This window comes from Salmo trutta, chromosome 4 (assembly GCF_901001165.1).
Source record: "Salmo trutta chromosome 4, fSalTru1.1, whole genome shotgun sequence".
Classification (NCBI taxonomy): Eukaryota; Metazoa; Chordata; class Actinopteri; order Salmoniformes; family Salmonidae; genus Salmo; species Salmo trutta.
Window position 1 is genome coordinate 63,736,938 of NC_042960.1, and position 72,089 is coordinate 63,809,026.

Below are 72,089 nucleotides of genomic sequence, written 5' to 3' on the forward strand. Positions count from 1 at the left end.
GAGGAGGGTTGAGGAGGCAGAATCAGGAGATTGGTTGGAGAAGGTTTGAGCAGAGGGAAGAGATGATAGGATGGAAGAGGAGAGAGTAGCGGGAGAGAGAGAGCGAAGGTTGGGACGGCGCAATACCATCCGAGTAGGGGCAGAGTGAGAAGTGTTGGATGAGAGCGAGAGGGAAAAGGATACAAGGTAGTGGTCGGAGACTTGGAGGGGAGTTGCAATGAGATTAGTGGAAGAACAGCATCTAGTAAAGATGAGGTCAAGCGTATTGCCTGCCTTGTGAGTAGGGGGGGGAAGGTGAGAGGGTGAGGTCAAAAGAGGAGAGGAGTGGAAAGAAGGAGGCAGAGAGGAATGAGTCAAAGGTAGACGTGGGGAGGTTAAAGTCACCCAGAACTGTGAGAGGTGAGCCATCCTCAGGAAAGGAACTTATCAAGGCGTCAAGCTCATTGATGAACTCTCCAAGGGAACCTGGAGGGCGATAAATTATAAGGATGTTAAGCTTGAAAGGGCTGGTAACTGTGACAGCATGGAATTCAAATGAGGAGATAGACAGATGGGTCAGGGGAGAAAGAGAGAATGTCCACTTGGGAGAGATGAGGATTCCAGTGCCACCACCTCGCTGGCTCGATGCTCTAGGGGTATGCGAGAACACGTGGGCAGACGAGGAGAGAGCAGTAGGAGTAGCAGTGTTATCTGTGGTAATCCATGTTTCCGTCAGCGCCAGGAAGTCTAGGGACTGGAGGGTAGCATAGGCTGAGATGAACTCTGCCTTGTTGGCCGCAGACCGGCAGTTCCAGAGGCTGCCGGAGACCTGGAACTCCACGTGGGTCGTGCGCGGTGGGACCACCAGGTTAGAGTGGCAGCGGCCACGCGGTGTGAAGCGTTTGTATGGCCTGTGCAGAGGGGAGAGAACAGGGATAGACAGACACATAGTTGACAAGCTACAGAAGAGGCTACGCTAATGCAAAGGAGATTGGAATGACAAGTGGACTACACGTCTCGAATGTTCAGAAAGTTAAGCTTTCTGAACATTCGAGACGTGAACTCCCATCTCATATTGCTCACATGAACAGCAAACCAGGTTTTAAAAAACAGATAAAGCAACACCTCATGGCACAACGCTTCACCCCTATTTGACCTAGATAGTTTGTGTGTATGTATTGATATGTAGACTACGTGTGCCATTTTTAAATGTCTGTAGTTCTGTCCTTGAGCTGTTCTTGTCTATTAATGCTTTGTATTATGTCATGTTTCATGTTTGTGTGGACCCCAGGAAGAGTAGCTGTTGTTTTTGCAACAGCTAATGGAGATCCTAATATAAAACCAAATACTGGGCTGGCGTGGTTACACGTAGTCTGCGGTTGTGAGGCCGGTTGGACGTACTGACAAATTCTCTAAAACAATATTGGAGGTGGCTTATGGTAGAGAAATAAACATAAAATTCTCTGGCAACAACTCTGGCGGACATTCCTGCAGTCAGCATGCCAATTGCACGCTCCCTCAAATCTTGAGACATCTGTGGCCTTTCATTGTCCCCAGGACAAGGTGCACCTGTGTAATGATCATGCTGTTTAATCAGCTTCTTGATATTCAACACCTGTCAGGTGGATGGATTATCTTGGCAAAGGAAAAATACTCACTAACAGGGATGTAAACAAATTTGTCCACAAAATGTGTGAGAAAAAAGCTGTTTGTGCATATAAACAATTTTATTTCAACTCATGAAACATGGGACCAACAGTTTACATGTTGCGTTTATATTTTTGTTCAGTATAAATATCATGTGGCTGTCCATGGTCGTGATTGCTGGTGTGTGTGTGTGTGTGTAACTATAACAAAAAATGTTGACTCTCTGTACTTGTGAACAAGCTGAACGCAAATGCCATCCTCTCTTTCATGTTGGCAACACTGTCTATGGCTCTGTCATACAGTACAGTTGTAGTTTTTATTGTCATAGACTACCAAGCTAAAATGCATGCTAGCCTAACTTCCTGGCATGGGCAACAATGAGTTAGCTAGATAGTTAACGTGAGCCTACTAGTTTACATCTAGGCTACATATTGAACTTCAGTCGTTTCAGGTCAGTGTCACAACATATGTATTCATGGTTAGATCAGAATCCCTTTCATAATCATTGGCCTGTACAGGGAATTAAGTCAAAACCACAAGTCCAAATCCCCATCTCCATCCATGGTTTAGGAAAGGGACGATTTAGCAAGCTAGCCAGCTACTACAGGACATCAACACAAGCAGACCAGAAACATACACGCTTTTCTGAAAATGATGTTTTGCTTAAGTGTTTTTTTTTTTTTTACCCTTATTTTACCAGGTAAGTTGACTGAGAACACATTTTCATTTATAGCAACGACCTGGGGAATAGTTACAGGGGAGAGGAGGGGGATGAATTAATTGGTCTGAAGTCAAAACCAAACTGGCCTCCCTTGGGGGGCATTTTGCTGCACCAGGACAACCCACAGTTGAGCTCAGCTGAATGCTGATTGACCAAATGCTTGCTCTCATCAATCAATCAAATGGTGCGTGGCAGCATGTTATACACTTTTTGTCCAGACAGCATCAGATACATGGGCTACACATACAGAGACAGAGGGACGCTGTTTCCCTCCCTCTGATGATTTCTCCGGAGAGACTCAGCCACATGCGAATTGATGGAAAATTATGAAAACACTGAGAGAGATGAAAGATACATTATTTTATCATTGGTATTTTTTTATTGGTCAAATATTTGGGGAAGACTGGCTTCCCTTGGCATCCATGAATACACGCCACTGCAGACAGCTGTTGTGTTGAGCACTGAAGTCCCCAAACGAAAGGAAAAGGTGAGAGGAGGTGCGTGTAGACGCGCGAAGGAATTATACAATGAGCAAAGTGATGATGCTGTTTGTATGTGGCTGCTATAAAAGTGAACTGTGTTTTCATTCTGCCCATTCTGTTGAAAAACTTTTCTTAAACGGAAGCAAACCGAAACTAGGATAGACCTATCTGAACTTGTCCAATGGAAACTCTCGTCTTGATTGTAAAACACAACTGTTTGGACTAATGATTACACCCTAGATGAGATAGATACAGGTACGAGTGTGCATTGAATGTATTACTGTCTGTCATCTTGATTACTACAAATTATCTTGACCTATGAACCTACTTTCTAAAGTTTCATAGACTAGGTTGTAGCAACCTCATGATGGGTATAGGTAACATTAGAGTATCATGTAGTAGACCAAACCTATCGATGTTACATTGAACTGGGTGAATGGAATATGAATGACAGTCATCCAATATGCTGTAATAGAAATCGGCCTCCCTCATCTTAAATGGCACCAACCGCACACTGATACACAGTGTATATCAATGAATTGGTGAGGACACTAGAACAGTCTGCAGCACCCGGCCTCACCCTACTGGACTTGGAAATCAAATGCCTACTGTTTGCAGAATATCTGGTGCTCCTGTACCGAATCAAGAAGGGCCTACAGCAGCACCTAGATCTTCTGCACAGATTCTGTCAGACTTGGGCCTTAACAGTAAATCTCTGTAGGACAAAAATAATGGTGTTCCAAAAAAGGTCCAGTAGCCAGGACAACAAATACAAATTTTATCTAGACATCGTTGCCCTAGAGCACACAAAAACTATATCTACAGTTGTAGTGGGAAGTTTACATACACCTTAGCCAAATACATTTAAACTCAGTTTTTCACAATTCCTGACATTCATCCTGGTAAAAATGCCCTGTCTTAGGTCAGTTAGGATCACCAATTTATTTTAAGAATGTGAAATGTCAGAATAATAGTAGAGAGAATGATTTATTCAGTGAATCTCGGTAAGAGAAAAATAATGGTTTTCCAAAAAAGCTCCAGAAGTGGACCGCTGAACACAGATCTCTTGCTGCCTCAGAGATCCTCCCTTCGTTGTAAGCTTGGATGAATTCTAAACAAAAATGCTGAGGAAGCCTCTTAAGACATCATTATCAATGTTTAGCAATTTAAGGCTGTTAAAAGTAAAGACAAGCCTTAGTCATTGTGATAGGACTCCACAACACTAATGAAATGAATTAGTCTGATAAAAAGTGGTATTTAGTTGCTCGATTTTTATTTAGATGGCTAAAATGTAGTGAATACAATTTTTAATATATAAAGGCACTTTTGATGTGTCTAAAATTAATTTGTAGCCCATTTCCAATTTCTGATTAGGTCAGTGGACTAACCCAGGAAACCTGCCATAGTGGAAGAGGATATTAATATGATCAGTGGAAAATGTAAAAGTTATCCGTTGCTATTTCCCATTCAGGCCAAGTGGTGAGTTCAGTGCAAAGGCCAGTCTTCAAACTCTCTTTATTCTCCGTGACTGCCTAATTCAGCTTTTCTCCTCGTTGACTTTGACTTTCTCCCAAATGGCACCCTATTTCCTATATAGTGCACTACTTTTGACCAGGCCACATAGGGAGTGGTGCACTATGTAGAGAATAGGGTTCTATTTGCGACACTACCCTTGTGCCTGCGGTTCACACATCTAAATATATACCAGAAGGTGTTCCAGCAGAAACCATCACCACAGGACTTGATGATAACATGACCCTTTTCTGAAGGTTGGTGCAATTGGGTTAAAAGGCTGGAGTTCCAATAGGCTATATTTTAGGTTATTTGTGGGGGGGCACAGACAGACAGACAGACAGAGAGAGAGAAAGAGACAGAAAGAGAGACAGAGAGAGACAGACAGACAGACAGACAGACAGACAGACAGACAGACAGACAGAGAGAGAGATAGACAGAGAGTGAGTCAGAGACATAGAGAGACAGACAGACAGAGAGAGAGAAAGAGACAAAAAGAGAGACAGAGAGCGAGTGAGAGACAGAGACAGAGAGAGACAGACAGAGACAGACAGACAGACAGACAGACAGACAGATAGACAGAGAGCGAGTCAGAGACATAGAGAGACAGAGAGAGACAGACAGACAGACAGACAGACAGACAGACTGTTATGTATTGATATTCTAGTTTTGTCCCTTTAGGGCACCTGTAACCCCCCCCCTTGCTTATCTACGTTAAAAACGCTTGGAATGTTCTTCCTGTGAAACGCATTAAACAATGCCCACGTTAATTTCTACTCCCGTCTCATGTCCTGTCCTTATATTAGTCCTTATATTAGTTGTATAAGTAATACAGTGTGCTATACAACAAAACTGGCGACGAGGAAGAAACGTTCTCACGTTTGTACTCATCATCTTCGGCAGAAAGTCTGAGTTAAATTGTTTTTTTGGGGTTTTTTTCGCTGTAGAAAGACGCAAACAAAACGCGGAGCTAGCCAGTCGAGTGATGCTAGCTAGACTTTGATGTCACGGCAACGAGAGCCTCGAGGGACAGGAAGAGTTTCGCTGCGGGAGAAAGTGAAGTCATCGTGAGTTAAAAGAAAGGGGGGAAAAAAAGGGTGTAAGGGACCGTCTGAAAAGTGTGAGTTAGAAAAATAAACCGAAAATGTCTGCATTGATTGGAAATATAGGAACATTTGATGAATCTGTGGAACAATGGAGTTCTTACACAGAACGTTTTGAGTACTTTGTGTTGGCAAATGGCATTAAAGCAGAAGTCGTTGTGCCAACATTTTTGACTGTTATGGGAGGAAAAACATTCAATCTACTGCGCAGCCTAGTAACGCCTGAAAAACCTGGTGATAAATCATATGATGAAGTTGTGGCTACCTTAAAAGGACATTATTCTCCCAAACCACTGATAATCGCAGAGAGATTCCAGTTTCATAAGAGAAATCAAGAGGAGGGGGAATCAATCGCACAGTTTGTGGCTGTATTGAAACAGTTATCTGAACACTGTGAATTTGGGCGATCAATGAGTGACCCTATACGTGATAGGTTAATGTGGCATGCGCAGCGAGGCAATTCAGAAACACCTTTTGACTGAGAGTAACTTAACATTGCAGAGAGCAATAGAAGTGAGTACGTCAATGGAAATGGCAAATAAAGACGCACAACAGGTAAGTGCATCGACCAAAGTGCATAAGGTGTCTACGTGGTTAAAAAAACAAGGCAGGAGGTGGCAAGCCATGCTATCGCTGTGAGAAACCAGGTCACCAAGCAGAGGAGTGTTGGTGCAAAGACTTAGACTGCAGAAGTTGTGGAAAAAAGGGTCACATCGAACGTGCATGTAAAAACAAAAAGACACAATCAAACAAAAGTACTGAACGAAGGAAAACGACTTCAGGAAGTACAAAAAGAAAGTGCATAAAATGGAGCACACAGAGGATGAACAAAGTGATACCCTGTCTGAAGGGGAAGAATCTTTGCATGTTATGTCAATTTCAGACAATGGATATGGCTACTGGGAGACACCGCTACTGGATGGAAACGCAGTACGGATGCAAGTGGACACTGAAGCAGCCATATCTTTGCTGTCTGAGGCTGTATACAATGAGAAACTACATCACCTCACACTACAGCCCACAAAGATGACGCTGAAAACATTCACCGGTGAGATTGTTCCAGTGAGAGGAAGCGTGATTGTTACAGTGGAGCTCAACAAACAGAAGGTAAAGCTACCACTCTACATTGTGAAAGGCAACCATCCAGCATTGCTAGGATGCACATGGCTGGAAAAGATCAAACTAAGCTGGCAGGAAATTCACATGGTTGCAAAAGAGGACACAAACCTACAAGGGATATTGAGGAAACACCCTCTGTTCCAGTCATAAAAAAAGATGGATCACTCAGACTCTGTGGTGATTTCTAAGTCACCATTAACCCAGTCTTGACTGCTGAAAAATATCCACTACCCCTCATTGACGACCTCATTTCTGGTTTAGCTGGAGGACAAAAATTCAGTAAGATAGGCCTGACATAAGTCTATCTACAGATGCATGTGGACCAAGAGTCACAAGAACTGTTGACCATAGTGACTCACAAAGGACTGTACAGGTAACGGAGGCTTCCTTTTGGAATCACTTAGCTCCGGCCTTGTTTCAGAGAGCTATGGACCAGATACTGAGCGGGCTCACTGGGGTCCAATGTTACCTCGATGATCTACTCATCACCGGCAAAGACGAGCAGGAGCACCTGAGAAACCTGAACGCTACACTACAGAGATTGGAGGAGTACGGTCTGAGGGTCCGGAAGGACAAATGCGAGTTTTTCCGGCCCTCTGTTGAGTACCTGGGCCACGTCATCGACAGGGGCTCCACAAGGCGCCATCGAAGGTGAAGGCTGTTGTGGAAGCTCCATTCCCACAGAACGTGAGTCAGCTGAGATCATTCTTAGGATTACTGACATACTACGCAAAGTTTGTGCCAAACCTACCTAACATGTTAAAGCCACTGCATGAACTTTTGAACAAAACCAAACAGTGGAAGTGGACAGACAAATGTGAGGAGGCATTCAAGAAAGCGAACACAGCCTTAGCTCAGTCAGAGGCCCTAACCCACTTCAACCCCAACTTGCCATTACAGTTGGCATGTGATGCATCGCCTTATGGCGTTGGTGCGGTTGTCTCACACATCATGCCATCAGGTGAAGAAAGGCCAATTGCTTTCACATCACGGACCTTAAGTAAAGCCGAGAGCAATTATGCACAGATAGAGCGTGAAGCACTCGCCATTGTGTTTGGAGTTAAGAAATTTCATCAGTTTCTGTTTGGCCGACGATTCACACTGCTGACGGACCATAGACCCCTCACCTCCATCTTTGGTCCCCACACCGGCATTCCGTCGCTTGCAGCCAGCCGCATGCAGCGATGGGCGTTATTGTTATCTTCTCACCAGTACGATATCAAGTACAGAAGGTCTGAGCAGCACTGCAATGCAGACGGCCTCTCAAGGCTTCCCTTACCTGTCGCACACACTGAGCACTCCCAGGCTGAAATCTTCTACTTCAAGGAAGTGACGAACGCCCCAGTTACATCTGTCCAAGTGAAAAAGTTCACCCACACTGATCCAGTGATGTCTGAGGTCGTGGACATTGTCACTCGTGGAAAAGGAGAGATGTCGGACAGCCTACAACCTTACCTAGTGAGGAGAAACGAGCTCACAGTTCAGTTTGGATGCTTGCTATGGGGTTTTCGAGTCATCATACCGCCGCCACTGAGAAGGCAGGTGCTTGAAGAACTCCATTCAGGGCACTGTGGCATGGTGCGAATGAAGGAGATTGCACGCAGCTACTTTTGGTGGCCAGGTCTGGACGCAGCTATCGAAGACCAGGTCAAGTCATGTTTGCATGTCAAAAGATGAGGAACATGCCTCAGCTAGCGCCACTACACCCATGGGACTTCCCAGAGGGCGCTGGCCCACTGGAGGATCGTATGTTCTTAGTCGTAGTTGACGCACACAGCAAATGGCCTGAGGTCACAGTGATGAAGAGCACCTCAGCGGAGAGAACCATCGAAGAGATACGGTCAATCTTCAGTCGCTTCGGCTTGCCAACGCAACTCGTTAGTGATAATGGCCCCCAACTGGTGTCTGAAGAGTTCCGGTCACTCATGGAAGCAAATGGAATTCAGCACATCAAGTCAGCGCCGTATCACCCTGCAACGAACAGCCTCGCTGAAAGGTTTGTCCAAACGATGAAGCAAGCTTTAAAATCATCACAAGGGAACGGCTCCCTCAATAGGCGTCTAAACACCTTCCTGTTAACCTACAGAAACACTCCCCACGCTACAACCAAAGTGGCACCCGCGTCAGCCATGATGAAAAGACAGCTTCGCACGCGACTCGACCTCCTGAGACCTCCAAAGACGAAACAGGTTGTACAGACACAACAGAGAGCACAGGTGGAGAGACGGAGCAAAGCAAAAGACAGAAGCTTCATAGCTGGAGAGAGAGTTCTTGCTCGGAACTACTGCAAAGGTCCAAAGTGGATACCAGCCACAGTGGTTGCACAAACAGGGCCTGTGTCCTACACAGTTCACACACCGGAAAACATCATCTGGAGGAGACACGTGGATCAACTGTTGCCAGGAACCAACCTCAGAGATGACTCATGTCAAGTGACAAACCAAGATCAGCTTCTGGAGACCTACCATGACTACGAGCTATCACCTGAACATCCACTGCAGCAACTTACAAATGTGGAAAGTGCTCCAGACTCACCTGAACCAGCCAGAGTGTCTACTTAGGGTACTGTTGCACCCCAGTCTGGGCATACACCATCACCACTCGGACTCAGAGATAATGTGACTGTAGACTCACCTGTACGTCGTCATTACCCTGCAAGAGAAAGACGACCCCCTGACAGGTTGACTATTTAGTTCAGACTAACCTCCGACATTGGGGCAGAATACACCCCAGGGTTAAGTCTGGGGACTGAGGCAGTCTACCCTCTATCCCTAGTTTAGAAAGGGTTATTCTGAAAAATTATATTAAAAAGAAAACAATAGTCAAAACAGTGAATATTTACTTTTTCCTTATGAGTCATCAAAGGTAAAGGGGGAGGAATATGTTGTGTATTAATATTCTAGTTTTGTCCCTTTAGGGCACCTGTAACCCCCCCCCCCCCCTTGACGGTCGCCTAGGATAGGGGGCGCTACAGCGATTTTTGAAAAGAATTCGTGCCCATTTTAAACGGCCTCCTACTCAAACTCAGAAGCTAGGATATGCATATAATTAATACTTGTGGATAGAAAACACCCTAAAGTTTCTAAAACTGTTTAAATGGTGTCTGTGAGTATAACAGAACTCATATGGCAGTCAAAACCCCGAGACCGATCGTAACAGGATGTGGAATTCTGAATTGCGGACTCAACTTCATCACTTTGCCTATAAATCACACCGTGAACAATGGTTCATTGAGCACTTCCTATTGCTTCCACTAGATGTCCCCAGACTTTACAAAGTGGTTTGAGTCTCCTACTGTGAAAACTGACAGAATGAGAGGCTGTGGAAAGTGGTCACATGAGGAGGGCAATCACCATTATGACGCCAGCGCCCCTGGCTACCCTCCCCTTTCGAAACGTTTAGAAAGACAATGCAATCGTCCCCCTTGAATCTTATTGGAGCTGTGGTTGAAAAAGGCCTTAAAGATTTATGTTATACAACGTTTGACATGTTTGAACGAACCTAAATTAAAAAAATATGCATTTTATTGAATGAGGAGTCCCGCGGCCGACGGAGCTTTTGGAGCAGCTTTCAGAACGCGCTAACAAGAACAAGCTATTGGGACGTAAAGGATTAACTTTTTCGAACGAAAATACATTTGTTGTGGACCTGGGATACCTGGAAGTGCTTTCTGATGAAGATAATCAAAGGTAAGGGATTATTGACAATAGTATACAAGAGTAGATTTGATATGCGATTGTTCCAAGATGGTGCTGACCTGTAACGGTAGCCTATTTTTCTGAGTATCGCATCCCCTTTTATCGCAAAGTGTGATTACCCAGTAAAGTTATTTTAAAATCTGTTATTGCAGGTGCTTTCAAGAGATGCTAATCTATAAATCTTAGAATGACAATATTACATTTTAAAAATGTTTTCGAATAGTAATTTAGTAAATTGTAGCGCTGTTTCACGGACGCATTTGAGGGAAAATAGTTAGTCAACGTTACGCGCCGATGTAAAATGCTGTTTTTATATATAAATATGAACTTTATCGAACAAAAGAATGCATGTATTGTGTAACATGATGTCCTAGGAGTGTCATCTGATGAAGATTGTCAAAGGTTAGTGCTGCATTTAGCTGTTTTTTGGTTATTTGTGATGCATGTGGTTGGTCGGAAAATGGCTATGTGGCTACTTTTACGATATACTCCTCTAACATAATCTAATGTTTTGCTTTTGCTGTAAAGCCTTTTTGAAACGTGGTTCGATTCAGGAGAGGTGTATCTATAAAACGATATAACATAGTCCTATATTTGAAAAAATATATATATTACATTTTGTTATGCTAATGGCGATAGGTTTTTTCGCTGGGGACGGAGCCTGACCAGGGGTTAATTTCTACTCCCGTCTCATGTCCTGTCCTTATATTAGTTGTATAAGTAATACAGTGTGCTATACAACACAGACAGACAGACAGACAGACAGACAGACAGACAGACAGACAGACAGACAGACAGACAGACAGACAGACAGACAGACAGACAGACAGACAGACAGACAGACAGACAGACAGACAGACAGAGAGAGGCATTCAGCATTCATAGGTCAGTTGAATACATACACAAAGCATTACATGTACAGTATGGTTGAAGGAGACTGGGGATGGTTGTAACATGGGATAGTTGGAATCTTTCAATTCCTCCAACCAGGAGCAAGGTAGAATCATGTAATTCACTTTGCACATGCTCAGTTTAGTCCTCAACCCTCATGTGTAGAAGCAAAACCCTGTGACAGACTTCAGATTGTATTGACCAAAATATGATTTTTAGGTAACATATTTGTTTTATGCTTTTTTTGGGGGGGGGGGAAATGATGGTATCACCTGCTTTGTAGTTAGATTCGCCAAACTTCTACCAGGTTTCTAACCAGTCTGTGTAGAAATATTTGTTGTAATTTATCAATGTTTAAGTTTTAAAATTGAAGCTAGCTAATAGCTGCAAGGGTCAGGGTTAGTTGTAACAACTCTAAGAAGGTCTAGGTGCAGTGCTGGGAATACCAATGATGGGCCCACCAAGCCTGTAACCCAGGACTACCGTGCCACTGTCACAACTGTGACTCTGAGTGTACATGTAACACACACACACACACACACACACACAAGTTCAGATGTCGTTGAATAGTTGAGAAGGGCCAGTTAATGCAGTTCAATAATAAACATTGTATAATTTGTATTATAATTTCTGCCACATGGCGATGTTAGTTCTCAATAAAGTATTTTTAATGTTTAGTTGATGAGTCATGATTTATGATTTTTTTTTCAACTGTTACATTTAACCTCAACAAGCAACTGACCCAGACTATGAGATAAATTGTATTTAAAACAAAACCATGCATTTGCAGTTTGAGTGAGATATATATAATAACTTCACCAATTTGTAGAGGACAGATGTTATTTGTATTAAATTGGTGAGAAGTGTTACAACCACACCAAGTCTCCTCATATGATCCAGCACCGAGCGGTGAGTCAGCACTTCATTTCAGCATGTTCCAGAACCTTCAGCCTGCTGCCCCCTACTGGAGAAAAAAAACTATCGACTCTCCTAGTTTAAAAAGAAATATTCCCTGTCATTCATATCCCTGCAGTGCTGAAAATATTTGTTTGTTAATAATAAAACAATTAGGATAAGTCAAAGGTGATGCCATGCCAATAATGTAAATGAACAAGTTACTAACTCATGAAGAGCTGGAGTGACCTCTGCTGCTTGACCTCTCTCAACACGTCACTTTTCGAAGCATATTTTGTTTCCTTTTCTAAAATTGCACTTTCTCTTTCTGATACCAGTCAACCAACACCTCCAAAACTCTGTACATTCAGAATCTATCTATTTGACGAGATAGGCCTCGACTAGCCTGGTCCCAGATCTGTTTGTGCTGTCTTCCCAACTCCTGTGGTCATTGATGGCCATCGATTACCTTAGATGTTGATAAGACAGGACAAACACATCCGGGTCCAGGCTATGACTATAACATCCCATAGTTCCTGCAAAGAAAACCACAACAATCTGTTCCATTTGCAGCTACATGGTACAGCCTCCTCCTTGCCTCCCTCCAGTGTTCAGACTCTGACTGCTCCTCGCCACGTCGACCTTGATTCCTTTGTTCGACTTATAAATAGCTGCCCTGCCGTGTAATGTACCTGTGAAGCGTCAGGAGAAATCCACTGGGGTCGCTGTGTCTTACAGCCTGGGATCTGAATGAGTGGTGTGCAGGGTCAGGTGGTTGACTGGGATGCTGTCTGGCCCGTTTGTTGATGGCAGAGGTATATGAGGAAGAGGAGAGGGAGGAGGATGAAGAGGCGATGGTTGGCTGGGACGCTGTCTGGCCCATTTGATGAAGGTGGAGTAGAAGGAGAGGGAGGAGGAGAAAGAGGAGGCGGAGGACACTTGGTTGTTATTCTGGCCTGCACCCTGGAGAGAGGAGAGCATCAGCTGCTGTTCTGTTTGTTCTTTATTGCAAAGTCACTGCAGCATCAGACAGTGTAGTGGTGGAGTGGGTCAAGGTGGAGGAAATAAAAGAAGGCCACGGTGCATTTCAATATTGGTCCCATTCCAATACTTTAGAATTGCATCCTTCCTTCCTAGTTTCCTAAAAGTAGGCTGCATCTCTAGTAAAAAAGGAGAGCACTTTGTAAGGAATAGGGCGCCATTTAGGACAGCCATTATCTCGGTACTGATATGACCGGATTGGTGAAAGCAATGCAGCAGAAGCCTTGCTCTTACCTGTCCAATTAAGTGTTAGATTAGGGATCACTTCAAGGAAGGAAGAAATGGATGAATTTTAAAGATTTCAATCAAAATACATCCTTTAGAACATCACACAGGATGTTATGTTAGTTAACTTATCTTCACTTAAAAACACAAAAATTGTATCAATTAAAGCAAACATTTTTTATTAGAAAAATGCTAAAAGTTTAAATTATTTGAATTACAAAAAGGCAATCTAAAATTCTCCACTCCTAATACAATGCAGATCAACGGTCATATTCACAGAGAAATGAATTAAGAAAACAAAATCTATTTCAATATCAATAGTATTTTTATGATACTTTTTTAAACCTTTAGTAAACCAATAGATCAAATATTACATTCGTCATGATTGATTTGCTTTGTTGATTTCGGACAATTCTTACATTTAAACCGACACTTATACAAATGTATACATGCTCCTGTGAATGTGGCAAATCAAAATGATAAAATAGATCATTTACATCAATCCATTCACAAATCATTTAAGTACTTGATCTTGGTCTAGGAAGCTTAAGGAAGAATAATTTGTGTTAAAGTAAGAAAGAATCTCAAATAAGAACATTTATCTTGTTGTTTGACCACTCAGCTCTACTTTATCCAGCTCTAAATTTTGAGTAACAGGCTCTTCCCAACCTGAATTATCAAAAAACAAATCCAAAGTAGAGCAAAAAGCTATTTCGCATTGTTCACATGTTGAATCTGTTAGTGGCAAATCCATAGAATATAACATTGACACTCACTTACAAATGATTTCTATCTAAATGATACCATTTTCACACTACTGAACAGAGCTGAACTGGCCGGGTTATTCATCCAGCATAGTTGCCTGAACCATGCTGGAAAGGACCATGTGAAAAGAAAATGTGTGTACAGCACGATTCAGGTCGACACGGTACTATGAACAGGGGATGTGTCATACATTTAAAAAATTTAAAAATAGTTATTTTATAATGGAATTTCTCCCATAATAAAAAAGTTAAGAGTTGGTTAATGTAGGACTCAATGGCTACAGCGACAAACTGGAGAGACACTGGTCAAGGCATACGTCAAGGTTTTGGTGAAAAGGTGTAGTCCACTCCAAAATCCAAGTTCACCAGACACCATCATAACCCTAACAGCAGTAACTAATCACAGAGTGGGCCTTTTATGTGTAAGCAGAATCTATTCCATACTATCTGTACTAAGATGCCCGTTGTTTTCATTGGTTGGAGATGAATGCCTACGTGTTTCTTTCAATGCATGTGTAGAGGGATCTAGACATCGTGAAACAGACCACTTTGGGGGTATGAAAATGACAAACTTTGGTTCCGGGGTGAACTGTCCCTTTAAGTTGAATGGGACAGCCTATACTGACAATGGGGTGAACTGTCCCTTTTAGTTGAATGGGACAGCCTATACTGACAATGGGGTGAACTGTCCCTTTTAAGTTGAATGGGACAGCCTATACTGACAATGGGGTGAACTGTCCCTTTAAGTTGAATGGGACAGCCTATACTGACAATGGGGTGAACTGTCCCTTTAAGTTGAATGGGACAGCCTATACTGACAATGGGGTGAACTGTCCCTTTAAGTTCAACGGGACAGCCTATACTGACAAACCAACCTGCTGTTAAATATTCAAGCCATTCTTACACAACACCAGTCTCTCATTGCCAAAGCCAATACTCTACACATACAGCAGGACTATTTACAATATGAAAAGGTTGGAAACAAAGTTTTCGTCAAAATGAGGTACTATCTGAAAAGGCTAATGAAATGGTGTGAATTTGAAGGTACGTTAGTTTGAGGTGATTTCTAAGAATAATGAAAAATGTGCATCTAATAATTACAGTAGCCCTGGTAACTAATAACCTAGGTGATTATCATAGTCTTATGAGACAGAGTACACACTTTTTAAACTTCATTATATTTTTCAATCAGGTTTCACCCTACTAAAAGCAACACTCATTGTCTTCATTTGTACATTGAAATTAAAGGATGCTGAGAAGCCACCATTGTTGAGTCTCAACCGGTGGTTCCTTTACAACAGAGTCTCAACCGGTGGTCACTTTACAACAGAGTCTCAACCGGTGGTCACTTTACAATGGCCTGACATGCAAGACACTATCAGGAGCAAACCCCCCCCCCCCCCACACACACACACACACACAGAGAGAGAAAATCGCTAAAAGAGAACATCCACACACTCCGCTGCCCCCTGGAAGGCTGCGGAGGCAGCGGAGGCGGCTGCGGAGGTGGCAGCCGTCTGGAAGGTCTTGTTGGTGAACACGCCCTGGGAGAACTCCTGCTGGGCCATCTGGAAGCTGGCCCCAGTATGCCAGTAGTGGCTGTGCACCTGGGGGAGGACACCACATCATTAGGGGTTATAGAATGTATAGCAGGGCTCTCCAACCCTGTTCCTGGAGAGCTACCGTCCTGTAGGTTTTCACTCCCATCCTAATCTAGCACACCTGATTGTAATAATTAGCTGGTTGATAAACTGAATCAGGTTAATTATAACTTAGCCCCGTAAGAACCATCCTGATCTCGCCAGCTTACATTCTGTTTAACTACATGGATACAGTCACTTTGCCGTGGTTAAATTCCTAAAACCAATTGGAGGAGGTCAGAGGTCCCTCCCCTCTGACCTTCTCATCCAATGGGTTTTGAGGAGGTGATGAGGATGCGAGAGAGATTCTCCAGGGAGTTACGGTAACGCCACGTACCACCCTCAGCAGGATGACTGACAGCACAGCACAGGCAGTGAAGCAGTAGGCCACCACCATCATGACGGCTCCCATCGCCTTGTTGAAGGAAATGGCAGACAACGAGTTGATCCAACCACTGGAATCAAGAAGGAATCGATATACGGTAAATTGTTTAATTTAGTCTAACGTGGGAATGTATTTTCCTTTTGAAATTATGTTATAAAATGTACATGTTAGTCACCATTGAAAGTTTCTATGGTTTATAGTCACAATATTTATAAAATTCACAATATTTCACTAAATATACAGCGGCAAGATAAAACATTTGAACCCTTTGGAATTACCTGGATTTCTGCTTAAATTGGTCATACAACACAGTCTGTTTAAACTAATAACACACATAATTATATGTTTTCATGTCTGGTGTATTGAACACACCATGTAAACGTTCACAGTGCAGAGTGGAAAAAGGATGTTGGATTTAATAACTGGTTGGCCCTCCTTTGGCAGCAATAACCTCAACCAAACATTTTCTGTAGTTGCGAATCAGACCTGCACAATGGTCATGAGGAATTTTGGACCATTCCTCTTTACAAAACTGTTTCAGTTCAGAAATATTCTTGGGTTGTCTGGTGTGAACTGCTCTCGAGGTCATGCCACAGCATCTCAATCGGATTGAGGTCAGGACTCCGACTGGGCCACTCCAGAAGGTGTATTTTCTTCTGTTGAAGAAGCCATTCTGTTGTTGATTTACTTCTGTGTTTTGGATGGTTGTCCTGTTGCGTCACCCAACTCCTGTTGACCTTCAATTCGCGAACAGATAGCCTAACATTCTCCTGCAAAATGTCTTGATAAAGTTGGGAATTCATTTTTCCATCGATGACAGTAAACTGTTCAGGCCCTAAGGCAGCAAAGCAGCCCCAAACCACGATGCCCCCACCACAATACTTTACAGATAGGATGATGTTTTGATGTTGGTGTGCTGTGCCTTTTTTTCTCCACACATAGTGTTGTGTGTTCCTTCCAAACAACACAACATTAGTTTTATCTGTCCACAGAATATTTTGCCAGTAGCGCTGTGGAACATCCAGATGCTCTTTTGCGAACTTCAGATGTGCAGCAATGTTTTTTTTGGACAGCAGTGGCTTCTTCCGTGGTGTCCACCCTTGAACACCATTCTTGTTTAGTGTTTAAAGTATCGTAGACTCTTCAACAGAGATGTTAGCATGTTCCAGAGATTTCTGTAAGTCTTTAGCTGACACTCTAGGATTCTTCTTAGCCTCAATGAGCATTCTGCACTGTGCTCTTGCAGTCATCTTTGCAGGATGGCCACTCCTAGGGAGAGTGCTGAACTTTCTCCATTTATAGACATTTTGTGTTACCGTGGACTGATGAACATCAAGGCTTTTAGAGATACTTATGTAACCCTTTTCAGCTTCATGCAAGTCAACAATTCTTAATCTTAGGTCTTCTGAGATCTCTTTTGTTCGAGGCATGGTTCACATCAGGCAATGCTTCTTGTGAATAGCAAACTCAAATTTTGTGAGTGTTTTTTTTTTTTTATAGGGCAAGGCAGCTCTAATCAACATCTCCAATCTCATCTCATTGATTGGACTCCAGGTTAGCTGACTCCTGACTCCAATTATCTTTTGGAGAAGTCATTAGCCTAGGGGTTCACATACTTTTTCCAACCTACACTGTGAATGTTTAAATTATGTATTCAATATAGACAAGACATACAATTTGTGTGTTATTAGTTTAAGCACACTATGTTTGTCTATTGTTGTGACTTAGGTTAGAATTTATGCAGAAATCCAGGTAATTCAAAAGGGTTCACATACTTTTTTTGCAACTGTATTTCACTGATCAAACATGGAGGGTCTAAAAAGTTGAATGTACATAAAATATTTTCAGATTTCAGATTTACTTATCAACTATTCAAAGCAAACAGTGGGCCTGTTCCAATTCTTTACAAGTAAATTCAACATCCTCACTAACAGATCTGACCTGGGCCCATATTTACAAAGCATCTCAGAGTGCTGATCTAGGATCAGGTCCCTCATTGCCATTATACTCATATTTATTCTGACCTAAAAAGGGAAAACTGATCCAAGATCAGTACTCCTAATATTGGTCTGGTGTATATGGGCCCTGGTTGGACTGGTGAACACACACAGATTGAAGATATGCAAAAAAAAAAATACATAAATTTGACATCCATAGCATCCCACTCACTCAGACCTGTTCCTCACACCCACCTGTTTCCCGTGTTGGGGATGCCCACAGACTGGATAATGAACACCACCACTTGGCAGAAGAACACAAAGACGAAGAAGAAGTAACTGAAGGAGCTGTCCGACCTGCAGAGACCCAGGGTTTAGAGAACACAGAATTAAATAACACCATTTGGCAGTAAATTGGTAAATAAAAGCCCAAAATATATATAAATTTTTTTAAAACACTACACCGTTTCTCCGTGTTTGGACAGGATGCCAACGACATTACAATGTCATCTATTTAATTGAAATAGTTTCATTAAGGAACACCATTACCACTATGACTGGGCATCAATACCCATAAAAATAAAAATAAATAAAACAGTAAACAAACTACTACAAACATTTCCCTATTTGCTTAGTGGCAAGTCAGCCTACAAAATGGTCCTCTGTAGCCTGGATACAGCCCTTAGCCGTGGTATATTGGTCATATAACACAAACCCCCAAGGTGCCTTATTGCTGTTATAAACTGGTTACCAACGTAATTAGAGCAGTAAAAAGGACATGTTTTGTCATACCCGTGGTATACGGTCTGATATATCACAGCTGTCAGCCATATCAGCATTCAGGGCTCGAACCACCCAGTTTATAATATATAATCATATTTTTACCTCGCTACAGTAATGTTTCAAATCAGTCCCTCCAGTATCTTGCAATTGCATACTTTATTTTAGCTAAATCAAGAGCTTGCAAATTTGACCAGTCACCACACTACAAAAAGAGGGCTCGCAATTTTAACCAATCAGCCCTTTTACCGCATAAAATGGTTCAATCAAACAAGACATCAACAAACCTTTCATCCCGTCAGTGCATTTTAGTGACACATTTGAAAATGTACTATTTCTGCATGCAAATATCACACACAAAAACACACTGAAATCCTGGGAGGGACTTTCAAATGCACTTTGTGATCCACCAGATAAACAAAGCCTTGTTGTAAGCCAAAGCACAGTGGCATGCAAACCAATTGGATGCACAAATTAGCTATATGCAAACATGAAAGATTATACAATTTCTTATTAATTAAATAACTTAGAGCATTGGACTAGTAACCGGAAGGTTGCATGATCGAATCCCCGAGCTGACAAGGTAAAAATCTGTCGTTCTGCCCCTGAACAAGGCAGTTAACCCACTGTTCCTAGGCCATCATTGAAAATAGGAATTTGTTCTTAACTGACTTGCCTAGTTAAATAAAAGTACAATAAAAAAATATATATATTAAGACTGGGGTGTGAGAAAAAGGAAAAATATCCCTTTAAGCTAAAACATAATTGTCTGAAAGGCGGTAGATCAGTAGTTTACATTTTAGCAGACGCTCTTATCCAGAGCGACTTACAGTAGTGAATGCATACATTTCAATTCATTTCATACATTTTTTTTTCTCGTACTGGCCCCCCGTGGGAATCGAACCCACAACCCTGGCGTTGCAAACACCATTGCAAACACCATGCTCTACCAACTGAGCCACAGGGAGGCTATACTCACTTGAAGGCCTTGTAGACAGGTCTGTACCAACAGAGGAAGGAGCAAGGGGTGAACAGGATGAGCCAAAGAATGGACAGGCCAAAGTCCACACCAAAGTACGTGTTCATGGTGAAGTGGGCCAGACAGGCCAGCATGTTGAGGAACAGAGTCACACAGTGGACTGGAGGGAGGGAGAGAGAGAGGGGGTTGTGTTCATTAGGTACCAAACGGAAGAAAACTGACTGGAACAGGGTTAAGGCAACCTGGACTCATTTTTGTTTTCCGTTGCAAAATGCTTTCAATGTGAACACGCCTCCAATGAATGCAACGCTAATGATACAATGGTTATGAGGTTATAGTGCAGACTGTAAGCTTTAATTTGAGGGTATTTTCATCCATATCAGGTGAACCATTTTTAAATTACAGCACTTTTTGTACATAGTCCCCCCCCATTTTAGGGGACCAAAAGTATTGGGACAAATTCACTTATGTGTATTAAAGTAGTCAAAAGCTTAGTATTTGGTCCCATATACCTAACACACAATGACTACATCAAGCTTGTGACTCTACAAACTTGTTGGATGCATTTGCTGTTTGTTTTGGTTGTGTTTCATATTATGTGCCCAATAGAAATTAATGGTAAATAATGTAGAGTTATTTTGGAGTCACTTTAAATTGTAAATAAGAATAGAATATGATTCTAAACACTTCTTCATTAATGAGGACGCTACCATGATTAGACAGTCCTGAATGAATCATGAATAATGATGAGTGAGAAAGTTACAGACGCACAAATATCATGCACCCAAGACAGTTTGCGCTGTTCTGTGAAGGGAGGAGTACACAGCGTTGTACGAGATCTTCAGTTTCTTGGCAATTTCTTACATGGAATAGCCTTCATTTCTCAGAACAAGAATAGACTGACGTTTCAGAAGAAAGTTATTTGTTTCTGGCCATTTTGAGCCTGTAATCAAACCCACAAATGCTGATGCTCCAGGTACTCCACTAATCTAAAGAAGGCCAATTTTATTGCTTCTTTAAACAGAACAACAGTTTTCAGCTGTGCTAACATAACTGCAAAAGGTTTTCTAATGATTCTAATGATCAATTAGCTAATCCAAATTAATCATTTTAAAAGGCTAACACAACGTCCCATTGGAAAACAGGAGTGATGGTTGCTGATAATGGGCCTCTTTACGCCTATGTAGATAATGCATTAAACAATATATATATTTTTTAAATCAGCCGTTTCCAGCTACAATAGTCATTTACAACATTAACAATGTCTACACTGTATTTCTGATCAATTTGATGTTATTTTAAAAGGACAAAAAATAAAAAATAGCTTTCCTTTCAAAAACAAGGACATTTCTAAGTGACCCCAAACTTTTGAACGGTAGTGTATATAGAGAGGCATAGATATAGATGGGTATAGATATAAATTGGTATACATGTAGATGGGAATAGATATAGATGCATACAGGTATAGATATAGATGGGAATAGATATAGATGGGTACAGGTATAGATATAGATGGTACAGGTATAGATATAGATGGGTACAGGTGTAGATATAGATGGGTATAGATATAGATGGGTATAGATATAGATGGTACAGATATAGATGGTACAGATATAGATGGGTATAGATATAGATGGGTATAGATATAGATGGTACAGATATAGATGGTACAGATATAGATGGGTATAGATATAGATGGGTATAGATATAGATGGGTACAGATATAGATGGGTATAGATATAGATGGGTACAGATATAGATGGGTATAGATATAGATGGGTACAGATATAGATGGGTATAGATATAGATGGGTATAGATATAGATGGGTACAGGTACAGATGGGTATAGATATAGATGGGTATAGATATAGATGGGTATAGATATAGATGGTACAGATATAGATGGGTATAGATATAGATGGGTATAGATATAGATGGGTACAGGTACAGATGGGTATAGATATAGATGGCACAGGTACAGATATAGATGGGGACAGATAAATGGGTACAGGTATACATGGGTACAGGTATAGATAGGTACGTATGCATGTATAGATGGTACAGGTATAGATATAGATGGGTATAGATATAGATGGTACAGCTACAGCTATAGATGGGGACAGATAAATGGGTACAGGTATACATGGGTACAGGTATAGATATGTACACTGCTCAAAAAATAAAGGGAACACTAAAATAACACATCCTAGATCTGAATGAATGAAATAATCTTATTAAATACTTTTTTCTTTACATAGTTGAATGTGCTGACAACAAAATCACACAAAATAATCAATGGAAATCCAATTTATCAACCCATGGAGGTCTGGATTTGGAGTCACACTCAAAATTAAAGTGGAAAACCACACTACAGGCTGATCCAACTTTGATGTAATGTCCTTAAAACAAGTCAAAATGAGGCTCAGTAGTGTGTGTGGCCTCCACGTGCCTGTATAACCTCCCTACAACGCCTGGGCATGCTCCTGATGAGGTGGCGGATGGTCTCCTGAGGGATCTCCTCCCAGACCTGGACTAAAGCATCCGCCAACTCCTGGACAGTCTGTGGTGCAACGTGGCGTTGGTGGATGGAGCGAGACATGATGTCCCAGATGTGCTCAATTGGATTCAGGTCTGGGGAACGGGCGGGCCAGTCCATAGCATCAATGCCTTCCTCTTGCAGGAACTGCTGACACACTCCAGCCACATGAGGTCTAGCATTGTCTTGCATTAGGAGGAACCCAAGGCCAACCGCACCAGCATCTGGTCTCACAAGGGGTCTGAGGATCTCATCTCGGTACCTAATGGCAGTCAGGTTACCTCTGGCGAGCACATGGAGGGCTGTGCAGCCCCCCAAAGAAATGCCACCCCATACCATGACTGACCCACCGCCAAATCAGTCATGCTGGAGGATGTTGCAGGCAGCAGAACGTTCTCCACGGCGTCTCCAGACTGTCACGTCTGTCACATGTGCTCAGTGTGAACCTGCTTTCATCTGTGAAGAGCACAGGGCGCCAGTGGCGAATTTGCCAATCTTGGTGTTCTCTGGCAAATGCCAAACGTCCTGCACGGTGTTGGGCTGTAAGCACAACCCCCACCTGTGGACGTCGGGCCCTCATACCACCCTCATGGAGTCTGTTTCTGACCGTTTGAGCAGACACATGCACATTTGTGGCCTGCTGGAGGTCATTTTGCAGGGCTCTGGCAGTGCTCCTCCTTGCACAAAGGCGGCGGTAGCGGTCCTGCTGCTGGGTTGTTGCCATCCTACGGCCTCCTCCATGTCTCCTGATGTACTGGCCTGTCTCCTGGTAGCGCCTCCATGCTCTGGACACTACGCTGACAGACACAGCAAACCTTCTTGCCACAGCTCGCATTGATGTGCCATCCTGGATGAGCTGCACTACCTGAGCCACTTGTGTGGGTTGTAGACTCCGTCTTATGCTACCACTAGAGTGAAAGCACCGCCAGCATTCAAAAGTGACCAAAACATCAGCCAGGAAGCATAGGAACTGAGAAGTGGTCTGTGGTCACCACCTGCAGAACCACTCCTTTATTGGGGGTGTCTTGCTAATTGCCTATAATTTCCACCTGTTGTCTATTCCATTTGCACAACACCATGTGAAATTTATGTTCAATCAGTGTTGCTTCCTAAGTGGACAGTTTGATTTCACAGAAGTGTGATTGACTTGGAGTTACATTGTGTTGTTTAAGTGTTACCTTTATTTTTTTGAGCAGTATATATATGGTACAGGTATAGATATCTATGTATGCATGTATATATGGTACAGGTATAGATATAGATGGGTACATGTATAGATGGGTACGTATGTATGGATGGTACAGGTATAGATAGGTACGTATATATGTATGTATAGATATAGATGGTACAGGTATAGATAAGGGATGTACAACAATTAGCCCTGTTCTCCTGCCATGCAGACAGAGCAGTGCCTGACATTACAATATACCGTGAGTTAACATCTTTGCTGTATTTAACAAAGCAACTAACCAGTCTCTGTGGTAGTGCCACACACACACACACAGTGTACTTACACATCCACAGATAGTACAACATCTTGCAGACCCTCCGGTGCTCCATGGGAATCTCCACCGAGAAGTCCTGGTAGAAGCAAGGATTTATGGGAAAAGCCTTGGGAAGAGGTGGCCAGTTGTTGTCCTTGCCTAATTAAAATAAAAATGGATTGATTAATATGTCATCATTCACTTTTTTTCAACAGCTCTATTGCAAGAATCATCTATTTCCCAACATGATGTTTCCATGCTAGATTACGGAGACATCATTTATAGATCGGCAGGTAAGGGTGCTCTCGAGCGGCTAGATGTTCTTTACCATTCAGCCATCAGATTTTCCACCAATGCTCCTTATAGGACACATCACTTCACTCCTCTGTAAACTAGTCATCTCTGTATACCCGTCGCAAGACCCACTGGTTGATGCTCATTCATAAAACCCTCTTAGGCCTCACTCCCCTCTATCTGAAATATCGACTGCAGCCCTCATCCTCCACAAACAACACCTGTTCTGCCAGTCACATTCTGTTAAAGATCCCAAAAGCACACACATCCCTGGGTCGCTCGTCCTTTCAGTTCGCTGCAGCTAGCGACTGGAACGAGCAGCAACAAACACTCAAACTGGACAGTTTTATCTCAATCTCTTCATTCAAAGACTCAATCATGGACACTCTTACTGACAGTTGTGGCTGCTTTGCGTGATGTATTGTTGTCTCTACCTTCTTGCCCTTTGTGCTGTTGTCTGTGCCCAGTAATGTTTGTACCATGTTTTGTGCTGCTACCATGTTGTGTTGCTACCATGCTGTGTCATCATGTGTTGCTGCCTTTCTATGTTGTCATCTTAAGTCTCTTTATGTAGTGTTGTACCTCGTCGTGATGTGTGTTTTGTCCTAATATATATATATATATATATATATATATATATATATATATATATATATATATTTCTTTTTTTTTTTCCTTTTTTTTGGCCTTTTGGTAAATTCCTGAAAGGAATTTCAGTTTACTTCCTGATTTAAATTGAAACGGGTTGATCCAAAACCTACTAAGAGGCTACTGTGGGGAGAAGGAGAGGGTAGGATATGTTCAGAGGTATATGGTGTGGGGAGAAGGAGAGGGTAGGATATGTTCAGAGGTATATGGTGTGGGGAGAAGGAGAGGCTAGGGTATGTTCAGAGGTCTATGGTGTGAGGAGAAGGAGAGGCTAGGGTATGTTCAGAGGTCTATGGTGTGAGGAGAAGGAGAGGGTAGGATATGTTCAGAGGTATAGTTGAAGTCGGAAATTTACATGCACTTAGGTTGGAGTCATTGAAACACGTTTTTCAACCACTCCACAAATTTCTTGTTAGCAAACTATAGTTTTGGCAAGTCGGTTAGGACATCCTCTTTGTGCATGACACAAGTAATATTTCCAACAATTGTTTACAGACAGATTATCATTCACTGTATCACAATTCCAGTGGTTCAGAAGTTTACTGTGCCTTTAAACAGCTTGGAAAATTCCAGAAAATGATGTCATGGCTTTAGAAGCTTCTGATAGGCTAATTGACATCATTTGAGTTAATTGGAGGTGTACCTGTGGATGTACTTCAAGGCCTACCTTCAAACTCAGTGCCTCTTTGCTTGACATCATGGGAAAATCAAAAGAAATCAGCCAAGACCGCAGACATTTCTTTGTAGACCTCCACAAGTCTGGTTCATCCTTGGGAGCTATTTCCAAACGCCTGAAGGTACAATGTTCATCTGTACAAACAATAGTACGCAAGTATAAACACCATGGGACCACGCAGCCGCCATACCGCTCAGGAAAGAGAGGCGTTCTGTCTCCTAGAGATGAACGTACTATGGTGTGAAAAGTGCAAATCATTCCCAGAACAACAGCAAAGGACCTTGTGAAGATGCTGGAGGAAACAGGTACAAAAGTATCTATATCCACAGTAAAACAAGACCTATATCGACATAACCTGAAAGGCCGCTCAGCAAGGAAGAAGCCACTGCTCCAAAACCGCCACAAAAAAAGCCTGATTACGGTTTGCAACTGCACATGGGGACAAAGATCATACTTTTTGGAGAAATGTCCTCTGGTCTGATGAAACAAAAATAGGACTGTTTGGCCATAATGACCATCGTCATGTTTGGAGGAAAAAGGGGGAGGATTGCAGGCCGAAGAACACCATCCCAACCGTGAAGCACGGGGGTGGCGGCATCATGTTGTGGGGGTGCTTTGCTGCAGGAGAGACTGGTGCTCTTCACAAAACAGATGGCATCATGAGGCAGGAAAATTATGTGGATATATTGAAGCAACATCAAGACATCAGTCAGGAAGTTAAAGCTTGGTCGCAAATGGGTCTTCCAAATGGACAATGACCCCAAGCATACTTCCAAAGTTGTGGCAAAATGGCTTAAGGACAACAAAGTCAAGGTATTGGAGTGGCCATCACAAAGCCCTGACCTCAATCCTATAGAAAATTTGTGGGCAGAACTGAAAAAGCATGTGCGAGCAAGGAGGCCTACAAACCAGACTCAGTTACACCAGCTCTGTCAGGAGGAATGGGCAACATTCACCCAACTTATTTTATTGTGGGAAGCTTGTGGAAGGCTACCCGAAACATTTGACCCAAGTTAAACAATTTAAAGGCAATGCTACCAAATACTAATTGAGTGTATATAAACTTCTGACCCACTGGGAATGTGATGAAAGAAATAAAAGCTGAAATAAATCATTCTCTCTACTATTATTGTGACATTTCACATTCTTAAAATAAAGTGGTGAGCCTTACTGACCTAAGACAGGGACAATTTTTACAAGGATTAAATGTCAGGAATTGTGAAACACCTTAGCCAAATACATTTAAACTCAGTTTATGTAAACTTCCGACTTCAACTGTATATGGTGTGGGGAGAAGGTAGGATATGTTCAGAGGTATATGGTGTGGGGAGAAGGAGAGGGTAGGATATGTTCAGAGGTATATGGTGTGGGGTGTAGGCAGTGACCTGTTGAGGTGCCCCTGCTCTGCAACTCCTTCTCTCTGTGCTCCAGGTCTGCAGCCTCCCTCTGCAGCCTCCCCAGCTCCTCCTGCTGCCTCAGCAGGCTAGCCTGGCCCGCAGCCCCCATGGCCTGGAGGGACACGAGGGGAGAGAGCACAGATGCCATTTTGGCCTGAATGTTGGCTGTATTGTTCACATACATACATAATATTACATTAGGCTATTCCATTTCTTATCACATGTAACCACATAAATTGTTTGAGGTTAACAATATATACTTTTGCTCATGGGTGTGGAAAGGTCTGTCCCTTTCTGGCCAATCAGCTCATTTATGGACCATATATTGGTCCATTTAAGGGAGCTGTTTTGGCGAACCCTAACCCCCAGAAGCAAAAACTTCCATATAGCTTCTATAAAATCAGTATTGGACAAGTAGACAGTCAAATATGGAAAAGGAAAAAGTCCATGTTTTCATTCTTATGTGAAGACATTGATGGCTTATGGTTCCATTGTAAACTAGTGACCAGCGTCATCACTGACCTGTGGGCTGGGCTCTGTTGACGGCTGCAGCACGGCAGGCTGGGAAGGGATCCTGGAGGCCGGAATGGTGGGCCCCGATAGGCTAACCTGAAACAGGAAATACACATGGCAGACTGAGAAAAAGCGGGGCAAAAAACACACAATACAGTAATCTGTGATCTATGGGATGTCAATCTATTCAACGTCAGTTACTGTAGTTTTGATCTGGGGTGTGTGTGTGGGTGTGTGTGTGTGTGTGTGTGTGTGTGTGTGTGCAGGGGTAAAAAGCAAGTGATCTTACCGTCTGATGGTCTGGGAAAGGGTTAAATTGATCAACGTGGTCTACGTCAGAGTTGGTCACTTCTGTAACTGAGGGATCCTGAAACAAAACAACACATTTCCTCTTCAGTATATGCAACAATCAGCTCATTCTCATTAGCATTACGTTCAATGTAATTATTGTCTCATCTAATAGGCCTATCAATCCATCGCAGAAAGAATGTGTGATGCAACAATGGCGGCCTTCACATGTGACGTTCGTAGCCTTCAATAACAGAACTCATATAAAAGAGATTGCTTATGAATTCTTGTGATATTTCGAGAGGCCGAAAAGCTCAAGAAGCTTAATTTCCTGAAGTAAAAAAAGTGTATGGAACGTCAGTCAGGGACATCCGCACTCAACCCAGAGTCCAGTTTGACTTGATATGTCAACCCAGAGTCCAGTTTGGCTTGATATGTCAACCCAGAGTCCAGTTTGACTTGATATGTCAACCCAGAGTCCAGTTTGGCTTGATATGTCAACCCAGAGTCCAGTTTGACTTGATATGTCAACCCAGAGTCCAGTTTGACTTGATATGTCAACCCAGAGTCCAGTTTGGCTTGATATGTCAACCCAGAGTCCAGTTTGACTTGATATGTCAACCCAGAGTGCAGTTTGGCTTTATATGTCAACCCAGAGTCCAGTTTGACTTGATATGTCAACCCAGAGTCCAGTTTGACTTGATATGTCAACCCAGAGTCCAGTTTGACTTGATATGTCAACCCAGAGTCCAGTTTGACTTGATATGTCAACCCAGACTCCAGTTTGACTTGATATGTCAACCCAGAGTCCAGTTTGGCTTGATATGTCAACCCAGAGTCCAGTTTGACTTGATATGTCAACCCAGAGTCCAGTTTGACTTGATATGTCAACCCAGAGTCCAGTTTGACTTGATATGTCAACCCAGAGTCCAGTTTGGCTTGATATGTCAACCCAGAGTCCAGTTTGACTTGATATTTCAGTGGGCAACAGAAAGAAAATGGCATCTCTGTATCACTAAGTAACTACCATAGAAAGAGAGCTGAGATCTTTGCCATTTAACCATAGTAATAAGCCTTTGATAAATCATTCATTACAATGGGAAGCATCCCAAGAAATACCAGGCAGGAGGCTCTCTCAACAATCCAATCCAGTAATTAGAAGGGTGTGGTGTTAAACAGAGGAGCCAATAGCGTTGACATTACCACACCAGACCTTCCAATAGGCTACTCAGTCTCTACCCTGGCTGTGTGTGTGGGCCCAAATTATTCTTTTTTTTACCTTTATTTAACTAGGCAAGTCAGTTAAGAACAAATTCTTATTTACAATGACGGCCTACCCCGGCCAAGCCCTCCCCTAACCCGTACGACGCTGGTTCCAATTGTGCGTCGCCCTACGGGACTCCCGATCACGGCCGGTTGTGATACAGCCCAGGATCAAACCAGGGTTTGTAGTGACGTCTCTAGCACAGAGATGCAGTGCCTTAGACTGCTTAGGTGTGCCAGTTTCACAATTTTACAGCAAAGCTGTAACTTCTTACATCTTACCATTGTCGTAGTCTCCTGTGCTAGAGTCACCAATCATTATGGCCGAAATCTGAGCCCAGTCAGAGTCACCACTGGTCAAGTCACGAATCGAGTCCATTAATATACAATTCGTTGTGTTATACAATTGTTTGTAGTCGCCAACAGATGGCAGTATAACGCCACTCATTAAAACCCCCAACTAATTTAGAATTCATCACTAACTCAAGTTCTACTCAATACGTTTACGTCATTTAGCAGACGCTCTTACCCAGAGCGACTTACAAATTGGTGCATTCACCTTATGATATCCAATACCTGGGGTGTATTCATTACGGATACCTTTTTAGAACCAAAACGGAAGTCAACAGAGAAAACGGAACAAAACCGGAAGGGACCTACCTGAATTTATCCAATAGAAACTCTCGTTTGTGATTTCCATTTAGAGTAAACAGTTTCTGTTTCAAAATGTTTTGCAAATGACTAAAGGTTTTGCAACAGAATCGGTGTAATGAATACACCCGTGTTGCACTACTTAAATGAACAGTAAGTCAGGCTCTCAGATACGTTTTTGTAATCACCCACTGATAAAGTGCATTCAGAAAGTATTAAGACCCCTTCCCCTTTTCCACATTTTGTAACTGTAAAGCCTTATTCTAAAATGGATTAAATGACTTTTTTCCCTCATCAATCTACACACATTATCCCATAATTACAAAAGTGAACGTTTTTTTGTTGTTATTTTTTTACATTTTTGCAAATGTATAACAAGATTCAAAAGGCACTCGCACATCTGAGCAGTCTTGTTGCAGGTGCATGGCAAGAATTAAAGCAATTAAAACAGGATGAAGGAAACCGCACACTGCTCTTGATAGTATCACTGGTATTTAATAAGCTTCCGTATCGGCCCAACGGCCTTCGTCAGAGCTTTTGTGAATTATCGAAAACAGCACCTCTATGTAGACCTAGCCCCACCCACATCCGTTCCACATATGGAAAGGAGTTGGAGGCTAAGGAAAAATAAAAAAGTGCTACCAAACATAACAATATGCATTTCACAAATATTACAAGTGTATAGACAAGACGCACCAAACACGTCGATAAAATCACAACGAGGACATAGCAAGTTTTCATTAATCATTGGGTACATCATACGAAAAAAACAAAGTAATCTTAAATAGGAACATATTTTAAATTCACAACATAACATGCATAGGCATTTCATCATTAAGTCCTTTAGGAAATAATGTCTGGAGGGTGAAAATCCAAAAACATTCTCTTTTGCTCAGAGTATTATTAATATCACCTCCCCTGTCTGATATCTTAACTTTCTCTATGCCACAAAATCTAAAGGTAGAAATGTCATGCTTTAGGTCATTAAAATGTACTGCGACTGGATAATCCCTGTCGTTTCTCCTGATTGAACTTTTGTGTTCACTAATTCTCTGTTTGAGAGAGCGGGAGGTCTTACCGACATAGCACAGCCCACATGGACATTTAATAATGAAAATAACATGGGTGGTGGTACACGTAATGATATCATTTATTTGAAACCGTTTTCCTGTGTGGGGGTGGCAGAAATATTCACACTTCATCATATTGTTGCACTGTGCGCATCCTCTGCATTTATAGCTACCATTTGGTAGAGGGCGTAAAAGATCCTGGCTGATTTTCTTTCGTGGCTGGCAGTTGGCATGAACCAATTTATCGCGTAAATTGCGACCTCTCCTATATACAATGAGTGGTGGATTCTTAAATTCGGCCGGCAAAACTGGGTCCGATGATAAAATATGCCAGTGTTTCTTAACCACACCTCCCACTTTTCGCGAATTCAAAGTATATGTGGTTGTGAACATAACGGAGTGTTCTTTTGCTTTAGCGGGTCTTTTTTGTAACAATTCATCTCGTGTTTTTCCCAATGCCAAATGAAGAGCTTCATCCACACATTGTGGCGAATAGCCTCTTCTTAGAAACCTAGTGCGCATCTCCGCTGCTTTTTCTAGATAATCATCATTGGAGTAGCATATACGGCGCAGTCTGAAAAACTGGCTTCTAGGAAGTCCTCTTTTTAATGGCTCAGGATGGAAGCTGTCCCCCTGTAATAGAGTATTTCTGTCTGTTTCTTTTCGATACAGAGTTGTAAACAGGGTTCCATTTGATTTCTCAATCCACATATCGAGGTAATGAACGCGTTGAGTGTCACTTTCAATAGTAAATTTGAGATTGGGATCCATGTCATTGAGTAGTGCCATAAAATCTGACAGCTCTTGTTCAGTTCCTTCCCATATGCAAAAAATGTCGTCAATATATCGATACCACTTCAGGATTTTGTTCAAAAATGGATTTTCGTTTATGTTATTGACAAAACGTTCTTCAAAATTACCCACATAAAGGTTAGCATAGCTCGGAGCGAATGTGGAACCCATCGCCGTTCCATTCGTTTGGAGGTAGTATTCATCATCAAACCTAAAATAGTTATACTTCAAAACGTATTCTGCCAGCTCTAAAATAAAGTTTGTTGGTGGATATTCATTAGCATCTCTGTCTCCCAAATAGTGTGCTAGTGCTGCCAGCCCCCCCACATGGGGAATGCTGGTATATAGACTCTCGACATCTAATGTGACCAGAATACAGTCTTCTTTTAAACCCGTTATTGGTGAGATCTTGTTTATGATGTCTATAGAGTCTTTTACATATGATGGCAATGCTTGCACATGAGTTTTAATAAAAGCGTCTACAAAGTTCGACAATGGCTCTAGCATTGAGCCTATTCCTGCAACCACTGGTCTGCCTGGATAATTGCCTTGTTGTGTTTTAGGTTTGTGTAATTTCGGTAAAATGTAAAGGCATGGACGTATGGCACAATCGCAGCAAAGATATTCATATTCAGGTTTTGAGATAAGGTGGTTTAATAGGCCTTGCTCCAAACTAGAGCATATATCCCTTTGGAACACCTGTGTGGGATCAACACTTAGTTTTCTATAGAAACGTTCATTACTGAGTTGTCTCTGAATTTCTTCTTTATATTTTTCATAGTCTAGAACTACCACAGCACCCCCCTTGTCTGCAGGTTTAATAACCAACGATGAATCTTTCATTAATTCATTAAGTGCCTGTTCTTCTGTTCTAGTGAGATTTTTTTTAAAATTGAAATACATAAGTATTCAGACCCTTTGCTATGAGACTCAAAATTGTGCTCAGGTTCATCCTGTTTCCATTGAGCATCCTTGAGATGTTTCTACAACTTGATTGGAGTCCAACTTTGGTAAATTCAATTGATTGGACATGATTTGGATATAAGGATTGGACATGATTTCTATATAAGGTCCCACAGTTGACAGTGCATGTCAGAGCAAAAACCAAGCCATGAGGTCGAAGGAATTGTCTGTAGAGCTTGGAGACAGGACTGTGACAAGGCACAGATCTGGGGAAGGGTACCAAAAAATTGGTTTCCATGTGTTTGATGCCATTCCATTCCAGCTAGAATTATGAACCATCCTCCACTCAGCAGCCTCCACTGGTGTAGGTGTTTTATAGAGTACCACAGTATGAGTCATAATACTCATAAAACATAGTGGTCAAACAGGGAAATGGTTCCAATCATTTTTCCCATAGGGGATTTTAGAAACACTTAAAATAAGGGCTGTGTTTCCTGGCGTGACGTTTTGATAACCATGTAAATATCTCTTGGACAAGGTGTCTTTTATCAATATATTCGCCTGTACTTACCACCCCAAAAATTAAATGCGATTTAACTGCTAATGTGGCTATCATAAAGAACTACAAATGCCATGAGTCCTGGACTCGAGTACTACGACACTGCATCTAACCCACTGAGTCCTGGACTCGAGTACTACGACACTGCATCTAACCCACTGAGTCCTGGACTCCAGTACTACGACACTGCATCTAACCCACTGAGTCCTGGACTCGAGTACTACGACACTGCATCTAACCCACTGAGTCCTGGACTCGAGTACTACGACACTGCATCTAACCCACTGAGTCAAGTGAGACGCATCCTCATTAAGTAATGCTCACAATTAGAATATCAGACACGTTTTTTTTAGCATCCATGACCTGTTACAGGCTACAGGAGGCTGAGCTATTTGTTCAGGCTCATATACACCCTGCAAGCAAACAGTCAGTAGAGATGCTGGAAGTACAGTAAGAGTGATTGCTTTGCAACTACTAGCTACCATTGAAGTACTGGTATACAGTGCATTCGGAAAGTATTCAGACCCCTTCACTTTTTCAAAAAAAAAATTAACGTTACAGCCTTATTTTAAAATAAATTAAAATGATGAGGGGGGGAAAAAACTATCTACACAGAATACCCCATAATGACAAAGCAAAAACAGGTTTTAAGAAATAAAAAAACGAAATATCACATTTACATAAGTATTCAGACCCTTTACTCAGTACTTTGTTGAAGCACCTTTGGCAGCGATTACAGCCTCAAGTATTCTTGGATATGACTCTACAAGCTTGGCACACCTGTATTTGGAAAGTTTCTTACATTCTTCTCTGCAGATCCTCTCAAGCTCTGTCAGACCTGCAAAGCTATTTTCAGGTCTCTCCAGAGATGGTCGATCAGGTTCAAGTCTGGGCTCTGGCTGGGTCCCTCAAGAAACTTGTCCCGAATTCAGAGACTTGTCCCGAAGCCACTCCTGTGTTGTCTTGGCTGTGCACTTAGGGTCGTTGTCCTGTTGGAAGGTGAACCTTCGCCCCAGTCTGAGGTCCTGAGTGCTCTGGAGCAGGTTTTCATCAAGGATCTCTGTACTTTGCTCCATTCAGCTTTTCCTCAATCCTGACTAGTCTCCCAGTCCCTGCTGCTGAAAAACATCCCCAAATCATGATGTTGCCACTGTAACAGTGTAGGTTCCGTCCCTCTCTTCGCCCCAACCTGGGCTCGAACCAGGGACCCTTGCACACATCAACAACTGACACCCCGTGAAGCATCGTTACCCATCACGCCACAAAAGCCGCGGCCCTTGCAACGCAAGGGGAAACCCTACTTCAAGTCTCAGAGCGAGTGACGTCACTGATTGAAATGCTATTAGCGCACACCACCGCTAACTAACTAGCCATTTCACATCGGTTACACTCACCCCCCCTTTGACCTCCTCCTTTTCCGCAGCAACCAATGATCCGGGTCACGGCACCAATGTAACAGTGTAGGTTCCGTCCCTCTCTTCGCCCCAACCCGGGCTCGAACCAGGGACCCTTGCACACATCAACAACTGACACCCCGCGAAGCATCGTTACCCATCGCGCCACAAAAGCCGCGGCCCTTGCAACGCAAGGGGAAACCCTACTTCAAGTCTCAGAGCGAGTGACGTCACTGATTGAAACGCTATTAGCGCGCACCACCGCTAACTAACTAGCCATTTCACATCAGTTACACCACCACCATGCTTCACCATAAGGATGGTGCCAGGTTTCCTCCAGACGTGACGCTTGGCATTCAAGCCAAAGAGTTCTTGGTTTCTCATGGTCTGAGAGTCCTCTTGGTGCCCTTTGGCAAACTTCAAGCGGGCTGTCATGTGCCTTTTACTGAGGAGTGGCTTCCGTCTGGCCACTCTATCATAAAGGCCTGATTGGTGGAGTGCTGCAGAGATGCTTGTCCTTCTGGAAGGTTCTCCAATCTCCAGAGGAACTCTGGAGCTCTGTCAGAGTGGCCATTGGGTTCCTGGTCACCTCCCTGACCAAGGCCCTTCTTTCCCGATTGCTCAGTTTTGCCGGGCGGCCAGCTCAAGGAAGAGTCTTGGTGGTTCCAAACTTCTTCCATTGAAGAATTATGGAGGCCACTGTGTTCTTGGGGACATTCAATGCTGCAGATTTTTTTTGGTACCCTTCCCGAGATCTGTGCCTCGACACAATCCTGTCTCGGAGCTCTACAGACAATTCCTTCGACCTCATGGCTTGGTTTTTGCTCTGACATGCACTGTCAACTGTGGGATCTTATATAGACAGGTGTGTGTCTTTCCAAATCATGTCCAATCAATTGAATTTAGCACAGGTGGACTCCAAGTTGTAGAAAAATCTGAAATATGATCAATGGAAACAGGATGCACCTGAGCTCAATTTTGAGTCTCATAGCAAAGGGTCTGAATACTTATGTAAAGAAGGTATCGGTTTTTTATTTTGAATAAATTAGCAAAAATGTCTAATAAACAGTTTTTGCTTTGTCATTATTGGGTATTGTGATGTCATTATTGGGTATTGTGATGTCATTATTGGGTATTGTGATGTCATTATTGGGTATTGTGTGTAGATTGATGAGGGGGATTTAAAAAAAAATCCATTTTAGAATAAGGCTGTAACGTAACAAAATGTGGAAAATGTCAAGGGGTCTGAATACTTTCCAAAGGCACTGTATTTCATACAGGCCAGGCCTATAGGCCTATCCAGATTTGACGTAGTTACAGCAGTAACAATACCGTTTCACTGTACAAGTAGCAAACAGTCCTTAGGCTGCTAGGTAACCCGTGTGTTTTCTGTAAGTTTTAATTGTTGAATTCTGTCAACATTACACACCAGGTCAGCCCTTTTACTGCTGGCAAAAGTACTGAAAATTGGTAAAGTACCCTATGCAGCATCTTACAGTATACAGGAGGTATTGTTTCATACTACTTACTGTAAAATGCTGAAATAGGACAATTTAACAGCCTATTTAATGGAGTTCCCAGCTGTGTCGCTAGTCAATAAAGCAGTATGCACTACAGTATTCACAGGAAACATTTCCCAGTTTAAAACTGCCAAGAAGCCATACATTCTGAGTGAGAGTCAGCTGGATTCCCACCTTATTACTCAGAACAGCTGGATTCCCATCTTATTACTCAGAACAGCTGGATTCCCACCTTATTACTCAGAACAGCTGGATTCCCACCTTATTACTCAGAACAGCTGGATTCCCACCTTATTACTCAGAACAGCTGGATTCCCACCTTATTACTCAGAACAGCTGGATTCCCACCTTATTACTCAGAATAGCTGGATTCCCACCTTATTACTCAGAACAGCTGGATTCCCACCTTATTACTCAGAACAGCTGGATTCCCACCTTATTACTCAGAACAGCTGGATTCCCACCTTATTACTCAGAACAGCTGGATTCCCACCTTATTACTCAGAACAGCTGGATTCCCACCTTATTACTCAGAACAGCTGGATTCCCACCTTATTACTCAGAACAGCTGGATTCCCATCTTATTACTCAGAACAGCTGGATTCCCACCTTATTACTCAGAACAGCTGGATTCCCACCTTATTACTCAGAACAGCTGGATTCCCATTGCATTTCTCTGAACAGCTGGATTCCCATTGCATTTCTCTGAACAGCTGGATTCCCATTGCATTTCTCTGAACAGCTGGATTCCCATTGCATTTCTCAGAACAGCTGGATTCCCATTGCATTTCTCTGAACAGCTGGATTCCCATTGCATTTCTCTGAACAGCTGGATTCCCATTGCATTACTCTGAACAGCTGGATTCCCATTGCATTTCTCTGAACAGCTGGATTCCCATTGCATTTCTCTGAACAGCTGGATTCCCATTGCATTTCTCTGAACAGCTCTCTCTCTCACACTTCCTCGATGGCCAGTGTGGCACCAGGCTTGAACCCTATCTCTGCTTGGCAGTTTCATACCTCAGATAAATCAGACACAAGGTTAGAGGCTACAATTTTGTTGCGTTACATTTCACACCCACATTCTGTGTTTGGAGTGAAGTGACTTCGTAGCCTAATTGGTGTTTTGAGATTCCATTTTGCTGAGTTCTATTGGGAGATATTGTAAAAGGTGCAACTGAGCTGTAAGCCTACAGCCTAGACATCCTGGAGGCTGTGACGTTTGTTCACATCTAAAGGTAAACCGCAGAGCGTAGGTTCATGGAAAAAAAGATGCATCCACTGACAGTGCGCTCATAACGTAGCCTATAGGCGAACAAACGTGTGTAATTTCATAGGGCCTACTTTGTAACCATTTAGCATTCTTTGCTGAGAAAGCGTAGTAGACTTACAGTCTTATTTATCAGTTTGTACGCTATTTCCTTTATCAAATGTACACTGTTCTTTTGCAACTTCTTGTATCTGAGAGAGATGAGGTAAACCATCTGTGGCTAAAACCTTGCCAATCATGCTACAAACCCAGATACACCCAACACGTTTCCTGTGTGTTACTTTGTAGCAAGACTTGGAGAAAAGTTAGCACCAACTTTGTATCAACACGTGTGTAAAAAAATAATAAACGCGTATTACCTGAAAAGGGTTGATGTCGTACGATTCTACAAATGGGTTATCTTCAAATCCCGACATTTTAATAGCGTTTTATAATATCTCCTCAAAGTAGACACAATATAGCCCTCCTATCGCTTGATAAGCTCCTCTTTCTTTCATTGGTTATTTCCTGAAATTGAGTTCAGTGCCCAGATTTAGGCTACATACGAGAATGACAGGTGCGTCATTTGGATAGTCAACTAAAGTGCGCCATCTGTAGATTTTTAAACCTTTTTTTATTGAAACTTTATTTAACTAAAAATAGATGCTTTGGGACGCAGACGTCTCAGATGTATTTAATACAAATGTGCATGTTTTTAATACCAAATTGAGGACACAATTCAATGTGTATTAATGGCACTAGCTAGGCCAATAATTAAAAGCACAATCATTTGGAAACATTCCCTAAGCTAATGTAGACTAGGTCAAAGTTTGATAATAAAAAACTATTTTAATTTGAACAAAACTATAGCAGAGAAAATATAGACATAAATGTGGTTTGAAAGTGACAAGGATGAGCCCATAGCATATCATGACGCCAGAACTACTGTGAACGCTGACGTTCCAGCGATGGAGGAAGTAAGAGGTGAGACATATTTATCCCATTTTGTATTAATTTAATCCATAAAATACCCTAAATGACACTTTCACATGTAGCGACAAAGTCGCCAATATAAAACGAATCAAAGAGAAGCGCATCGGTAACAAACACAGCACGCGAGCGTACCTTCTTTAAAGAACACACACATTCATTAATTCTCATGTGTTTTTAAGTATTCAGAAAATACAAATGCATTAATTCATACGAGACACATGCATGTATTCCATTCCATTCAAATGGTTGTTTGGGTTCAATAGCCTATAAAGTACCTGATGTTTTGCCTTCAAATGGATGTTTGGCGTTCAATAACATTATTGCCAGAAGATACCAACCCTACCGTTGCTTGTTTACACTGAGCTGCACTGAGGTCAGAACGCAATCACAGTTACACACCTTGGAGCCTGGCGTGAGATATGGGTATATCAATGAAGTGATGGGATATGCCACTGTACTCCAAATTGTACCTTTAATCTACACTGCTCCATCGAGAAGATTGAAATACTGCTAGTTTTCCTGGAAAACTGCCCTTGTTGCCCTAATGGTAGCTACCAGTAGCCACAGCAGCCATTATGGAATGGCACTTGCTGTTGAACGAAGGAGCTGACACTGCAATTCCAAATTTGCTGTTGCTGCTCTGTTCTTTATTTTACTTGTATTATTGTCTATCCTGATGTCTAGTCACTTTACCCTGCCTTCATGTACATATCTACCTCAAATACCTTATTATCTGTCCTGATGCCTAGTCACTTTACCCTGCCTTCATGTACATATCTACCTCAAATACCTTATTATCTGTCCTGATGCCTAGTCACTTTACCCTGCCTTCATGTACATATCTACCTCAAATACCTTATTATTATCTATCCTGATGTCTAGTCACTTTACCCTGCCTTCATGTACATATCTACCTCAAATACCTTATTATCTGTCCTGATGTCTAGTCACTTTACCCTGCCTTCATGTACATATCTACCTCAAATACCTTATTATTATCTATCCTGATGTCTAGTCACTTTACCCTGCCTTCATGTACATATCTACCTCAGATACCTTATTATCTATCCTGTTGCCTAGTCACTTTACCCTGCCTTCATGTACATATCTACATTAAATACCTCTGCACATTGATATGGTACTGGTACTCTCTGTATATAGCTCCACATTGATCTGGTACTCCCTGTATATAGCTCCACATTGATCTGGTACTCCCTGTATATAGCTCCACATTGATCTGGTACTTCCTGTATATAGCTCCACATTGATCTGGTACTTCCTGTATATAGCTCCACATTGATCTGGTACTTCCTGTATATAGCTCCACATTGATCTGGTACTTCCTGTATGTAGCTCCACATTGATCTGGTACTTCCTGTATATAGCTCCACATTGATCTGGTACTCCCTGTATATAGCTCCACATTGATCTGGTACTTCCTGTATATAGCTCCACATTGATCTGGTACTCCCTGTATATAGCTCCACATTGATCTGGTACTTCCTGTATGTAGCTCCACATTGATCTGGTACTTCCTGTATATAGCTGCACATTGATCTGGTACTTCCTGTATATAGCTCCATTCTTGTGTATTTTATTTTATTCTTCTTGTGTATTATCATTTTTAAACTCTGCATTGTTGGGAAGGGCTCGTAAGCAAGCGTTTCACAGTAAAGTCTAAACCAGTTGTATTCGGTGAATGTGACAAATAAAATGTGATTTGATTTTCATTTGGACTACAGTGGTATATCTCATCCCTGCATTAAGGTACTTTTTCCGACCCATATCTCGCGCCGGCTCCATGGTGTCTTAATGTAACCGTGAGGGGCTCCCGGGTGGCGCAGCGGTCTAAGGCACTGCATCTCAGTGCAAGAGGCATCACTGCAGTCCCTGGTTGGAATCCAGACTGTATCTCAGTGCAAGAGGCATCACTGCAGTCCCTGGTTGGAATCCAGGCTGTATCTCAGTGCAAGAGGCATCACTGCAGTCCCTGGTTGGAATCCAGACTGTATCTCAGTGCAAGAGGCATCACTGCAGTCCCTGGTTGGAATCCAGACTGTATCTCAGTGTAAACAAACCTAGAAAGTAGTTGATGTTTTGCTTTCAATGAATGTTGCAGTGCAGAAGTGCAATTTCCTGTCATACTATGCATGTTTTATATTGAAAAATGATTGACTGTGGCACTGTTTTCTTTGTGTTACAGTATTTCCACTATCCTATGCGGTACAGAATTATGCATGGGGTAAGGTTGGTCTGGACAGTGAGGTGGCCAAACTGGTTGTTGGTGGGGATACTTCAACTGTCATTGAAGCAGACAAACATTATGCTGAGGTGAGTGACATTCCAGGGATCATCAACTAGATTCAGCCGGGGGATGATTTTTTTTCTTATGCATATGGTTGGGCGCCGGAACATAATTAAGCAATAAGGCCCGAGGGGGTGTGGTATACACTGCGTGCACAATTATTAGGCAAGTGAGTATTCTGATCTTATCATTGTTTCTATTCACATTTTCAAACCATATAAACTTGAACGCTTATTGGATTTAATCATTTTCAGGTGATATGTATTTATGTAATGAGGGAGGGTGTGGCGAAAGTGAATAACACCTTATATCAAGGTGTGCATAATTATTAGGCAGCCTCATTACCTCAGGTAAAATGGGCCAAAAAAGAAATTTAACTGACACTGAAAAAACAAAAATGTAAAATGCCTTTCAGACGGATGCGACACTCTTTAAATAGCTAAACTATTGAGGTGTGACCACCGGACATTCAAACGTTTTGTTGCGAATAGTCAACTGGGGCGCAAAAAACGCATGGGGAAGAAAAGGCGCAAATTAACTGCAAAAAACTTGAGAAGAATTAAACGTCAAACTACCAGGAACCCATTATCCTCCAGTGCCACCGTATTCCAGAACTGCAACCTACCTGGAGTGTTCAGAAGTACAAGGTGTCAAGTACTCAGAGACATGGCCAAGGTCAAGAAGACTGAAACAAGACCACCGCTGAATAAGATTCACAAGTTGAAGCGTCAAGATTGGGCAAAGAAATACCTGAAGACAGATTTTTCAAAGGTTTTATGGACAGATGAAATGAAAGTGACTCTTGATGGACCAAATGGATGGGCCCGTGGCCGGATCAGTAATGGACACAGGGCACCACTTTGAGTCAGGTGCCAGCAAGGTGAAGGAGGGGTACTGGTATGGGCTGCTATCATTGAGGATGAGGTAGTTGGACCTTTTCGGGTTGAAGATGGACTGAAACTCAACTCCCAAACCTACTGCCAGTTTCTGGAAGATTCTTTCGTCAAACAGTGGTACAGGAAGAAGTCCTCAGCATTCTAGAAGGCCATGATCTTTATGCAGGACAATGCTCCATCACATGCATCCAAGTACTCCACTGCTTGGCTAGCCAGCAAGGGCCTCAAAGATGCCTGAATAATGACCTGGCCCCCTTCCTCACCTGACTTAAATCCTATTGAGAACTTGTGGGCCGTTCTCAAACATGTGATTTACAGTGATGGAAGACAATACACCTTTTTGAACAGCATTTGGGAGGCTGTGGTTGCTGCTTCAGTGAAAATTGATCGTGAACAGATCAAGAAACTGACAGACTCCATGGATGGAAGGCTCATGGCAGTTATTGAAAATAAGGGTGGCTATATTGGTCACTGAATATTTTTGAAAGGCAAAAAATGTTATATAATTGTCATTTTGTGTTACTTATCTGTTACACTTACTCTAAAAATGGAGAATAAACAAGTGAGTTGAGAGAAATTATTTTTGTAATTTAGTTGCCTAATAATTCTGCACACTAATAGTTGCCTAATAATTCTGCACACTTATATATTTCCCTGAGAAAGACAAAACTCACCTTTCCTTTGTTAAACATTCAGGTTTGAGGTTCAATAACATTTTGGATTGACTGAGAGCATTGTGTTTGTTCAACAATAAAATGAATCCCGAGGAATACAATTTGCCTAATAATTGTGCACGAAGTGTATAGCCAATATTTTACCTTTATTTAACTAGGCAAGTCAGTTAAGTACAAATTCTTATTTACAATGACGGCCTACCAGGGAACAGTGGGTTAACTGCCTTGTTCAGGGGCAGAACTACAGATTTTTACCTTGTCAGCTCGGGGATTTGATCTAGCAACCTTTCGGTTACTGGCCCAACGCTCTAACTACTAGGTTACCTGCCGCCTCTACACTCTAACCACTAGGCTACCTGCCACCTCTACACTCTAACCACTAGGCTACCTGCCGCCTCTACACTCTAACCACTAGGCTACCTGCCGCCTCTACACTCTAACCACTAGGTTACCTGCCGCCCTGTTCTTATGCAAGACGCAATGTGAAGTGCCTGGATTACAGTCCTTAGCCGTGGTATATATTGGTCATATATCACAAACCCCCAAGGTGCCTTATTGCTGTTATAAACTGGTTACCAACGTAATTAGAGCAGTAAAAATACATGTTTTGTCATAACCGTGGTATATGGACTGATATACCATGGCTGTCAGCCAATATCATTCAGGGCTCGAACCACCCAGTTTATAATTACAAATAATTTGTAGACTGTAAATTGACTGCAGGAAGCCCAAACAGATAGACTAAAACATAATAATTTCAAACCTTGTTTACATTTGTATATAAAATCACTTGTAGCTCAATTCTTGGTGTTTATACAGTCTTTTATGTCCAACAATGAAAATGAAAAACAATATATATACTACCATTTGGCCCATGGGCCGCCTGTTGGGGCACCCTGCAGTAAGGTATATCGTGGCAGGTAGCCTAGCGGTTAGAGTGTTTTGCTGGTAACCAAAAGGTTGCTTGTTCGGATCCCCGAGACGGCAAGGTGTAAAATATGCCTGTGATGTGACCCCACTCTGAAGGTGGAGTTGGGATATGCAATAAATAGTGATTTTCTCCAGACAATGTATTATTCCTGTCCTGCAGATTGGTTTTCACGGATTGGTCCCTTCGGGGCTTTAGCTGAGCCCATAGCGGTCTAAGGCATCGCAGTGCTAGAGGCGTCACTACCTACAATCGGCCTTGGCCCAGTGTCGTCCGGGTTAGGGGAGAGTTTGGCCGGAGTGGGCCGTCATTGTAAATAAGAATTTGTTCTTAACCGACTTGTTACTTAACTAAAGGTTGAATAAACTAATAAAGCTCCTTCAATGCCTGTCCTTTTCACAAGTCATTATTTATTTAGTTACAGCGTCACAGGAAGTGTTTCTCATAAAGGTTAGTAGTATGGGAGTGATGACATTTTATCAGTGTGAAACACAACGTCCAATGCAGTGGTGAATGGGCAGATTTTATTTTCATACTCCACAATCATCATCATCCATAGCTGATAGCCTGGGTGCCAAATCCTGTCTGAGTCAATCCTCTGGTACAAAACAATAGCTAACTAAAACTAGGATGACACGTAGGTTTACCGCCTATGCATTGAAGATCATTGTACTGAACTGTATGAACTGTTTTGTAGGGGGCGGCAGGTAGCCTAGTGGTTAGCAGGTAGCCTCGTGGTTAGAGCACTGGGGCCAGTAACTGAAAGGTTGCTAGATCAAATCCCCGAACTGACAAGGTAAAAATCAGTCATTCTGCCCCTGAACAAGGCAGTTAACCCACTGTTCCCCCGATAGGCCGTCAATTGTTAATAAGAATTTGTTCATAACTGATTTGCCTAGTTAAATAAAGGTTAAATAATAAATTCATATCCTGTTTGTCCATTCATTGCATGTTACTGACAATTTGGTTTGATACAAGGTGTCTATTTTCATCATAGTCTTCGAAAAACCGAATAAACAACTGATCACAAAAAAAGTTCAATTACAAAGAGATGTTAATGGTTGTAAACAAACTCCTCTTTGTCAGTAATGAGGCCCCACCTTCTGTCTTCCGTCAGCTGTGGACGGGCGCTCACCCCAAAGGAGATGCCCTCATCAAGGACAACAGGATAGCCCAGAGGACGCTGGGCCAGTGGATCGCAGACTACCCAGAATGCTTGGGGTCAAAGGTCAAAGACACTTTCCATGGCCAGCTGCCCTTCCTCTTCAAGGTCCTGTCAGATAACACCGCACTGTCCATACAGGCTCATCCCAACAGGGTAAGTGTTCATTAAGACACACTGTAGCAAAACATTTTGCAGCGGAAAAAGTTAACAACCGTTTCTTATTGGACAAATTCAGATTGTATCTCACCTTTTTTCTTTCGTTCAGTGGCTACTGAATAACCCGGAAGTCAGAGTAAAGGCAGGAGGGGTTTACAAATATTTATCTCAAGTATAAATGGTGTGTGTTCTTCATTTGTTTTCATTTTGGTAATCATATTGTCCTTTCCCCATTGGTCCACACATCAGGAGTTGGCTGGATGGCTCCATGCCCAGTTTCCAGAGCATTACCCTGACAACAACCACAAGCCTGAGATGGCCATCGCACTTAGTCAGTTTGAAGGCCTCTGTGGCTTCAGACCTGTTGAAGAGATCATTGGCTTTCTCAAATGTAAGTGGCATACATGGCATGAAAATTAACATCCGCCGAATGCGGGTAACTTTAGGTATTGGCGGGTAAGAGTGTCTATTTCACCAGCCACGTTGGCGGGTGGTCAATTTGCAGGGCTCTACAGTGCGAACATCACATTCACAAATACAAATAGTCAAAAGTAAAGTATGAGTACATGTGCGACTTGCGATTTATAGAAAAATGCTGCAGTAGCTGTTTTGTTTTGTTTCTTAACTGCTAATCGCACAAAGAAATAGGATCCTATATCCCACCCCGCACAAACACACTGCCTGGCGGGGGAGCTGTGCGCAATGAGTGAAGTGCTGATAGATTCATGTTTTGGAGGCGCTGCGCACAGGCATAACAGTTGGTCTTATATACTCTAAAGACTACAAAGTGAGACTTTGTCAGCGTGTTTGTTTTGGCTATTTACATTGTTTTTGTTCACAAGCCTGGTTGTTTTTCAACGTTAGTTTGAGTCTACTGCTTCAACTGACAGTGAAGAGATGCCCTAGCAGTCAGATCCCAAATCTCACAGACACACCTCACACGACTGGAGTGGCCCCGTTACCACGGTAACCTCCCACAGCTGAACATTTTGTCTCAACTGATATTTTGGTTTAAAGACTCCATTCACAAAAAATGAAATGAAATTGAGCAATATACCACATTACTTCTTACTAATACATTTCTTGTTTTGGAAACATTACAAAGCATGGTCATTTGTTATTTTTGTGTGTTTTTTTTTATGTAATTATGGCGTAAGAAATATTTTGGCTGATAAGAAATCTAGCATATCTTTCAGATTGTCCATTATCATTGTTTTACATTCCATGTTTTAAAATGTATTCAACCTCTCAGTTCAGTGATTTCCTTCCTTCCACAATGATATTCAATTATCCTTTAAAGGCCATTAAAGTGTGTTAATAGTGTCTGTCTGTGTGTCCATCTCAGGTGTCCCAGAGTTTCACGCCCTTGTCGGAAATGAGGCGGCGGAGGAACTGCAGAGCAGTATCGGGGAGGCGCTCCGCATCTCGCTGGCCCTCAAGAAGTGCTTCACCCGCATGATGAACTGTGAGAAGAAGGTGTTTGTGGACCAACTCAACATGCTGGTGAAAAGAGTCACTGAGGATGGTGAGAGCATTATACAACAAGTATTTTATTTTTGTGATGCCTTTACCCTTCCTCATGTAGCTAGACCCCAACTAGCCTGGTCCCAGATCTGTTTGTGCTGTATAGCCACCAAATATGTAATGTTTGGCATGACAACGACCATAGCAGAAAAGCACAAACAGTTCTAGGATCAGGCCAGGCCCCAGTTTTCTTGCGAAAGCCCCAAAAAGAGGTGTTTTCTTTTATATAATCAATAGTACATGAGTATGAATGTGGGCATAAATGATATTCTCTTTGCGATTGTAAATATTCTACAGCATAATGCTCAGTCATGTTTTCCAAAAGACCTCTTGCACCAAGACATCTTTGTGTGTAATATTCAACCTTCGTTTATCCAGGTTAGTCTTATTGAGATTACACATCTCTTTCACAAGAGCGACCTGGGTTGTGTTCAATAAGCACTAAACAGAAAAAAAAGCTGACTGAAACAGGGAGGGACTTGTACAATAAGAAACATTCATTTTCTGTAACAAAACAGTTTTTTTTGTTGCGTGCTCTAATGAACATGACCCTGTTGTACCTGTTGTACCCTGTCCAGCTAATGCAGGGAAGGACACATCGGGTAATAACGGTGAGCTGTTGCTCTGGCTCCACTCCCAGTATCCGGCTGACATCGGATGTTTCTCCATCTACTTCCTGAACCGCATGGTGCTGGAGCCAGGCGACGCTATGTTTCTGGGAGCCAATGAGCCGCACGCATACCTCTATGGAGGTCAGGGGTCAACCAATCGGCTTCTTAGAGTCAACTAGATGTGTTAAAGTAGTGTATTGATGATGATGATAATAATAGCTCATAAAGTACAATAGATTAGCTATTGTTTATTGGGGATGGTAATGTACACACCCAGAAAACACTTTACCCTGGTGCTGGATTAGTCAGAGGATAATGTTGAACTAAAAACTAATCCTCACTGGTAAATGGTCCCAAAGTTTACAGCCTTTAAACTGATTAAACTTTGGGAGCTATACCAGTGTGTATGTTTTATTTTAATCTGTAATAAAATCAGCTATTGAAATACGTATTGAATGTTATGATACATTTAGGATACCTTCGTAATATTACGTATTATATTTATTTATTACATAAATTACATTATTTTAAGTTGACATGTAAAGTTGCAATGAATAACAAATACAGAACAGTGAGAATTCTCCGAATCTTTTTTGAAAATTAAATTTGAAAGAAAAAACATTGTGTATCCTGTCCTTTCCCTCGTTATCTCTCTATTCAGACTGCATCGAGTGCATGGCCTGCTCAGACAACACGGTGCGCACCGGCCTGTAGCTCTGGACCTGAAGCAAGGATATGCATATTCTTGATACCATTTGAAACGAAACACTTTGAAGTTTGTGGAAATGTAAAAGTAATGTATCGGAATATAACACATTAGATATCTTTTTATCATCTTTGAAATGCAAGAGAAAGGCCACAATGTATTATTGCAGTTTAGGAGCAATTTAGATTTTGCCCACTAGATGGAAGCAGTGTATTTGCAACGTTTTAGACTGATCCAATGAACCATTGCATTACTGTTCAAAATGTTGTATCAAGTCTGCCCAAATCTTCCAAATTGGTTTAGTTACATTTTCAAGTACATAACTGTGCACTGTCAAACAATAGCATGGTATTATTTCACTGTAATAGCTACTGTAAATTGGACAGTGCAGTTAGATTAACAATAATTTTTACTTTCTTAAGACATCTCTATGTCCTGGGAATTTTTCTTGTTACTTATAATGTCATGCTAATCAAATTAGCGCACGTTAGCTCAAACGTCCCACAGGGGGGACACCATATTTTTGTTCAATATAGATCAGCTACACATACTGAGACAGATGGCTCGCTCGGATGCAATCTCCAGTGAGATAAATTCAGCCTCTTCCGAATTGAAGTAAAAATATGAATCACAGAGAGACGAAATATAAATTATTCAATTTTATTTTCTTGGTAAATTTTTTGGCGAAGCCTGGCTTCCCTTGGCATCAATGAATACATGCCACTGAAGAAACTGACTGTTAAAACTGCCAAATCCCTCTGGATAGATGATGAATTGAAAAAAAAGGTATGGCTGAGAGGGATGAGGCAAAGGGAATGGCAAATAAGTCTGGCAAAACAGCAGATTGGCAAACATACAGTAAATTGAGAAATTCACGTAACTAAACAAAAATAAACAAATACTATACTATGTAACAAAGACAAATCATATAAGGAATACTAGTAAAAAGCTTGAGTACCTTAAATTAATTTCTAGGCAGAAAGGCTAGCTAAGCACCATTTTGTATTGAGGCTGATGGCTCATTCATAATAAAAAATAAAATAAAACAAAAGCCTTTGATTTTGCCAAACACAAATAACTTTTTTGTTGACAAGATTAGAACATTTAAGCATGACATGCAAACAACAAATGCTGAGCTTTTATATTTACGCATAATGAACCAAATAATGAAAGACAATCACTGTAGCTTTGAAGTCCGCAAAGTTAGTGTGGAAGAGGTGAAAAATATTACTGCTGTCTCTAAATATGGACAAACCACCTGGTACCGACAACCTGGATGGTAAATTACTGAGGTTGGTAGCGGAATACATTGCAACTCCTATTTGTCACATCTTCAATCAAAGCATCGAAGATGGAGTGTGCCCTCAGGCCTGGAGGGAGGCAACACTCATTCAATAAAGCACCCTTCAACGGTTCAAACATTGATCATAGCAAACGTAGGTGTTATGGATTAACATCCTCTGCCTTATCATAGATTGAGAGTTACCTATCTAATAGAACACAGAGGGTTTTCTTTAATAGAAACCTCCTCTCTGATGCAAATTCGATTGAGTGTGGTGTACCGCAGGGCAGCCGGCTAGGTCCATTATTGTTTTCGGTTTTTACTAATGACCTTCCAATGACCTTGAATAAAGCCTGTGTGTCTATGCACGCTGATGACTCAACAGTATACACGTCGGCTACAACAGTAAAATAAATAACTGACACCCTTAACATAGAGCTACAGTCAGTTTTATAATGAGTAACTAGCAATAGACTGGTGCTAAATACCTAAAAAAAAATAAAAGCATATTTTTTTTGAATGATGTGGCTATTGAGCAAGTTGAGGAGATTAAACTGCTGGGTGTTACCCTAGATAGCATGCTGTCATGGTCAAAACATAGACTCAGTGGTAGAATCCCCCTTTCCCTTTTTTAAATTGGGAAGAGGTCTGTCCATGATAAGACGTTGCCCTGATTTCTTGACATCTCAGTCAACCAGACACGTGCTACAGGCCCTAGTTTTGTCAGGTGCGGCAAAGAAGGACATAGGCAAATTGCAGTTGGTCCAGAACAAAGCAGCACATATTGCACTTAGATGTACATGGAGGGTGAATGTCAGTGACATGTATGTCAATCTGTCCTGGTTCAATGTTCAGTGATTGACTGCATCACTATTGGTCTTTGTGTGAGGTGTTTGATGTGTTGATGGTACCAAACTGTCTGTTCAAGCAGTTGGTACACAGTTCAGACACTCATCTGTACAACACAATACATGCAACCTGAGGTGTCTTTACAGTCCCCAGGTCCAGAACAGTGGCTGGGAAACACACAGTATTAAATAGAGCCATGACTACATGGAACTCTCTGCCACCCAGGTAACTCAAGCTAGCAATAAAAACAGATAAAAAACAGATAAAAGAACACCATACGGCATGACAGGGACTGTGAAGAGACACACAGACATTTTTATGTATTTTGCATTGTATTATGTATATGATACAAGGTTGGGATACGACTGTGATATGTGGTTGTCTCGCCTGGCTATCTTTAGATGAATGCACTAGCTGCAAGTCTCTCTGGATGGGAGCATCTGCTAAATGACTCAATTGTAATGTAAATGTAGTGCTATGTATATATTTATGTATTTTATTTGTGTTTCCTGTTTAGACCCCAAGAAGAGTAGCCACTGTCTCGGCAGCAGCTTATTGGGGATCCTAATAAATATTAGATCAAACTTACATTTTCTCTCCTGTGTGAGTGAGCTGGTGACTCTTAAAATTATGCTGGACACTGAAATTCTTCCCACACTGGGAGCAGCGATATGGCTTCTCTCCTTTGAGTGAGCTGGTGTTTCTTTAAGACACCAGAGGGCGTGTAATTATTCCCACACTGGGAGCAGTGATATGGCTTCTCTCCTGTGTGAGTATGTTAGTGTCTCTTTAAGACACAAGAGTTGGGTGTGACTCTTCCCATACTGGGAGCAGTGATATGGCTTCTCTCCTGTGTGAGTATGTTAGTGTCTCTTTAAGACACCAGAGGGTGTGTAACTCTTCCCACACTGGGAGCAGCGATGTTGCTTCTGTCCTGTGAGAGTACGTTAGTGTCTCTTTAAATACGTGAAATACCAAGGGTGGTGCACTTCCCCCTACTGCCACAGTGAACGCAGTGAGATAGGGGCCAGAAGTTCACAGGTTCTAAACTTTTCTCAAAAAAAAAGGTACATTTCTAGCCTACTACGCACCTTTTGAATGTACTTTTATTCCTCAACAGAATGTAACAAGCCCATAACTTTATTGGTAAAGTAGAATTTGGAAAGGAGAGCATCTCAGAGTAGTGGTGCTGATCTAGGATCAGGTCCCCTCTCTATGTAATATTATTCATTGGGATTTAAAAAGGCAAACCTGATCATAAAATCAGCACTCCCTATTCTAAGATGTTTGATAGATAGCCATAGCATTTACAAAGAGATAACACTTACCCTGGGAGGGTAGCAGGTGACTGTTCTAACCAATCTCTGGTTGAATTCCCCTAACAAGTTGAAGTGTTACAAAAAAAATTACAGCTTTATTTTCTGAAAACATATTGAATTTAAAACAATTACACACATTACAATCCATCACAAAGTCAGAACCTTCAATTATTTAAATGAGCGGCTGTAATTTATAACTCCACAACATGTGAAAATGCCCATTTAGTTTCATTTACAACCATTATCCATTATAAGAGTTGCATCACTCTGGCCTGTGGTACCCCCTTTGGGTCCCTCTGTGACCTTCACTTCCTGTTTGAAGTTCTTCCACAGGGGCCACTGACCTGGTGCCTTACAGGACCCCTTGGCCTTGGCTGCAGGGGGCTGCTTGGGTGCTGGCCCTGCTATGGTGTCCAGGGTGAAGCTCTGCCTGAGGACCTGCTCTAGCGTGGGCCTGAGGGCACCATACAGCCTCTGCAGTGCCCGCACATCCTCCAAGGCATTATGCACCTCGTAGGAGATGCCAACCACTATCCGAACAAGGTTTTCCTGCCGAAAACTCTGGAGTCCACGTCCCTTCAGAATCTCTCGCGCCAACGGGAGCGTGTCCAAGCAACCAGAAACTGCTAACTGGAACTCAGCTTTAAGGTCAAACTCGTCAAGCGCTCTAGCTAGCACAGGGCAGTCGAAGTGACGGATATTGTGACCAACGACCATTGGGCGGTCCAGCATGCGCAAGAAGGCTATGAAGGAGACTAGGACTTCTTTGAGGGAGTTGGTCAGGACAGGGCAGCGATGGTGGTAGAGCCTGTGCCTCCGGACTCTGAAGCCTGTGACCTTGGCGGCTCCACGCTGCATCCGACATCGAGGGACAGTGTAGAGGTTCAGGGAGTGACCCCCACTTACTGCAGCCAGCTGGATGATTTCACAGCTCTGACCTGTTGGAATGACAAGCATTACAAACACTCAATCAGTTATCAAGACCACGGTAGACCGTATAGAAATGATTGAGACGTTCACATAACATTAGGTTAGTGATTTTCAGTCCCGGTCCTGGAGACCCACAGGGGTTGCAGGCTTTTCTTCCATACAGAACTACACACCTGATTCAAAGTTCATTCAAATCAGTGATATTCTTTGATTCTATCTGTGTTAGTTCTGGGCTGCCTGAGACAAAAGCCTGCTGCAGACCTGCCAACCTTGTCCAACGTTTTAGAGTACCAGATGCGCGCGGCAAATTGGAGATTCAACTGGCAGGCATAGCACGTGTTGGGGTTCTTTCCCCCCCTGCACGCTCGTGCGCACGCTGTTTGTGAGTCTGATCGCAATTATAGAATTGTACCAAATCAAGTCTATACAAGGTTGGAATACCTTGACAGCATTCCATTTACACATATGGTAAAAGTCATTAACAAGATGTAATTACAAAGAACACACAAAGGACCTTTATTCTTGGAGTTTTTTATTGTATTTCATTAAAACAAATAATAACAAGTTATTTGTTTAGGTACAAAATGTACCAAATGTCTAATCCACAATATTTATTTTTAAATTCTGATATAAGAACAAATGTTTGAGCAGAGCATCAGTATCAAATAAACATGTTCTCCATAATAAAAAGGAAAAAGCTATGATTAGAAACAATGGGTGAGAACAAATCTTCCGGAGACCTTCAAATGTTCAGGAAATGATTTCTTAGACAGATTTGCCTGGTAGTTAGCAGATTTAGCCTTACGCAGCAGAGCATCCGGGTAGACTTCTCTATGACAAACAGTTCCTCTGGTAATAGAAACCTTCTTGGTAACGAGGGCACTCAGCAGGTCTGTACTGAGGGAGGCTCTGTACTGGGTTTTGTTCTTGGTAACGAGGGCACTCAGCAGGTCTGTACTGAGGGAGGCTCTGTACTGGGTTTTGTTCTTGGTAACGAGGGCACTCAGCAGGGCTGTACTGAGGGAGGCTCTGTACTGGGTTTTGTTCTTGGAAACGAGACTGAGTATTTGTTCCCAGTCTGCATTGCTGTGGAATATGACCAATATCCCCAGGAGTAGACCAGGCTGCCCCCTCCCTTTTCATTGTGCTGATTTCTCTGCAGGTCTGATCCGTGCGCATGTTGACCAGACTCTGCTCAAAGGTTGTTGCCTGATAGAGTCTAAACTCATCTTCCACCAGATCAACAGAGGTTCCCTCTGGAATAACGCAGGGAAAGCGTGCCATGAACAAGTTGAGGGATGACAACTTGGCAGTCTGCCTGTTGGCAATGTCAGCAACCACTGCATGCTGGAGGAGCACATCTCCAAATGGAAATTTCAGCAACATGTAGTCTACTGCAGAAGAAAATACGTTTCTGACATCTGGACATCTGCATAGAAGGCTTCCTATGTAGATGCGGGTGTCCTGGCCAATGGACAGCTCCTTGTCAGGAAGCTGGTTTTGTCTCTCCAGGTAGAGTGTAGGCTTGACACCACTACTCGTTTCTGCCATCATGGTAGTGACAGTGTCTGGCTTGTAGAAGGACAACATTAGTTTCTGCAGTTGCATCTCTAAAGTTGACAGCAAAATTTTTATGCACGGCTCCTCTCATTGCAGAATCAGATTTCCGACATAAAAAAATTGCTATGGCTCTCTGTAAAAAGTACGCATAGATTTTTGATACCGGATCTGTGAGAAATTGTAGGACTTTCTCAGGATTTGTAAGATCTTTTGGTCCTTTTTCTTTCTTTTCTGCCTTTTGTTTTGCCACTTTGTCCCCGATATCCCTTTGCTTGAACAGATACTGAGAGTCAGGTCGAAGGTTTTGTCAGTAGGTCCACATTTGATGGAGGATGGCGTGACTTTGCTTCCAGAGGAGCCCGGTGGGGGATCGGGGGAGCCCGGTGGGGGCTCGGGGGTGCCCGGTGGGGGCTACGTAGAGAGTCAGCTGGGGGCTTGAGCCGTGGCATTGGCAATGTGGTGGTGGAGGCGGCAAACCTCTTGGGCTGCCTAGCAGAGGGCTCAAGTGAGGAAGAGGATGTGGCTGTTGTGGTGGAGCTTGGGGGCACAGTGGTCTTTCTCCGATACCTCATCATTGCTGCAGAAAGCGGTTGATACACTGGCCAAGGGACAACCATCTTGTAGATAACAGCTTCAAAATCTTCCTGACATCAGTGTCACACAGGATCTGTAGGTCACGCAGAGAAGCCTTTCTCTTGCTACTCTTGTCGAGATAGTAAAAGATGGTTTACGAGAAAGTCTTCAGTATTAACACTGAGCTGCCTCGACGCCCTCTCTGCAGCTATGTGTATCAAATGGCAGGCACAACCAATCAAGTACACATTTTCATTTTGGGTCTTCACAAATTCTGCCACCCCTTTTCCCAGACCTTGTATGACAGCAGCATTATCCACTGCAAAACTCACACAATTGGACCACGGAATGCTCCTCTTCTTCATTTCAGTGTCAATTATGTCAAATACAGCTCTTCCTGTAGACTCTCTCGATTCACATAGCTTAAGCAATAACACTACTTCCTTGCCGATACATGCATCAAAGAGCCGTACTAAAATCGGATACATTTTGACATCCTCCATGTCGGTACTGCCAACGGTAGCCAGGCTGAAAGGACACCTCTTCATTGCCTCTGTGATTCCTTGCTCATCATCAAGGGCCAGTCTTTTGATGTTTGCAGTCTTCGTCCTGGCACAGCCATACTGCTTTGTGATGTCACCGTCGGGAAGCATCTTTTGAAAAAGTGGCCCTGCATGGTCTGCCACACAACAGCAGGTTGTGTTCAACAATATATGCAGTAAAGAGAGTTTCAGCCTAGATTCTTATTTTATTTAACTAGGCAAGTCAGTTAAGAACAAATTCTTATTTACAATGACGGCCTACCGGGGAACAGCGGGTTAACTGCCTTGTTCAGGGGCAGAATGACAGATTTTTACCTTGTCAGCTCGGGGATTCGATCCAGCAACCTTTCGACTACCCGCCCCATCGAATCCCCGAGCTGACAAGGTAAAAATCAGTCGTTCTGCCCCTGAACAAGGCAGTTAATCCACTGTTCCTAGGCCGTCATTGTAAATAAGAATTTGTTTTTAACTGACTTGCCTAGTTAAATAAAAGGTTAAATAAAAAATAAAATCACTGGCTTGGTAGGAAAATGTTGCTATAGCTGGGGTTGATGCTGTAGCTGCCAGTAGCTTCTGATGCTTTTTCCCATCCACACGATGTCTACAATCTAAAAGTGAAAGAGGGACCACATTGTACAATAAATTGAGGGGGAAATTAATAGGCCGTGGCTGTATTCTTTTATCATGATCCATTTATTCAAATCATTCACTAATATGGGCAAAAGTAATATTATGCCATATATCTTTGGATCAAATCATTTAGCATCCTTATATGTAAGCACTTACCTGACCTTCCTTGATGACTGATGTCGACATCATACTTGCACAAAGTATACAATGCATGATATGATAGCTTGGATTGCGTCAGGCATGACCACTTCTGAGGCGCGTGTACTCTGCTTTTTTTTGAGTTCGGGGTTACTGCTGCTGCTCTGTCTGTTTCCTCACTCTCGTCTTCTGACAGCTTTACTGACTGGCTGCAATAACAATGAGGGGCAGACACTGGGTAGCTACGTCCAATGATGATGGATTCATCTCCATGTCCGTTGACAAAAACTCCGCACATGTCTGTGTGTTGCAGCTCGTGAATCGGGATGTTAGATTTACTCAGTGGATTTATTTTGTATTAAAATGTAAAAAAAGATATAGAAAATAATCGGATCTCGTACCTGCGTACATGGACAGAGAATTGCGTAGCTGGTACGCAAAATGCGTGCATGTTGGCAGGTCTGTTGTTGGTCCCCAGAACCAGGACAGACTGATCACACTACTATGGTGAATTAATATCAACTGCCCTACACGATTATATTGAATGATTATGAAAAAACGTAAACGTTGGCTTTGATTGAAAGTTGATAAACATCGCGCCAACGTTGGTTCTTCATACACTGTTGCAAGAGTAAAAGTAGGGACCGCCACCAAACTGCTACAATGTATCAACAACACTACAGGTAATGTAGCAAGAATATCGAGTGACTGACCAAGTCCTGTTGTCTCCAAGTCAAAGAAAACCAAACTTCGGCCAGAGCTGGTGGCCACAACGAGGGGATTGTTCTCATTTTCCATTAGTTCTCATCACGTCTATGAATCAAAAAGAGAAAAATGTTGTGAAAATGCAGAGCTCAAGCTGACGATTTACTATAGATGTGCCGTGAATTAAATTGAGAGCAAACAATTCGCCAGAGACAAGACAATGAAACAATAAATATTACTAGACCAAAGATTTTCGTTATTTTGCTTTGATTCTTACCATTCTATTTTGGGGCTATTCAGCGGGTGTCGGAAATCCCAAACCTTGGGCATTAGTACAGTGAGGGAGGAAACTCTAGAAAGATTTGTATAACTAAACCATTGTTCTAACTGTGACAACGTCTTCTTCTGTTTCTTCTTCTTGTGCGTCTCATGGCGGACCACATCCCAAAAAAGGTGTATTGCTGCCACCAACTGGACGGGGTTGAAAAAACAAGGTCAAAATAAAATACTATTTTATTCGTCACATGTTTCGTAGACAAAAGGTGAGGACTGACAGTGAAATGCTTACTTACGGCCCTTCCCAACAATGTAGAGAGAAAGAAATTAGAGAAATTACAGAAAAGTTAAACACGTAATAATGAAAGTATTAATAGATACACAATGAGTAACGATAACTTGGTTAAATACAAGAGGTATGAGTACCGTGTCTATACAAGGGGTACGAGGTAATTGAGGTAAATATGTACATATAACTAGGGGAAAAACAACAGATAGTAAACAGTAGCAGCAGTGTATGTGATGAGCTAAAAATATATTTTTTCAACAAGGGGTCAATGCAGGTAATCTGGGTTGCTATTTGGTTAACTATTTAACTAACTATTTATCAGTCTTATGTCTTGGGGGTAGAAGCTGTTCAGGCTCATGTTGGTTCCAGACTTGGTGCACCTTTACCGCTTGCCGTGCTGTAGCAAAGAGAACAGTCTGTGGCTTGGGTGGCTGGAGCCTGACAATTTTTAGGGCCTTTCTCTGACACCGCCTGGTATAGAGGTCCTGGATGGCAGGGAGTCCTAGTCGGACATTCCAAAAAACGTTGCTTCATGGTTCCAACCACAATTGCAACACTTCACATTCTTCTCACTTTCACAACACATGAGATAATCTCTTCCACAACATAATTAATGAAATCGCCACCTGACAATTTACCTTGACCCCCCCCCCCTCCCTTTTGTACACTGCTGCTACTCACTGTTAATTATCTATGCATGGTCACTTCACCCCTACCAACATGTACAAATTACTTCAACTAACCTGTACCCCCGCACACTGACACGTTACCGGTGCCTCCTGTGTATAGCCTCGTTATTCTTATTGTGTTACTTTTTATTATTACTTTTTATTTTAGTCTACTTGGTAATTATTTTCTTAACTCTTCTTGAACTGCACTGTTGGTTAAGGGTTTGTAAGCAAACATTTCACGGTAAAGTCTACACTTGTATTCGGCGCATGTGACAAATAAAGTTTGATTTGATTTGACACGGACGTCTATGCTTTTCCCTTCTGCAGACACCTTTCAATTCAAGGGGCTTTATTGGCATGGGAAACATATGTTTACATTGGCAAAGCAAGTGATATAGATAAACAAAAGTGAAATAAACAATAAAAAGTGAACAGTACATATTACACTCACAGAAGTTCCAAAATAATAAAGATATTTCAAATGTCATCTTATGTATATATACAGTGTTGTAATGATGTGCAAATAGTTCAAGTAAAAAAGGGAAAATAAATAAACATAAATATGAATTCATTATGGATCTGGGTAATCTGAGGGAAATATGTCTCTCTAATATGGTCATACATTTGGCAGGAGGTTAGGAAGTGCAGCTCAGTTTCCACCTCATTTTGTGGGCAGTGTGCACATAGCCTGTCTTCTCTTGAGAGCCAGGTCTGCCTACGGCGACTTTTCTCAATAGCAAGACTATGCTTACTGAGTCTGTATATAGTCAAAGCTTTCCTTAAGTTTGGGTCAGTCACAGTGGTCAGGTATTCTGCCACTGTGTACTCTCTGTTTAGGGCCAAATAGCATTCTAGTTTGCTCAGTTTTTTTTGTAAATTCTTTCCAATGTGTCAAGTAATTATATTTTTGTTTTCTCAGGATTTGGTTGGGTCTAATTGTGTTGCTGTCCTGGGGATCTGTGGGGTGTGTTTGTGTTTGTGAACAGAGCCCCAGGACCAGCTTGCTTAGGGGACTCTTCTCTGGGATGATGGAAGGTTTCTACTTTCTCAAGTGACCACTCTAACAATGGAAATACATGCCCTCAAAGATGGAAGGCAGGCGGGAGGAAGCGAGAATCAGGTCGGACCATTCTAGCCAATGAGAGGGAAGATATACGTGTGTGAACAGACCATAGAGATAGATAGAGGACTCCTTTTTGTATCTGTGCCATTATAGTGTCTGTGACAGCATGGGAAGCGCCATTGAGGCTATCTCCATTTTAAAGTTGTACATTTTCTTCTTCATTGGCTTATTGCTCCCAACTCATAGGAATCTCCACCAGTTCACTACTTTAACATGGTGTAATCCCTCAATGTCCATGCTAAAACAGGTTACATCCAGGCACAACTCCGGTATATATATTTTCAATCATTTTTATTTAACCTTTATTTAACAATAAAAAGTTGGTGTTTTTTCAAAGTTGACGAAATGCCACTTACACCCACTTATATCAGTGCATTCATAACAACCTAACCATTACGAAATAACCGTTTTAATTTTAAAAAATATGAAAAAATTATTCCCCCAAACCAGTTTCATTTACACATACGAACAACAATTTACAGACAGACTCACAAATAATGACTCCATCTCATCTGCCCAGACTCGCATGCTCACACCTCCATCCCCAGTGCCTGGCCACACCTCCATCCCCAGTGCCTGGCCACACCTCCATCCCCAGTGCCTGGCCACACCTCCATCCCCAGTGCCTGGCCACACCCCCATCCACAGTTCCTGGCCACAGCTCCATCCCCAGTGCCTGGCCACACCTCCATCCCCAGTGCCTGGCCACACCTCCATCCCCAGTGCCTGGCCACACCTCTATCCCCAGTGCCTGGCCACACCTCCATCCCCAGTGCCTGGCCACACCTCCATCCCATTGCCTGGCCACACCCCCATCCACAGTTCCTGCATTATTGTTTGCCACATGGCCTTAAATTGTACCAATTTGTTTTTCTTGGTCGCCCATGCTATTACAATATTTCAATAATAAATCATTTTATTTTTCCCATTGTGTTAATGATGCCGGATTGATTGACTTCCACATTTTTAGTATACGTTTTTTTTCAAGGTGAGTGATGAGAAACGAATCGTCCAGCCCATTGGGCATCTCACTACACCCCCATATGCCATCTTGAGATATGCAGACAGACAGATTAAATGTATGTTTACATTGTGATACTTCTGACAGCCAACTTTCTAGCTCCGCCCATCACTTTTGGACTTTATTAGCATTCCCAGAAAGCATGGATCATTGGGAATGAGTCATTGTCATTGGTGAATTTTGTCTTGTGTATAATAAATTCTATACATTAGTTTATACTGGATTAAGCATACATTTTCGATAACTGTAATTTCATTAGTTATGCTTCAACATTCCCTCCATCTTGTGCCAACATAAGTTATTTTTAAGTCTTGGTTCCAATAGTTTATATTTTGTTTCTAAGAGATTGTCAGTTGGATTGGCTCTCTGCAAGGTTTTGTATATCTTACCTATCATATGATCATCCTTTTCTGACTCAAATAAGATTCCCTCAAGGTTTCTCTGATGTCCAAAAGATTTCAAACAGAATTTCTGTGATATGAAACTTTTAAATTGCATGTATCAATCCAAAATTGCTTTTTAATTCTGTCATTGACCAATTTATCTGTGAATTCTGAAAAGCTATCCTAGAATTGTTCCATAAAGTTGTTTTTAGGGAGTGATATTGGTTCATGTAGAATACATTTCATTTTCTTCCATGTTGTTATATTGTTCTTAACTATGAAGTTGTTAATGTTCTTAGCTTTTCCTTTGAAAATATACACATAATAAGATTCTGGGAATGAGCATATCTTCAATATGTACCCGTTGTTCCTCTTTAGTGCTATGTGAGAAACTCGGGGAAACGTTTTGGTTGGACAACTCATTTCAGCTTGAAAAAAAATATAAAAATGTTTTTTAATAAGTTAAGGTAGCTAACGTTAGCTAGCAATTACATTTACGAAAAACGTAATGCTACATACATGGCTACCAGTAAGTAACTTTGAAAGACACAGCTCGCAGTGAGTGAATAAAAAAAAAAAATCATAACTGAAATTCCTTACTGCTATCTCTGCAGATCATGACTAACGTCCGATAACTCAAACGATGTCTTGAGTGGCACCTTTAGAAACCCCCACTTCTCCTTATATGGTTCCTTTAGAAACGACCACTCCTTTCGAAACACACGTTTTTTCCTGACAGATGCACTGAGAGATGATATCGCAGCTGGACCCTGAAAAGCGCAGTCCACTAATGAGTTGACCCCTCTCGACCTGAAATGAGTTGTCCAACCAAAACGTTTCCCATATAGCACTATTAATGTTATTGAGAAGCACAGAATCCCTTAGGTTTGACAGATTTATTTAGATTTTATCCCGTTTCCATCCATCTGAATAGTCAGTAGTTTCTCCAAGGTCGGCCCATTTCTTCATATATGTTTACAGTGGAACCAAGAACACAACTAAAATCCTAAACCTGTTTCAGACTTTATTTAATAACCATTTTAAAATATAACAATTTTATAAAGCATGATTAAAAAAAAAAGAAATTACACGCTACCACATGATTATTGTTTGCTAAAATTGTACATGACAATATATACAGTTACATTTTCTTATTTTTATATTGTGGATAATATCATCCGCAAAAGTACTATATGCACAGGAAAGACAAGGGCACACAAAAAACCTGCGCGTGTAATAAAATATTATTATATGTTTGTTTTTTTACAGATGCTTCCCTCGATCAGAAAACCCTTCTAGTGTATGGGTTAGAGGCATGTTGCAGGGGGAAGGTGTGACGGCGCACCAGTTCCTGGCTGGGACTCCATTTTTGATAGAGCTCCTGCAGGGCCTTGACATCCTCCAAGGCGTTGTGAGCATCGTACGTCTTCTTGAGGAACACCCTCACCATGTACTCCTGAGAGTACTTGGCCAGTTGGGATGGAAACATCTCCTTACTAATCCTGAAAGTATCTAGGAAACCAGACACCACTTCCTGGAACTCGTGCATCAGGGAGAATTCCCTCAGAGCCCTGGCCAGCACGGGGCAGTCGAAGCGCCGGGCATTGTGGGCCGCCAGCAGGGGCTTGTCGAAGGAGCGGAGGAAGGAGATGAAGGAGGTGAGGGCCTCCCTGAGGGGGATGGTGTCCACCTGTCGACCGTTTAGGAGGAGGGTCCGGTGGTCCCTGACGGTGAACCCTGTGACCCTGGAGGCCTCGTCCGTCATGTTGCAACGAGGAACAGCGTACACGTTGAATGTCCTCTCCCCGCTGATGGCCGACAGCTGGATGATGTCACACATGGATGTGTCTATGGAGGTAGATGGAGATTCCGTCACATTTAAAGGACAGTACCGTTTACCCTTATGCCCTGTTAAACTCTATTCACAGTTGGGTTAAGGTTAGGAGGGGTTAGGGTTATTGGTTAGTAGGTTTAATACTTGCCAGTATTGTGACAAGGCTGGATTCACATGTAAAATATGAACAAAGGTGCTAACTAAAACAAAGTGTGCCTCGGCTGTCCCTGTAGGAGAAGACGTTTTGGTTCTGTGTAAAAAACATTTATGATTAATGTAGCACCTGTATTCTAATAGATGTGGAATTTTGACCCGAGGTAAATTGCAGGTAAATGGAACATAATTCCCTTTTTAATGCACTTTTTTTCCCTACACTTATTTCTTGAACTTAAGCATGAGATGATGCTATTCACCCGCTATTGGTTTGGGGTGGAGATCAAATGAATGAAGGTGGTGGAGGAGGTGTGTCCACAGATACACCGTATTCTGACCTTGACTTCATTACTTCATAATTCCACCACCTTTACACACGATGAATAAAGTCGAGGAAACTGTCTGTTCCAAGTGGAATAATATCTACTTTCCTTTTTTCCCCAATAGAAATAACACCATTATCCATGCACTGTAATTTACTAATTGATAAGAGCTATTGATAAGAGCTAGGTAAATGATTAAGCCATTTGGATAAGGGCATTGTAAATATAGCCTTATGATCGCTGGAGACAAATGTGAAACCAGTCATATGGCAGCAAACAGAAGCATATCAACATATCACCTTTTCCACTGTGACGTTTATGAAACAAAAATATAAACACAATGATTTTACTGATTTACAGTTCATAAGGAAATCGATCCATTGAAATACATTCATTGGGCACTAATCTATGGATTTCACATGATTGGAAATACAGATATGCATCTGTTGGTCACAGATACCTTTAAAAAAAAACTTATGGGTGTGGATCAGAAAACCAGTCTATCTGGTGTGACCATTTGCCTCATGCAGTGCGACACATCTCCTTCACATAGAGTTGATCAGGCTGTTGTTTGTGGCCTGTGGAATGTTGTCCCACTCCACTTCAAAAGCGGGAACTGGAACACGCTGTCGTACACGTCGATCCAGAGCATCTCAAACATGCTGGTGAGTATGCAGGTCATGGAAGAACTGGGACATTTTCAGCTTCCAGGAATTATGTACAGATCCTTGCAACACTTTACATGTTGCATTCATACTTTAGTTCAGTATAATTGTCTGGACTTTTCACAGTATTTATTTTCTCCAATTTGTATCATGCTAAATATTAGCCACTATACACACAGTACATTTATAACTGTCTCTTTAGTGTTAGTTTCCTTACATTTATAACTGACGACTGTACAGGACCGTTATCCTCACCGTTCCATGGTTAGGGAGGAAGTAGTATTATTTGGGTAGATTTATAGGACTACTGTTCAACCCCTATTGTACACTTATCTCACCTTCCAATATTTCAAGAGTTGAACAATTGAATATGGCAACTTTCAGCATGAATCAAAACACAATTTTTGATTCACCATTATATTTTGTTCGTAAAAACTTTCCAATTTTTATTTTATTTGTATTGTTCATGAATACTTTCCGAACCCTAAATACAAGATCAGAGTATTTTTTTAATCTGTCAAGAAGACGAATATGCGTGTTTTTACGTGGCTTTCTTTAATCCAGGCTGTATCACATCCAGCCGTGATTGGGTGTCCCATAAGGCGGCGCGCAATTGGCTCAGCATCGTCCGGGTTTGGCCGAGGTAGGCCGTCATTGTAAATAAGAATGTGTTCTTAAATGACTTGCCTAGTTAAATAAAGGTAAAATAAATAAATAAAAAAATAAAAAAATTTTATCCCTAATATTCAGAACCATTCCATATATTATAGTATATGAGTCTGTCGATACAAATTCTAATTAAAGGTACACCAAAGTTAAAGGGATGGCTTTAGATAAATAAACCCTACTGAATAAAAACTCCACATGAAAATCTGATGGCCAGCAAGTGGGAGGGTTGTCAGCGGTTGAATTACATTTATTCAACACGCAAGGGAACCAAACACCTACATAAGTTAAGTCTGAATACCAGCTACTGAGAAGTGCATAGGAAAGGCGTACATTTTCTAAATCTGAATCGGGCCCATAGTGTGCAGTTCATAATAATACCTTATCATAATACCAGCACAGGCTCATGTGTCGTGTTGCTCTATTTCCAATGGCTTGTTAAGGCTATGTTGATTTTTGCTATTGTGAATAAATAATATGGTTTATTGATGATAAATATGAGAATATGAGAACATAGCTATCCTGGACCATCAGGTGAGCCAGTAGATATTGCACAACATCAGGAACTCGTTTTCACACATCACTTTCGTTAATAGAGAAAGCAGGGATCAAATTGTCACTCTATTATTAACATCCACGCATATCTTTGTCACAAATATGCTTTAAAAGTAGTCCAAAGAAAGTTCCTGAATTGTAATGTATACAGGGTTTCTTAGCGCTAACATTTACAATACTTTGTGTGTATAGTCTACTACTAAAAGGGGAAATGCAACAACAACAAAGCAGTTATTACCAGTGGTTTAAAGTACTTAAATAAAAAATACTTTAAAGTACTAAGTTGTCTTTTAGGGTATCTGTACTTTACTTTACTATTTATATATTTTTTACAACTTTTACTCCACTACATTCCTAAAGAAAAGAATGTACTTTTTACTCCATACAATTTCCCTGACACCCAAAAGTACTCAGCAGGACTGAAAAATGGTCCAATTCACACACTTATCTAGAAAACATGCCTTGTCATCTCTACTGCCTCTGATCTGACCGACTCACTAAACACAAATGCTTGATTTGTAAATTATGTCTGAGTGTCGGAGTATGTCCCTGGTTATCCTTAAACAAACAAAAAAATTAAATCACGGAAATTGTACCGTCTGGTTTGCTGAAGGAATTTTTAATTATTTATACTTTTACTTTTGATACTTAACTATACATTTAGCAATTACATTTACCTTTGATACTTAAGTATACTGTATTTAAAACCCAAATACTTTAAAGACTTTTACTCAAGTAGTATTTTACTGGGCGACTTTAACTTTAATCATGGATTATTAAAGTATCTTTACTTTTACTCAAGTATGACAATTGGGTACTTTTCCCACCACTGGTTATGACCCTCAGACTACTGTAAGTCTACTACATCAATTTTTATTATAGAGGCTTTTAACATAAAACAGTAAAGCACTCTATCAACCTAACAATATTAAAAACAAGGGTATATATTTTGTACAATACCTAATCCGGTAGTCTCCAAATCAAAGAATACTATGGTATCACCAGACACTGCTCCCATACCCTGGATAAGCAAAGTACAGTTAGTCAAATTAGTACCATTAATCAATGTATGATATCTTCGTTATGAATGAATGACTTTACTTTCAGTGTTTAAAATAATAGCAATACTCTCCGAAACCGTTTTTTAAACAATCGTTTATCAATGATATAAAATCAACAACTGAGCAACGGAATATGATCTTACCAAAGAGGACTGCATAACGACGTCGAAGCTGTCAAAATCCTAAATAGTCTCTCAAATCATCCTGTCTGCCGTCGAATGAAATACCCTTTTATATTATAGTGACTCGTAAATAATAGTTTATTCAGGTGGCCCATAAGGGATGGGCCACAAGGGATGGGCCGGTGGTAAGAGCGAATCGATACTTATATAAAGTTACTTTCGTTTCAGGCATTGCTTATTCAACATTAAACAATTTAAAAGAAATGCGTTTCTTGAATGACTCATTGTGACATTGGTATAGAAAAGGGCTAGAGGGAAGTGAAGAATAACAACCGCAGTCAGATGACTATTTTCAGAAGGATTTCGTCAACACAACGAACAAATGTAGAATATTCCACACCGTTCGCCTGGTTTCATTCTTTCTGCTGGAGTGACTCGTGATCAGACCCGTCATTCTGGGCAGTTTTTGTATTTTTTTGGGGGGGGGGTTGCCCGTTTTGCTTGTTATTTTGGCATTAATACTTGTCACATATCAGTTTGCAAACAATGTAAAATATATTATTGAATTAATAAAGCCGCATACACACATGGTCTCTTTTTGGTTTTCTTGAGGAAGGCAGCTCCAACATGCAGGTGTTTCAGCATAGATCAGTGATTTCTGTTGGGCGAGCCAGAAATAAATAGGAGCATTGCGCTGTGATTGACTCAGTGTTCTGCCTGGGACACTATGTCATCACGAAGTTTATGTCCTTAGTAAGGGTAGACATCTAGAATTTCGGCCCTTGTGTCCTGCCATAGTTTGCGGTCCAAACATTTAAAAGACACAACCTCGTCCACTTACCCTCGCCTTATGCCCTTGGGGAAATGCCCATCGCCATCTTGGTGGGTGGCCCAAATAATTAGCAAAGCAAGGGAAGTTTGCAGCCCCTCAGCCCTCGTTTTTAGTCGGCTTTGAGAGTGTACAATTATGTTCACTCTGGGGCCTGAAACTCCACATAACTGTATTCGCGACGATTGTCCATCCACTAAGAAAAGTCAGCGAAAACGTAAAAACAACATCAATGGAGAAGTCAACATATAAGTGGAAGTAAAAAAACGAATGCAAATAAGTTACACATTTTTATAAAAAACAAAAATAATATATTTTTTTTAAAGTTAGAAATTTTGCTACTACATAAAAAGTAAATATGTTTTTGGTTATCTTTTGGAAATTGTAGAAATAAAACATTTTCCTCTTCAGAAGATCCAGCTAGGCAGGCTAACGCTAGTTAGCTAATTCATTTGCTAGCTGTCATTCAGTAGATGTATATTAATAATTATATAGTTAATATAAGTAGACATGCACTCATAATTGACTGTAGTGCATATAAATCACCCACAAGCTACGGTCGGCTGAAAATACAATCATCGTGGGATAAGCGAGTGACGAATTTCCGGCAAAGGGTGGTCCATTTAAAAATCGTTCCTTCCTCCATCACCCGTTGCCCTGTAAGTGTATACTCGTCAGACGTCATGGCACGTCATCAGAAGTGTCCACTTAATTTGAGGGCTGAGGGGATAGGGTGTGTCTTTTAAGTGTTTGGACTACACCCATAGAGTTATATTACAAGGGGAACTTCCAAGGTAAAAATGCAGGGTTGTGTTCATTAGGGCACACCATTAGCAAAAACAAAAACATCTGTGGGAAGTTCAGATAGTGCCTCCATGTTTTTTTTTGAGCCAAGAAGGCTCAAGGTCATTGGCCACAGATAAAATGACATCAAATCACGTTATATGTACAGTAGCTTTGATTGGACTGATCATGTCAACATCTTATTTTCAAGGTCTTAGCTAGCAGTCATCATGAATCAAGTCGACAATCTACTGGCAAATCCTTTTTAATCCTTGTCATATGAAAATAAATTATAGATAAAACGTATCGGTGCTCATCGACCATTGGACATAAAGATTATACAAGTTGGAAATCGCAAATTCAACAATGAGTCGTTTGGAAGGAATCAGTGACTAACTGCAAGCAGTGCAAAGCAACCAGTTGCCTGCTATTCAATGGAGTGTTTGCATGTAGGTAAACAACAGCTGGTGCACGATATCTAAGGAAGTCTCAAGGTTTTGCTCGCCTGAGGTAGAGTATCTCATGTATCTCATGATAAGCTGTAGACCACACTATCTACCAAGAGAGTTTTCATCTATATTTTTCATAGCTGTCTACATACCACCACAGACCGATGCTGGCACAAAAACCGCACTCAGTGAGCAGTATACTGCCATAAGCAAACAGGAAAACGCTCATCCAGAGGTGGCGCTCCTAGTGGCCGGGGACTTTAATGCAGGAAACTTAAACATGTTAAACATGCAAACAGAGGGAAAAAAATTCTAGACCACCTTTACTCCACACACAGAGATGTGTACAAAGCGCTCCCATGCCCTCCATTTGGCAAATCTGACCATAATTCTATCCTCCTGATTCCTGCTTACAAGCAAAAATTAAGGCAGGAAGCACCAGTGACTCAGTCTATAAAAAAGTGGTCAGATGAAGCAGATGCTAAACTACAGGACTGTTTTGCTATCACAGACTGGAACATGTTCCGGGATTCTTCTGATGGCATTGAGGAGTATACCACATCAGTCACTGGCTTCATCAATAAGTGCATGGATGACATCGTCCCCACAGTGACCATACGTACATACCCCAACCAGAAGCCATGGATTACAGGCAACATTCGCACTGAGCTAAAAGATAGAGCTGCCGCTTTCAAGGAGTAGGACTCTAACCCAGAAGCTTATGAGAAATCCCGCTATGTCCTCCGATGAACCATCAAACAGGCAAAGCGTCAATACAGGACGAAGATCGAATCGCACTACACCGGCTCCGACGCTCGTCAGATGTGGCAGGGCTTGCAAACTATTACAGACTACAAAGGGAAGCACAGCCGAGAGCTGCCCAGTGACACGAGCCTACCAGACAAGCTAAATAATTTCTATGCTCACTTTGAGGCAAGTAACACTGAAACATGCATGAGAGCATCAGCTATTCGACTGTGTGCTCACAGGTCAACATTCACAAGGCCGCAGGGGCAGACGGATTACCAGGACGTGTACTTCGAGCATGTGCTGACCAACTGGCAAGTGACTTCACTGACAATTTCAACCTCTCCCTGTCTGAGTCTGTAATACCAACATGTTTCAAGCAGACCACCATAGTCCCTGTGCCCAAAAACACTAAGGTAACCTGCCTAAATGACTACGGACCTGTAGCCCTAACGTCTGTAGCCATGAAATGCTTTGAAAGGCTGGTCATGGCTCACATCAACACCATTATCCCAGAAACTCTAGACCCACTCCAATTTGCATACCGCACCAACAGATCCACAGATGATGCAATCTCTATTGCACTCCACACTGCCCTTTCACACCTGGACAAAAGGAACACCTATGTGAGAATGCAATTAATTGACTACAGCTCAGTGTACAACACCATAGTGCCCTCAAAGCTCATCACTAAGCTAAGGACCCTGGGTCTAAACACCTCCCTCTGCAACTGGATCCTGGACTTCCTGATGGGCCGCCCCCAGGTGGTAAGGGTAGGTAACAACACATCCGTCACGCTGATCCTCAACACGGAGCCCCTCAGGGGTGCGTACTCAGTCCCCTCCTGTACTCCCTGTTCACTCATGACTGCACGGCAATTCACGACTCCAACACCAGCATAAGTTTGCTGATGACACAACACCGACAACGATGAGACAGCCTATAGGGAGGAGGTCAGAGACCTGACCGTGTAGTGCAAGGACAACAACCTCTCCCTCAACGTGATCAAGACAAAGATGATTGTGGACCACAGGAAAAGGAGGACTGAGCACGGCCCCATTCTCATTGACGGGGCTGTAGTGGAGCAGATTGAGAGCTTCAAGTACCTTAGCGTCCACATCACCAACAAACTAACATGGTCCAAGCACACCAAGACAGTCATGAAGAGGGCACGACAAAACCTATTCCCCCTCAGGAGACTGAAAAAATTTGCCATGGGTCCTCAGATCCTCAAAAGGTTTTACAGCTGCACCATCATGCGCATCCTGACAGGTTGCATCACTGCCTGGTACGGCAACTGCTCTGCCTCCGACCGCAAGTCACTACAGAGGGTAGTGCGTACGGCCCAGTACATCACCGGGGCCAAGCTTCCTGCCATCCTGGACCTCTATACCAGGCAGTGTCAGAGAAAGGCCCTAAAAATTGACAAAGACTCCAGCCACCCTAGTCATAGACTGTTCTCTCTGCTACAGTACCGCACAGCAAGCTGTACCGGAGCGCCAAGTCTAGGTCCAAGAGGCTTCTAAACAGCTTCTACCCCCAAGCCATATGACTCCTGAACAGCTAATCAAATGGTTACCCAGACTATTTGCATTGCCCCTCCCCCCCACACGCTGCTGCTACTCTCTGTTATTATCAATGCATTGTCACTTTAATAACCCCACCTACATGTACATATTACATCAATAACCTCGACACTGGAGCCCTCGCACATTGACTCTGTACCGGTACCCCCTGTATATAGCCCCGCTATTGTTATTTACTGCTGCTCGTCAATTATTAATTATTCTTATCTCTTACTTTTTTAAAGGAATTTTCTTAAAACTGCATTGTTGGTTAAGGGCTTGTAAGTAAGCATTTCACTGTAAGGTCTACCTACACCTGTTGTATTCGGCGCATGTGACAAATACAATTTGATTTGATGTTTAAGTGAGCACATCACAAGCCAAGGTGAGTCCAAAAATGTATTGTATGCTGCTGCATAAATGATGTAATATGCCAGGGAGATATGTATACTGTAGCTAAGAAAGTAACAGTAAGTGTATGATGTGTATTAAGCTATTAGTTAGTGGCCCATGTGCCTGACCCGAATAATTTAGTCTATTTTCACCTCTTAATTTCACTTAATGTTACTGTTCTGACTCTGTGGTGCTACACATGGAGCCTATAAACAGTTTTTTAAGAAAAGTCATCATCTAATGTTGTAAGAGGTGTCATTGTCTGCTTATATGCCCCCTTTATTTATTCTATGGTTCTGACTTGATGTACAGGGGAAATACTGTAAGAGCAGCCCATGTTTGTCACGACTCCTACCGAAGGTGGCTCCCCCTCCTGCTCGGGTGGCGCTCGGCGGTCGTTTTCACCGGCCTACTAGCTGCCACTGATTCCCTTTTTGTTTTCCCTCTTTTCGTTATTAGGTGCACCTGTTCTTAGTTGGGCTGATTAGCGGGCTTTATTAGCCAGTAGGCCCGCCTGGTCTTTGTGCGGGATTATCTTCATTGTATGCTGTGCGTGGTTACACATTTTTCAGTGGTGCGTATGTTTGCGCAAGCTGTGTTTTGTCCCTTGTGTTTGGGGCACTTTGGTTTGTTGTGCGCTGTTTGGGTTGGCTTGTTGTTTGGTCAGTGTGCCTATTAAAGCCATTACCCTGAATCGCTGTTTTCCTGCACTTGATTCCTCGTCAGAAAACACCCACGCCTTACAATGTTCTGAATTCTGTCGCTGTGCATTTCAAAAGTGCTGAACACAGTTATATTGACTACGTCCGTCGTCGCTTGCTCATTAATGTCTTAATCGAAGTTACGGAATGCCTCTTATCCGCTCATTGTTCCCTTATGCCATAGTTTGTACATCTCAATTGTCATTAGAAACCACATTTGTTTAAGGAAGTCAGCCATATCGGCTATGTTTTTCTTTAAAGGCAGTAAACAAGGCTGAATTAATTGTTTTGCTGCCAGACAAGGCTCAGCTGTTAGCCGTGGTAAGGATTCACTCCAGGGTGCTGAAAAGAAAGCTCTGCTGTTGGGACAGCTTTATGTAGGCCCTAACAGTTTGTGGGCACCGCTTGTCGCTGTTATAGTGCAATTAATGTATTGTTTAGTGTTGTGTTGTTTTGTAGTGTCTTTGCTGGTATGTGTCTTTGCTGGTATGCATCTAAGCATTTTTTGGGGAGTTTGCCCCACCAAGATTTACAAGCTAAAATCGCCACTGCTCGTGATGCATGTTTTTACCATACAAAGAAAGCACAGTAGTCTATATCCAAATTATAGACTTTCATGTGACAACGAATCATAATACTTGTCTGATATATTCAACCATATTAATGCGATTTTAATAATTGAGTGACTTGGAAAATCTAACTAAATAATTTTGCAGGAAAACAGTTTGGCTTTCTTTAATAAGCCTATTGATTTTTGTTTTAACAATCATAGACATATACAGTACCAGTCAAAATTTTGGAAAAACCTACTCATTCAAGGGTTTTTCTTTATTTTGACTATTTTATACATTGTAGAATAATAGTGAAGACATCAAAACTATGAAATAACACATATGGAATCATGTACTAACCAAAAAAGTGTTAAACAAATCTAAATATATTTTATATTTGAGATTCATCAAAGTAGCCACCCTTTTCCTTGATGACAGCATTGTACACTCTTGGCATTCTCTCAACAAGCTTCATGAGGTAGTCACCTGGAAAGCATTTCAATTAACAGGTGTGCCTTGTTAAAAGTTAATTTGTGGAATTTCTTTCTTTCTTAATGCTTTTGAGCCAATCAGTTGTGTTGTGACAAGGTAGGGGTGGTATACAGAAGATAGCCCTATTTGGTAAAAGACCAAGTCCATATTATGGCAAGAACAGCTCAATTAAGCAAAGAGAAACGACAGTCCATCATTACTTTAAGACATGAAGGTCAGTCAATCGGGAACATTTCTAGAACTTTTAACATTTCTTCAAGTGCAGTTGCAAAAACCATCAAGCGCTCTGATGAAACTGGCTCTCATGAGGACCGCCACAGGAAAGGAAGACCCAGAGTTACCTCTGCTGCAGAGGATACGGTTATTAGAGTTAACTGCACCTCAGATTGCAGCCCAAATAAATGCTTCACAGAGTTCAAGTAACAGACACATCTCAACATCAACTGTTCAGAGGAGACTGCGTGAATCAGGCCTTCATGGTCGAATTGCTGCAAAGAAACCACTACTAAAGGACACCAATAAGAAGAAGAGACTTGCTTGGGCCAAGGCACACGAGCAGTGGACATTAGACCGGTGGAAATCTGTCCTTTGGTCTGATGAATCCAAATTTGAGATTTTTGGTTCCAACCGCCGTGTTTTTGTGAGACGCAGAGTAGGTGAACGGATGATCTCCGCATGAGTGGTGCCCACCGTGAAGCACGGAGGAAGAGATGTGATGGTGCTTTGTTTGGTGACACTGTCAGTGATTTATTTAAAATTCAAGGCACACTTAACCATCATGGCTACCACAGCATTCTGCAGAGATACGCCATCCCATCTGGTTTGCGCTTAGTGGGACTATCATTTGTTTTTCAACAGGACAATGACCCAAAACACACCTCCAGGCTGTGTAAGGGCTATTTGACCAAGGAGAGTGG

The 72,089-nt window shown here is 41.9% G+C and overlaps 4 protein-coding genes across 6 annotated transcripts; 1 reads left to right on the forward strand and 3 right to left on the reverse strand.

Moving 5' to 3' along the window:
- Positions 1-15,475: 15,475 nt before the first annotated feature.
- On the reverse strand, positions 15,476-37,579 carry LOC115192852 (secretory carrier-associated membrane protein 2-like). Its single transcript, XM_029751748.1, has 9 exons — positions 37,415-37,579; positions 27,635-27,712; positions 27,355-27,441; positions 26,821-26,944; positions 23,848-23,976; positions 19,798-19,957; positions 18,294-18,395; positions 16,054-16,171; positions 15,476-15,683 (listed from the first exon to the last, which is right to left on the reverse strand). Exons 1-9 carry the CDS (start codon positions 37,469-37,471, stop codon positions 15,513-15,515), a joined length of 1,026 nt encoding a protein of 341 aa, XP_029607608.1. The 5' UTR covers positions 37,472-37,579; the 3' UTR covers positions 15,476-15,512.
- A 390-nt stretch (positions 37,580-37,969) lies between these two features.
- Positions 37,970-46,907, forward strand: LOC115191562 (mannose-6-phosphate isomerase-like). The gene is made up of 6 exons (XM_029749356.1): positions 37,970-38,018; positions 40,231-40,358; positions 43,948-44,148; positions 44,401-44,542; positions 45,497-45,676; positions 46,254-46,907. Exons 1-6 carry the CDS (start codon positions 38,003-38,005, stop codon positions 46,463-46,465), a joined length of 879 nt encoding a protein of 292 aa, XP_029605216.1. The 5' UTR covers positions 37,970-38,002; the 3' UTR covers positions 46,466-46,907.
- A 3,602-nt stretch (positions 46,908-50,509) lies between these two features.
- On the reverse strand, positions 50,510-60,040 carry plex9.2 (PML-like exon 9.2). Of its 2 annotated transcripts, none has more exons than XM_029751750.1 (4): positions 59,884-60,040; positions 55,798-55,991; positions 55,529-55,628; positions 50,510-51,380 (listed from the first exon to the last, which is right to left on the reverse strand). In XM_029751750.1, the coding sequence occupies exons 3-4, from the start codon at positions 55,611-55,613 to the stop codon at positions 50,671-50,673; spliced, it is 795 nt and encodes a 264-aa protein (XP_029607610.1). In that variant the 5' UTR covers positions 55,614-55,628; positions 55,798-55,991; positions 59,884-60,040; the 3' UTR covers positions 50,510-50,670. The 2 variants fall into 2 exon arrangements, with proteins under 2 accessions (XP_029607610.1, XP_029607609.1); XM_029751749.1 differs by having other exon boundaries at positions 54,834-55,628.
- A 254-nt stretch (positions 60,041-60,294) lies between these two features.
- LOC115192854 (uncharacterized) lies at positions 60,295-65,646 on the reverse strand. 2 transcript variants are annotated; one of them, XM_029751752.1, is made up of 3 exons: positions 65,504-65,646; positions 64,440-64,500; positions 60,295-61,131 (listed from the first exon to the last, which is right to left on the reverse strand). In XM_029751752.1, exons 2-3 carry the CDS (start codon positions 64,495-64,497, stop codon positions 60,566-60,568), a joined length of 624 nt encoding a protein of 207 aa, XP_029607612.1. In that variant the 5' UTR covers positions 64,498-64,500; positions 65,504-65,646; the 3' UTR covers positions 60,295-60,565. The 2 variants fall into 2 exon arrangements, with proteins under 2 accessions (XP_029607612.1, XP_029607611.1); XM_029751751.1 differs by lacking the exon at positions 65,504-65,646 and adding an exon at positions 64,684-65,023.
- Positions 65,647-72,089: the final 6,443 nt, after the last annotated feature.

What these genes read in the sequence shown, in the direction of transcription:
- LOC115191562 (XM_029749356.1), top strand. An exon ending in TACAGGCTCATCCCAACAGG is followed by an intron (nt 44,149 to 44,400) that starts GTAAGTGTTCAT and finishes TCCACACATCAG; the next exon opens with GAGTTGGCTGGATGGCTCCA. An exon ending in GATCATTGGCTTTCTCAAAT is followed by an intron (nt 44,543 to 45,496) that starts GTAAGTGGCATA and finishes TGTCCATCTCAG; the next exon opens with GTGTCCCAGAGTTTCACGCC.
- plex9.2 (XM_029751749.1), bottom strand. Translation starts at nt 55,113, where the DNA reads ATGTGCGGAGTTTTTGTCAACGGACATGGAGATGAATCCATCATCATT. An exon ending in CAGTCATCAAGGAAGGTCAG is followed by an intron (nt 51,381 to 54,833) that starts GTAAGTGCTTAC and finishes TCATTCCAACAG; the next exon opens with GTCAGAGCTGTGAAATCATC.
- LOC115192852 (XM_029751748.1), bottom strand. Translation starts at nt 37,471, where the DNA reads ATGTCGGGATTTGAAGATAACCCATTTGTAGAATCGTACGACATCAAC. An exon ending in CTTTCCCAGACCATCAGACG is followed by an intron (nt 27,442 to 27,634) that starts GTAAGATCACTT and finishes TTCCTGTTTCAG; the next exon opens with GTTAGCCTATCGGGGCCCAC. An exon ending in CAACAGAGCCCAGCCCACAG is followed by an intron (nt 26,945 to 27,354) that starts GTCAGTGATGAC and finishes GTGTCCCTCCAG; the next exon opens with GCCATGGGGGCTGCGGGCCA.
- LOC115192854 (XM_029751751.1), bottom strand. An exon ending in TTTGGAGACTACCGGATTAG is followed by an intron (nt 61,132 to 64,439) that starts GTATTGTACAAA and finishes CTACCTCCATAG; the next exon opens with ACACATCCATGTGTGACATC.